This window comes from Triticum dicoccoides, chromosome 7B (genome assembly GCF_002162155.2).
Source record: "Triticum dicoccoides isolate Atlit2015 ecotype Zavitan chromosome 7B, WEW_v2.0, whole genome shotgun sequence".
In the NCBI taxonomy this organism is placed as follows: domain Eukaryota; kingdom Viridiplantae; phylum Streptophyta; class Magnoliopsida; order Poales; family Poaceae; genus Triticum; species Triticum dicoccoides.
The window spans coordinates 274,729,673-274,801,761 of NC_041393.1; positions in this window are offsets into that span (position 1 = coordinate 274,729,673).

Sequence of the window (72,089 nt, forward strand, 5' to 3'; positions counted from 1 at the left end):
ATCACAGATATCAGTTCAAGTGATTCCTACACCAATTAGTTAGGAAGTTAATGATGATGATCATGAAACTTCAGATCAAGTTACTACCGAACCTCGTAGGTCTTCTAGAGTGAGATCTGCACCAGAGTGGTACGGTAATCCTGTTCCGGAAGTCATGTCACTAGACGATGGTGAACCTACGAATTATGAGGAAGCGATGACGAGCCCAGATTCTGCGAATGGCTGGAGGCCATGAAATCTGAGATGGGATCCATGTATGAGAACAAAGTGTGGACTTTGGTGGATTTGCCCGATGATCGGCAAGCCATAGAAAATAAATGTATCTTCAAGAAGAAGACTGACGCTGACGGTAATGTTATAGTCTACAAAGCTCGACTTGTTGCAAAAGGTTTTCGACAAGTTCAAGGAGTTGATTACGACAAGACTTTCTCACCAGTAGCGATGCTTAAGTCTGTCCGAATCATATTAGCAATTGCCGCATTTTATGATTATGAAATTTGGCAGATGGATGTCAAAACTGCATTCCTAAATGGATTTCTGGAAGAAGAGTTGTATATGATGCAACCAGAAGGTTTTGTCGATCCAAAGGGTGCTAACAAAGTGTGCAAGCTCCAGTGATCCATTTGTGGACTAGTGCAAGCCTCTCGAAGTTGGAATAAATGCTTTGATAGTGTGATCAAAGCATATGGTTTTATACAGACTTTCGGAGAAGCCTATATTTACAAGAAAGTGAGTGGGAGCTGTGTAGCATTTCTAATATATTATATGTGGATGACATATTGTTGATTGGAAATGATATAGAATTTTTGGATAGCATAAAGGGATACTTGAATAAGAGTTTTTCAATGAAAGACCTCAGTAAAGCTGCTTACATATTGGGCATCAAGATCTATAGAGATAGATCAAGATGCTTAATTGGACTTTCACAAAGCACATACCTTGATAAAGTTTTGAAGAAGTTCAAAATGGACCAGTCAAAGAAAAGGGTTCTTGCCCGTGTTACAAGGTGTGAAGTTGAGTCAGACTCAATGCCCGACCACTGCAGAAGATAGAGGGAAAATGAAAGTCATTCCCTATGCTTCAGCCATAGGTTCTATCATGTATGCAATGCTGTGTACCAGACCTGATGCGTGCCTTGCTGTAAGTATAGCATGGAGGTACCAAAGTAATCCCGGAGTGGAGCACTGGACAACGGTCAAGAACATCCTAAAATACCTGAAAAGGACTAAGGATATGTTTCTCGTTTATGAAGGTGACAAAGAGCTCGTTGTAAATGGTTATGCCGATGCAAGCTTTGCCACTGATCCGGATGACTCTAAGTCGCAATCTGGATACGTATTTTTAATGAATGGAGGAGCTGTCAGTTGGTGCAGTTCCAAGCAGAGTGTTGTGGCGGGATCTACGTGTGAAGTAGAGTACATTGCTGCTTCGGAAGCAGCAAATGAAGGAGTCTGGATGAAGGAGTTCATATCCTATCTAGGTGTCATACCTAGTGCATCGGGTCTAATGAAAATCTTTTGTGACAATACTGGTACAATTGCCTTGGCAATGGAATCCAGATTTTACAAGAGAACCAAGCACATCAAGAGACACTTCAATTCCATCCGTCATCAAGTGTCGGAAGGGGACATGGAGATTTGCAAGATACATACGGATCTGAATGTTGCAGACCCGTTGACTAAGCCTCTTCCACGAGCAAAACATGATCAACACCAAAACTCCATGGGTGTTAGAATCATTACTTTATAATCTATATTATTGACTCTAGTGCAAGTGGGAGACTGAAGGAAATATTCCCTAGAGGCAATAATAAAGTTATTATTTATTTCCTTATTTCATGATAAATGTTTATTATTCATGCTAGAATTGTATTAACCGGAACTAAGTACATGTGTGAATACATAGACAAAACATAGTGTCCCTAGTATGCCTCTACTTGACTAGCTCGTTAATCAAAGATGGTTATGTTTCCTAACCATAGACATGTGTTCTTAGTTGATGAACGGGATCACATCATTAGGAGAATGATGTGATGGACATAACCCATCTGTTAGCTTAGCATTATGATCGTTACAGTTTCATTGCTACTGCTTTCTTCATGACTTATACATGTTCCTCGGACTATGAGATTATGCAACTCCTGACTACCGGAAGAACACTTTGTGTGCTACCAAACGTCACAACATAAATGGGTGATTATAACGGTGCTCTACAGGTGTCTCCAAAAATGTTTGTTGGGTTGACAACAATCGAGATTAGGATTTGTCACTCCGTGTTTCGGAGAGGTATCTCTGGGCCCTCTCGGTTATGCTCATCACTATAAGCCTTGCAAGCAATGTGACTAATGAGTTAGTTGCGGGATGAAGTATTACAGATTGAGTAAAGAGACTTGCCGGTAATGAGATTGAACTAGGTATGATGATACCGATGATCGAATCTCTGGCAAGTAACATACCGATGACAAAGGGAACAACGTATGTTGTTATGCGGTTTAACCGATAAAGATCTTCGTAGAATATATAGAAGCGAATATGAGCATCCTGGTTCCGCTATTGGTTATTGACCGGAGATGTGTCTCGGTCATGCCTACATAGTTCTTGAACCCATAGGGTCTGCACGCTTAACGTTCGATGACGATATGTATTATGAGTTATGTGTTTTTGATGACCGAAGTTTGTTCAGAGTCCCGGATGAGATCACTGACGTGATGAGGAATCTCAAAATGGTCGAGACATAAAGATTGATATATTGGAAAAGGTTATTCAGACGCTGGAAGTGTTCCGGGAAGTTTCGGGTAAAACTAGAGTGCCGGAGGGGTTACCGGAACCCCCCGGGGGAACTAATGGGCCACTATGGGCCTTAGTGGAGAGAGAGGAGGGCCGCAAGAGGGCTGGCCATGCGCCCCCCTCTTTGGTCCGAATTGTACTAGGTGAAGGGGGCTGCGCCCCCCTTTCCTACTTCCTCTCCCTCTCCTTCCTTCCCTCCCTCTTCCTTGGAGGGGAATCCTACTAGGACTAGGAAGTCCTAGTAGTACTCCTCCTCTTTGGGCGCGCCCCTAGGGCCGGCCGGCATCCCCCCTCTCCTTTATATACGGGGGCAGGGGGAACCCTAGAACACACAAGTTTCTCTTAACCGTGTGTGCTGCCCCCCTCCACAGTTACACACATCAATCATACCATCATAGTGCTTAGGCGAAGCCCTGCGCCGGTAGCATCATCATCACCATCGCCATGCTGTCGTGCTGACAGGAGTCACCCTCATCCTCAACTAGATCAAGAGCATGAGGGACGTCATCGAGCTGAACGTGTGCTGAACGTGGAGGTGTCGTACGTTTGGTACTTGATCGGTTGGATCGCGAAGAAGTTCGACAACATCAACCACGTTATTGAAACGCTTCCGCTTTCAGTCTACGAGGGTACGTGGAGAGACTCTCCCCTCTCGTTGCTATGCATCTCCTAGATAGATCTTGCATTATCGTTGGAAATTTCTTGAAATTACTGCGTTCTCCAACAGTGGCAGCCGAGCCAAGTCTATCCGTAGATGTTTTATGCATGAGTAGAACACAAAGAGTTGTGGGTGATAATAGCCATACTGCGTACCACCAACGTCTTACTTTGATTCGGCGGTATTGTTGGATGAAGCGGCCCAGACCGACATTAGATGACCGTGTTCACGAGACTGGTTCTACCGATGTGCTTTTGCACATAGGTGGCTGGCGGGTGTCTATTTCTCCAACTTTAGTTGAATCAAGTTTGACTACGGCCGGTCCTTGTTGAAGGTTAAAACATCACACTTGACGAAAAATCATTGTGGTTTTGATTCCTAGGTAAGAACGGTTCTTGCTAGAAGCCCGTAGCAGCCACGTAAAACTTGCAACAACAAAGTAGAGGACGTCTAACTTCTTTTTGCAGGGCTTGCTGTGATGTGATATGGTTAAGACATGATGTGATATAAATTGTTGTATGAGATGATCATGTTTTTTAATAGAGTTATCGGCAACTGGCAGGAGCCATATGGTTGTCGCTTTATTGTATGCAATGCAATCTCTATGTAATTCTTTTACTTTATCACTAAGCGGTAGTGATAGTCATAGTAACAATACTTGGCAAGACCACAACGATGCTACCATGGAGATCAAGGTGTCACGCTGGTGATGATGGAGATCTTGACGATGCTTCACTGATGGGGATCATGAGCACAAGATGATGATAGCCATATCATGTCACATATTTTGATTGCATGTGATTTTTATCCTTTATGCATCTTATTTTGCTTAGTACGGCGGTAGCATTATAAAAGGATCCCTTACTAAATTTCAAGGTATAAGTGTTCTCCCTGAGTATGCACCATTGCTACAGTTCGTCGTGCCGAGACACCATGTGATGATCGGGTGTGATAAGCTCTATGTTCACATACAACGGGTCCACGCCAATTTTGCACATGTATAATACTCGGGTTAAACTTGATGAGCCTGACACATGCAGATATGGCCTCGGAACACTGAGACCGAAAGGTCGAAAGTGAATCATATAGTAGATATGATCAACATATTGATGTCCACCATTGAAAGTTACTCCATCTCACGTGATGATCGGACATGGTTTAGTTGATTTGGGTCACGTGATCATTTAGATGACTAGAGGGATGTCTATCTAAGTGAGAGTTCTTAAGTAATATTATTAATTGAACTTTAATTTACCATGAACTTAGTCCTGATAGTTATTTTGCATGTCTATGTTATTGTAGATCAATGGCCCGTGCTACTATTCCTTTGAATTTTAGTGCGTTCCTAGAGAAAGCTAAGTTGAAAGATGATGGCAGCAATTACACGGACTGGGTCCATAACTTGAGGATTATCCTCATTGTTGCACAAAATAATTACGTCCTGGAAGCACCGCTGGGTGCCAGGCCTACTGCAGATGCTATTGATGACGTTAAGAATGTCTGGCAGAGCAAAGCTGATGACTACTCGATAGTTCAGTGTGCCATGCTTTACTGCTTAGAATCAGGACTTCAAAGACATTTTGAATGTCATGGAGCATATGAGATGCTCCAAGAGTTGAACTTAATATTTCAAACAAATGCCCGAGTTGAGAGATATGAAGTATCCAACAAGTTCTATAGCCGCAAAATGGAGGAGAGTAGTTCTATCAGTGAACACATACTCAGAATGTCTGGGTACCATAACCACTTGACTCAGCTGGGAGTTAATCTTCCTGATGATAGTGTCACTGACAGAGTTCTTCAGTCACTGCCACCAAGCTCTAAAGGCTTCGTGATGAACTATAATACGCAAGGGATGAACAAGACTATTCCCAAGCTCTTCGCGATGCTAGAAGCTGCAGAGGTAGAAATAAAGAAGGAGCATCAAGTGTTGATGGTCAACAAAGACCACTTGTTTCAAGAAAAAGGGAAAAGGGAAGAAGGGGAATTTCAAGAATAACGGCAAGCAAGTTGCTGCCCAGGAGAAGAACCCAAGTCTGGACCTAAGCGTGAAACTGAGTACTTCTACTGCAAAGGGACTGGTCACTGGAAGCGGAACTGCCCCAAGTATTTGGCGAATAAGAAGGATGGCAAAGTGAAAGGTATATTTGATATAGATGTTATTGATGTGTACATTACTAATGCTCGTAGTAGCGCTAGGGTATTTGATACTGGTTCTGTTGCTCATATTTGCAACTCGAAACAGGGGCTACGGATTAAAAGAAGATTGGCTAAGGACAAGGTGACGATGCGCGCGGGAACTGGTTCCAAGGTCGATGTGATCACTGTCGGCACGCTACCTCTACATCTACCTTCGGGATTAGTGTCGGATTTGGGGTTCCGGCAGACCCTTGAGGTTCGAACACTGGGGTGCGCGTGGAGGTTTCACCTTCTACCTACCTGTTCCTCGTCGAATCGCTAGGATCTAAACTACGAGAAGGACAACACAAGAGACACAGGGTTTATACTGGTTCAGGCCACCATTCTGGTGTAATACCCTACTCCAGTGTGTGGCGTGGTGGATTGCCTCTTGGGCTGATGATGAACGGTACAAGGAAGAACAACCTCGTATGGGTCTGTTCTTGTGGTGGCGTTGTCCCTTTGGAGGGGTTGATTCTAGATGCCTATCTTATCTCCATATTCCTATCCAGATGACTCTACCCTGTGGGTGGCTAGTCCTATTTATAGGCGAAGGCCCTGGGCCTCTTCCCAAATATTGAGCGGGAAGGGCGCCAACAATTGGCCATTTTGAAGGGGAACATCTAGTACACTTATCCTGACTAAAGTTGGTCCTCGCCTGTCAAAGGCTCTGGTGGTGACGCCGACTTGGGCTCCACGGTGACCTCCATCCTGCCATTGGACTGGTCTTGGTCTTGTTGCACCGAAATGGATGCCTTTGCTTGATGCTCTCGCCTGCGCTTGCTCCCCTTGCACCAAAGAGGAAAGAAGGACACTGCGTGGGCTGGCGCCCGATTGGCGCCCTTGGTCGTCATGGCTTGCGTCATGGGCACCTTGCGAGGTGCCCCGCCTTGAACTCTCCGCCTCCTTGTGAGCCAGCCTGATGAGGCCGTGCCTAAGGAAGCTCCTTGTCGTCCGCCCTGCGAGGCTTGGACCCTCGCGAGGGTCTTGAGCTTGTGTTGATGAAGATGGGCCATGCTGGGCCCCCTTGGAGCCATGCCGCAGGCCGCAGGCAGGCAAGTCTAGGGACCCCCATTCCTAGAACGCCGACAGTAGCCCCCGGGCCCAAGGCGCGCCCGGACTTGGCTGAGCAGAGAGGCGAAAGGGCAAGTGCGAAGCGTCGCGGGCCCTAACAGCCTGCGGCCTCAGGCACCGCGTGGCGGTTGATTGGATGTGGGCGCCTCCACTTCCCCACGACGCCTCGGCAACTGCACGGATTCGACAAGTCCCTGCATGCGAAACGAGTCATGATTACCTGCGATCGTGGAAGCCGACGGTTGGCCTCCTCTGGCTTTAAGTACGGCACGCCGCGTGCCCTTCCAGTTCATCCACTCTTGCTTCTCCTTCTTCCTCATGGCCCCCTCAAGGAGGCTCTTGGCCGCAGAGAAGGGAAAAGCTCGCCAGGCCGAGCCTGCCTCTCCCCCGCCCAAGCGCGGTCGCGGCCGCTGCCGCAAGCACCCCGTGGCCTCCACAACGGTTCCCCGTGACCGCGGAGGTGACTTCTCGCGTGGTGACGCGCGGCCGGCCGCAGCCGGGGTGTGTGTTTCAGCCGTGCGACCCCCGACGCCGCGCTCTCGCACTGCGGAGGTGCTGCCGGAGTTTGTTGTGTGGGCAGCGGAGCCGGCCCACGCCCGGCTTCAGCTCCCTCGCTTACTCCTAGGTGAGCTCCCGGCTGGCGCCCCGGGTGGCCTCTGGCTCCAGGCAGACGGCTGCTGCAGCCGGGCCTCGTGGGCTTCGCTGGAGGTCTTCTCGGCCGGGAGCTTGGCCCTGACCCGCGGTTGGCAGACATTTGCTCGCGCGCGTGGCTTGAGCCGCTGGTGCACCCTGCACTTCAAGTTCGACAGCGACGCCACCCTCTACGTGAGGGTGTTTGGGGAAGATGGTCGCCGCGCTGGGTGCTGCCCTGAAGAAGACGGCCACAGCCGGGGACCCAGCCCCGGCGAGGATGGAGAGGGCAGCGAGCGCGCGGCTGGCGGCGCCCAGGATTCCTCAAGCTTCAATGGTTCCTCTTCGGGCAGCAACTCTTCTAGCAGCGGCCGCGGTCTGCCTCCACGCCGTCGTGCCTGCTTGGAGGGTGGTAGCGGGTCCGCCCGCCGTCGCACCCTGGTGAACCGCGAGAGGGAGTCCGCTTGAGCTCCGGAGGCAGCTCGGGCCTGGCGCCTGGCGAGCTTTGCCTGATTTGTTCCTCCCTCTCCTTTTTTCCTGCGCAAAAAGACAGCTATGTGGGGGGCCCGTGGGGGCGTGTTTGTGTTATTTGTTGTCAATCATCGTAATGTTTCCGTGATTCTGGTATTGTTCCTTCTTGCCAAACGCCTGCGTGTAGGTAATCCCCAGCCTTGGCCATGGGGCGACCGACCCAGGTCCTGTATTCGTGTCGCGGTGCCCGTGAGGCACGGACTGGAGGAATGCTCCTGTAGTGGACCCGGGTCGTGAGGTCTTGACCGAAAGGATTGAAACACTCGCGAGGCGCCAGGGCTGTCCCCTCGCGAGACCTCGCGCAAGAGAAATCGGGGTCGGAGGGCGAAAACCCGAAGAGCCATAAGTCAAAAGACAGCGATAGTTCCAATAAAACTTCAAATGAGAATGAACTAGCCAACTGCAGAAAGTAAATGAAAAAGCCGCATCCGGCACCTAGTCTAGTCTTCGACGTCTTCTCACCAGCGCGGAGCTAAGTGCTGCCACTGGGCGTGGGAGGGAGCCCCAGGGCCTGAGGCCGGCGCTCCTGAGACTCCGGGGCGTGTACATCCCCAACTCATTATTACGTGAGAGTGTCACGGGCGGCGAGCTTCACAGGCGTTGGCCTTCTTCACAGGCTCCGGGCCTTTCTTCAGGGAAGCAAGCTTCACGGGCATTGGCCCTCTTCACACGCTCTGGGCCTTTCTTCGGGGAAGCAAGCTTCACGGGCATTGGCCCTCTTCACAGGCTCCGGGCCTTTCTTCGGGGAAGCAAGCTTCACGGGCATTGGCCCTCTTCACAGGCTCTTGGCCTTTCTTCGGGGAAGCAAGCTTCACGGGCATTGGCCCTCTTCACAGGCTCCGGGCCTTTCCCAAAATGCGATAGCTTCACAGGCGTTCGCCTTCTTCACAAGCTCTGGGCCTTTTCCAAAAAGATGGTCTTCACAGGCATTCGCCTTCTTCACAGGCTCTGGGCCTTTTCCAAAAAGATGGTCTTCACAGGCATTCGCCTTCTTCACAGGCCCCGGGCCTTTTCCAAAAAGATGGTCTTCACAGGCATTCGCCTTCTTCACAGGCTCCGGGCCTTTTCCAAAAAGATGGTCTTCACAGGCATTCGCCTTCTTCACAGGCTCTGGGCCTTTTCAGGGGTAAAACCTCCAGAGGTGCTGGATGTTCCATGCATTCTGGACTGGCACCCCCTCCTGAGTCTCCAAGCGCGCGGAGCCGGGCCTGGAAACATGAACAACCTTGAACGGGCCCTCCCACATGGGAGAGAGCTTATGAAGTCCCTCCCTGGAGAGAACCCACCTGAGCACGAGGTCCCCTACCTCGAGAGTCCTGGGGCGTATGTTGCGGCAGTGGTATCGCCGCAGTGCTTGTTGATATCTTGCCGCTCGCAGCGTGGCTTCTCGGCGGCGCTCCTCCCCCAACACGAGGTCCACCGCCCGCATGGCGTCCTGCTGCGCTTCATCGAATGCCAGGACCCGTGCGGACCGACGTCTGACCTCGTGAGGGAGGACCTCTTCGGCTCCATAGACCAAGAAGAAAGGGGTCTCTCCAGTCGGCTTGGTTGCAGTCGTGCGGATGGACCATAACATGGATTGGAGCTCATCGTACCAGCCTCTGCCGCAAGCTTCCAGCTTCTTCTTGAATGTTCTGGTCTTGAGGCCCCTCAGGACCTCTGCGTTGGCCCTCTCAGCCTGGCCGTTGCTTCGGGGGTGCGCCACTGAAGCGTAGCATATCTGTGTTCCAAGGTTAGCACAGTATGTTTTGAAGAGGTTGCTGGTGAACTGTGAACCGTTGTCGGTGATGATGCGGTTCGGCACCCCGAACTGGCTCACGATGCCCTTGATGAACTTGACTGCTGAACCCGCGGGGATGGTGCGGACGGCTTCCACCTCGGCCCACGTTGTGAATTTGTCCACGGCGACGTAGAGGTAGCGATAGCCCCCAGGCGCCTGGGGAAACGGGCCCAGGATATCAAGCCCCCAGACTGCGAATGGCCATGTGAGGGGTATGGTCTGCAGACCTCCTACCAGCTGATGGATCTGCTTTGCATGGAATTGACAGGCTTCGCAGGCCTTTACTAGTTCGATGGCGTCATTGAGCGCGGTAGGCCAATAGAAACCTCTTCGGAATGCCTTGCCCACGAGGGTTCGCGATGACGAGTGGTGCCCATAGTCTCCATCGTGTATGTCCGCCAGCAGCTCTTTCCCTTGCTCCCTGGAGATGCAGCGTAGGGATACGTCATTTGGTCGCTTCCGGTAGAGTTCCCCATCCCTGATGCAGTATGCTGTGGCCTGCCGCGCCACGCACTCTGCTTCCTCCTCCTTCTCTCGCAAGATCCCTTGTGTCAGATAGCTCCGGAGCTCCCTGACCCAGCATCCCTCCTGAGGCTCCACTGTCAAGAGTAAACGCGCCCCCGAGGCCGGCCCGCAGACCAGGGCTCCCGAGGCTGGCGGCTGGGGGAGCTCCTCCCGAGGCTGCCCTGTGCTTGATAGTGATGGCGTGGCCGAGGGCTTGAAGAGCCGCTCTTCGAAGACACCAGGCTCCTGAGGCAGTCGCCTGGACGCTCATTTGGCGATGTCGTCGGCCTCCTGATTGGTGCCGCGGGGCACATGCTGTAACTCCAGCCCCCAGAACTGCTTCTCCATCCTGCGGACCTCCGCAAGGTAGGCTTCCATGTGCTCATCCCTTGGCTCGTATACTTTGTTGGAGAAGTTGACGACGAGTTGCGAATCACCTTTGATGGTAAGGCGCTTTACTCCGAGGGCGGCCGCGGCCTTCAGGCCCGCTATCAGGCCTTCATATTCTACTATATTGTTGGAGACCTTTTCTCCGTGTTGGAAACAGAGCTGCACGGCGTAGTAGAGCTTGTCTTGGGTCGGAGATATAAGTACCACGCCAGCCCCCGCGCCGTGCCTGGAGAACGCCCCGTCGAAGTACATGACCCAACCGTCCGGCGCCTCACTTCCCGGGGAGAGGGATCGATCCTCATCAGCCTTTAGGGCCGGCGCCTCTGTCCACTCTGCCACGAAATCTGCCAAGGCAGTCCCCTTGATGACTCGGGTCGTGCTAAATTCGAGCTGAAATGCTTGCAGCTCAATGTTCCACTCGGCGACCCTTCCGGCTGAGTTAGGGCTCCGGAGCACTCTTTCCAAGGGGTACGCGGAGACAACCTTGATGGGGTGACCCTAAAAGTAGTGCCGCAGCTTGCGTGAGGCCACCAGTAGTGCGAGGAGAAGTTTCTGAGGCATGGGGTACTGTGCCCTCGCATCCCACAATACCGTGCCGACAAAGTACACTGGGTGCTCGACGAAGCTTGGGGCGTCGGTGCTGGTGGTGTCCTCCGGAAACCGTGGTGCCTCCTGAGGCGGCGGAGCCTCCAGAAGCTGGTTGCCTGGGGGAAGGGCCTCTCCCACTCCTGGTGCGTTCCCCTGCGGCGGCTGATCTCCCTCAATCGTGGTAGTGATCTCTATGAGTCCTTTTTGGTCCTGTTTTGCTTTGGCACGGGCAGCTGCCGCGGCCTTGGTCCGACGCTCCTCCCTAACCGCCACCAGGGCCGCGCTGGCTGAGTAGGGAGTGGCGGCGAGGTAGAGTACCAAGGGCTCTTGTGGGCGTGGGGCCACCATCGCCGGTGGGCTGGTCAGGTATCTCTTGAGGTCTTGGAATGCCTTGTCGGCCTCTTCAGTCCATTCAAAGGGCCCCTTTTTCTTCATCAACTGGAAGAAAGGCAGCGCTCGCTCCCCCAACCTAGAGATGAAGCGCCCCAGTGCAGTCACGTGCCCAGTGAGCTTCTTCATCTCTCTGAGGGTCTTTGGCGGGCTCATGTCCTCGACCGCCTTGACCTTTTCTGGTTGGCCTCGATGCCTCGGTGGGATACGAGGAAACCCAAGAGCTTGCCCGAGGGGACTCCAAACACACACTTCTCCAGGTTGAGCCTCAGGCTTACTGCGTTGAGGCTTGCAAAGGTTTCCTCCAGGTCTTGTATCAGGGTCTTGGCCTCGCGAGACTTTACTACAATGTCGTCGACGTAAGCCTCCACGTTCTTCCCGAGTTGCGGGCCCAAGGTGATGTGCATGAGCCGCTGAAAGGTTGCCCCCGCGTTGCGCAGTCCGAAGGGCATGCATGTATAGCAGTATACCCCACACGGGGTCAGGAAGGCTGTCTTCTCCATGTCTTCCACCGCCATCTTGATCTGATGATACCCGGAGAAGGTGTCCAAGAAGCATAACAGGTCACACTCAGCGGTGGAATCGACGATTTGATCGATGCATGGGAGTGGGAAAGGATCTTGCGGGCATGCTTTGTTGAGGTTGGTGAAGTCGACACACATGCGTTCCTTCCCTCCCTTCTTTGGTACTACCACAGGGTTGGCCAACCAATCTGGATATCGAACCTCGCGAATGACCCCCGCGGCTTCTAGCTTGCGGGTCTCCTGGACGATGAAGGCCTGCTTTTCAGTGGACTGCCGCCTTGCTTTCTGCTTTACGGGGCGCACGTTGGGGCATACGTTGAGGTGGTGCTCGATCACGCCCCGTGGGATCCCTGCCAGCTGATCGGGCTCCCAAGCGAACACCTTCTTGTTTGTACGTAGGAACTTGACCAGGGCTTCCTCCTGCTCGGGCCTGAGGTGGGCGCCTATGGTGAAAGTGGCGCTGGTGGACCCATTCTCGTCGACGGGTATCTTCTTGGTCTCCGCCTTGTCTTGGGTGAACAATTGTTTCTTCTTGGCTGGTGCAGCCCCTTGGGCTCGGGGGCCCCCGCGTTGGCGGGCTGTGCTGACGCCGCCGTCTTGAAGGCGAGCTGGAGCACTCGCAGCGCGTCCCCGGTGTCCCCAGGCACGATGAGGACTCCGCTGCTCCCGGGCATCTTCATGAGGTTGTATGTCGGGTGAGTCGCGGCCATGAATTGGGCCAGCGCTGGATAGCCGAGGATGGCATTGTAGGGGAGGCCGATGAGGGCGATGTCGAAATCGACCAGCTCCGTGCGGAAATTGTCGTAGGTGCCGAAGGTCACTGGGAGCTGGATCTGTCCCAAGGAGCTAGATGACCTGCCCCCGACGCCCATGAAGGGCTGGCTCGGCCGCAGCCGCCCCCAGGGTATGCGGAGGAGGTCTAAAGTTTCGACTGAAAGCACGTTGAGGCCCGCGCCACCGTCGATGAGGATCTTGGTGATAGCCACCTGGCAGATGGTGGGGGTGCACAACATCGGGAGCGCACCCGAGCAGGCCGAGTTGGAGGGGTGGTCTTCCGAACCAAAGGCTAGCCTGGCCTGCGGCTTCGGCCGGTCCTGGGAAGCCCCCTGCCGTGCGGAGGTGGCGCCGACCTGGTGGATGAACGGCTTGACATGGTGACTGGAGGGCGGCGCCTGGGAGCCACCCAGGAGGGCCGCGATGACCGGGGAGGCCGGAGCGGCGTGGCGGGCGAGGAAGAGGTCGTGCGGCTTTTCCCAAGAGGCCACGGGGGATGCAGGGGCGATACTCATTGCTCGTTCCCCACCGGGCCGGTGGCGGTGTTGATGGCGGGCGACGGGGAACGACGAGGGCGCCCGCCGACGGGAGCCGTCCGGGCGACTCGAGCGGCGCGAGCTGCCAGACGAGCGTCAACCATGGACGCGACGGTCGGAGAAGAGCAGGGCGACGTAAGACAAATTCCGGTGCACCCCTACCTGGCGCGCCAAATGTCGGATTTGGGGTTCCGGCAGACCCTTGAGGTTCGAACACTGGGGTGCACGCGGAGGTTTCGCCTTGTACCTACCTGTTCCTCGTCGGATCGCTAGGATCTAAACTACGAGAAGGACAACACAAGAGACACAGGGTTTATACTGGTTCAGGCCACCATTGTGGTGTAATACCCTACTCCAGTGTGTGGCGTGGTGGATTGCCTCTTGGGCTGATGATGAACGATACAAGGAAGAATAGCCTCGCGAGGGTCTGTTCTTGTGGTGGCGTTGTCCCTTTGGAGGGGTTGATTCTAGATGCCTATCTTATCTCCAGATTCCTATCCAGATGCCTCTACCTTGTGGGTGGCTAGTCCTATTTATAGGGTAAGGCCCTGGGCCTCTTCCCAAATATTGAGCGGGAAGGGCGCCAACAATTGGCCATTTTGAAGGGGAACATCTAGTACACTTATCCTGACTAAAGTTGGTCCTCGCCTATCAAAGGCTCTGGTGGTGACGCCGACTTGGGCTCCACGGTGACCTCCATCCTGCCGTTGGACTGGTCTTGGTCTTCTTACACCGAAATGGATGCCTTTGCTTGATGCTCTCGCCTGCGCTTGCTCCCCTTGCACCAAAGAGGAAAGAAGGACACTGCACGGGCTGGCGCCCTTGGTCGTCATGGCTTGCGTCATGGGCACCTCGCGAGGTGCCCCGCCTTGAACTCTCCGCCTCCTCGTGAGCCAGCCTGATGAGGCCGTGCCTAAGGAAGCTCCTTGTCGTCCGCCCCGCGAGGCTTGGCCCCTCGCGAGGGTCTTAAGCTTGTGTTGATGAAGATGGGCCGTGCTGGGACCCCTTTGAGCCACGCCGCAGGCCGCAGGCAGGCAAGTCTGGGGACCCCTGTTCCGAGAACGCCGACAATTAGTTTTAGACATTAATAATTGTTATTTGGTGCCAGCGTTGAGCATGAACATTATATATGTCATGTTTGATGTAAGACGGCTATTCATTTAAGTCAGAGAATAATGGTTGTTCTATTTATATGAGTAATATCTTTCATGGTCATGCACCCTTGCTGAGTGGTCTATTTTTGTTGAATCTCGATCGTGATGATACGCATGTTCATAATATTGAAGCCAAAAGATGCAAAGTTGATAATGATATTGCAACTTATTTGTGGCACTACCGTTTGGGTCATATCGGTGTAAAGCGCATGAAGAAACTCCATGCTGTTGTGCTTTTGGAATCACTTGATTATGAATCACATGGTGCTTGCGAACCATGCCTCATGGGCAAGATGACTAAAACTCCATTCTTCGAAACAATGGAATGAGCTACTAACTTATTGGAAATAATACATACAGATGTATGCGGTTCAATGAGTGTTGAGGCTTGTGGCGGGTATCATTATTTTCTTACCTTCGCAGATGATTTGAGCAGATATGGTTATATCTACTTAATGAAGCATAAGTCTTAAGCATTTGAAAAGTTCAAAGAATTTTAGTGTGAAGTGGAAAATCATCGTAACAAGAAAATAAAGTTTCTACGATCTGATCGTGGAAGTGAATTTTGAGTTACGAGTTCTTCATGTGAAACAATGTGGAAGAGTTTCAAAACTTACGCCACCTGGAACACCACAGAGAAATGGTGTGTCCTAATGTCATAACCGTACTTTATTGGATATGGTGCGATCTATGATGTCTCTTACTGATTTACCGCTATCGTTTTGGGGTTATGCTTTAGAGACGGCTGCATTCACTTTAAATAGGGCAACATCAAAATCCGTTCAGACGACGCCTTATGAACTGTGGTTTGGCAAGAAAACAAAGTTGTCATTTCTTAAAGTTTGGGGCGGTGATGCTTATGTGAAAAGCTTCAACCTGATAAGCTTGAACCCAAATCGAAGAAGTGCGTCTTCATAGGATACCCAGAGGAAACTGTTGGGTACACCTTCTATCACAGATCCAAAGGCAAAATCTTTGTTGCTAAGAATAGAACCTTTCTAGAGAAGGAGTTTCTCTCGAAAGAAGTGAGTGGTAGGAAAGTAGAACTTGATGAGGTAATTATACCTTCTACCTTATTGGAAAGTAGTTCATCACAAAAACCAGTTCCAGTGATTCCTACACCAATTATTGAGGAAGCTAATGAAAAGCTAATGATGATGATCATGAAACTTCAAATCAAGTTACTACCGAACCTCGTAGGTCTTCCAGAGTGAGATCCGCCCCAGAGTGGTACGGTAATCCTATTCTGGAAGTCATGTTACTAGACCATGGTGAACGTACGAACTATGAGGAAGCAATGATGAGCCCAGATTCCGCGAAATGGCTGGAGGCCATGAAATCTGAGATGGTATCCATGTATGAGAACAAAGTGTGGACTTTGGTGGATTTGCCTAATGATCGGCAAGCCATAGAAAATAAATGGATCTTCAAGAAGAAGACTAACGCTGTGGTAATGTTAGTGTCTACAAAGATCGACTTGTTGCGAAAGGTTTTCGACAAGTTCAAGGATTTGACTATGACGAGACTTTCTCACCCGTAGCGATGCTTAAGTCTGTCCGAATCATGTTAGCAATTGCCGCATTTTATGTTTATGAAATTTGGCAGATGGATGTCAAAACTGCATTCCTGAATGGATTTCTTGAAGAAGAGTTGTATATGATGCAACCAGAAGGTTTTGTCGATCCAAAGGGTGCTAACAAAGTGTGCAAGCTCTAGCGATCCATTTATGGACTGGTGCAAGCCTCTCAGAGTTGGAATAAATGCTTTGATAGTGTGATCAAAGCATGTGGTTTTATACAAACTTTCGGAGAAGCCTGTATTTACAAGAAAGTGAATGTGAGCTCTGTAGCATTTCTAATATTATATGTGGATGACATATTGTTGATTGGAAATGATATAGAGTTTCTCGATAGCATAAGGGATACTTGAATAAGAGTTTTTCAATGAAAGACCTTGGTGAAGCTGCTTACATATTGGGCATCAAGATCTATAGAGATAGATCAAGACTCATAATTGGACTTTCACAAAGCACATACCTTGATAAAGTTTTGAAGAAGTTCAAAATGGACCAGTCAAAGAAAAGGGTTCTTGCCTATGTTACAAGGTGTGAAGTTGAGTCAGATTCAATGCCTGACCACTGCAGAAGATAGAGAGAAAATGAAAGTCATTCCCTATGCTTCAGCCATACGTTCTATCATGTATGCAATGCTGTGTACCAGACCTGATGCGTGCCTTGCTATAAGTATAGGAGGGAGGTACCAAAGTAATCCCAAAGTGGAGCACTGGACAGCGGTCAAGAACATCCTGAAATACCTGAAAAGGACTAAGGATATGTTTCTCGTTTATGGAGGTGACAAAGAGCTCATCGTAAACGGTTACGTTGATGCAAGCTTTGACACTGATCTGGATAACTCTAAGTCACAATCCGGATACATACTTTTATTGAATGGAGGAGCTGTCAGTTGGTGTAGTTCCAAGCAGAGCGTCGTGGCGGGATCTACGTGTGAAGCGGAGTACATTGCTGCTCCGGAAGCAACAAATGAAGGAGTCTAGATGAAGGAGTTCATATTCGATCTAGGTGTCATACCTAGTGCATCGGGTCCAATGAAAATCTTTCGTGACAATACTGGTGCAATTGCCTTGGCAAAGGAATCTAGATTTCACAAGAGGACCAAGCACATCAAGAGACGCTTCAATTCCATCCGTCATCAAGTGTCAAAAGGGGTGAAGGAGTCCTTGATTAGGGGGTCCTTGGACAGCCGGATTATGTACTTTGGCTGGACTGTTGGACTATGAAGATACAAGATTGAAGACTTCATCTCGTGTCCGGGTGGGACTCTCCTTTGCGTGGAAGGCAAGCTTGGGAATTCGGATATGTAGATCTCCTTCTCTGTAAACCGACTCTGTGCAACCCTAGCCCCCTCCGGTGTCTATATAAACCGGAGGGTTTATTCCGTAGGATAAGAACAATCATAATCATAGTCTAGCTTCTAGGGTTTAGCCTCTACGATCTCATGGTAGATCAACTATTGTAATACTCATATCATCAAGATCAATCAAGCAGGAAGTAGGGTATTACCTCCATCGAGAGGGCCCGAACCTGGGTAAACATCATGTCCCCGGCCTCCTGTTACCATTAGCCTTGGACGCACAGTTCGGGACCCCCTACCCGAGATCTGCCAGTTTTGACACTGACATTGGTGCTTTCATTGAGAGTTCCACTGTGCCATCACTATAAGGCTTGATGGCTCGCCTTGCTGTCAAGGACAACATCACCTCCGGGGAGCCCTGGCTGTAGGCCAGACTCTCCGGCTGGGCGGCTTCGTCATGACCATCCGTTCGGCCACCGCGCCAACGATGACTTCTCAGGTCATCAAGAACAGCCTCCACGTTAGCTCAGAATTCACCGAGCAGATGGATCCAATGGAGCTCTCCTCCCTGAATGAGCTCTTGGATCGCATCGCCGCCCTGGGAGTCACTACGGACTATGATTCAATCGGGATTAAACCCGACCAAAGGGAGATTAACTCTCCGCCGGTCACCCATCAGATAGCGCTGGTGGAGGAACAATGCAATGATTCTTCCTCTATTTTGAGGATGAACTATGTCCGGATTCCTGAGCTCTCCGAGCCGGATACCCGTCTATGGGAGGACATGGCCCAGGCTCTGAACCTAGAATCGGGCAGCGGGCCAGAAAATTTGGGCAACATCCCGGAGTCCGAGCTGCCAAGCTCGGGAGCTCCTCTCCCCCTGGGTCTCAGATCGGGTCAGGGTTTGGACTTAAATCTACCCACCCACCCAGACACAAGTGATCTTTCCCACATTATACAAGAGACCCAAGAGATAGTACATCACTTCTGGCCCAGATTCCTCCTTGTAATGAGCAAGGTCAAGGATTGTCGCGAGGAAGACGCAATTTCATTCTTTTGCAAAAACTACATGGTCAAGGGAATCCTCAACGCCATAAGTCGCCATGATGTAGCACACTTCGCTGACTTGGCGGCCATAGTACAGAAGTACTGTGCGATGGAAAGCGCCTGGAAAACCCAAACAAAATTCTGGGATCCTACGGCTCTCACTAAACCCCTCGTCTGAACTAAAAGGGTGCGCTCTCGCAAGTCACCCAATCCAATTACAAAGAAGCCAAAGCCCTCTACAGGGCGTGGAACCATATTGGAGGAATGGCTCAACAGGCCATGCAGAATTCACTGCACACCGGATATCATACCAACACACAGCCTTAGAGCATGTTGGATACTCGGGCAGGTGGCCAAGAGCGGCGAGGATCTCCTCATCAACAATACCACAGAGCACCATTCCGCGGAGAATAACAATACAATACTGATAGTTTTCGAGACTTTCGCCTCAAATAATAGGCGTAAGCAGGCACTCCGCAGTCTCGCAGAAGTCTGCCACATCGCAACAATAAATCCATGGAACGACACGGCCATAACCTTCAATGCCAGTGACGAACCTCAATTCCGAACAGTCCGAGCACCATCCGCTCTGGTCCTTAGTCCAATTGTGGACGGCTTCCGGCTTACTAAAGTGCTCATGGACTGTGGAAGCGGATTAAACCTCATCTACGAGGAAACTCTCAACAAAATGGAAATAGACAAGAGCTGCATTGAGCAAAGCAGCACGACCTTCAGAGGAATCATCCCTAGTCGAGAGGCATGATGTGCGGGAAAAATCACACTAGATGTGGTATTCGGCACCGCCAGAGAATTACAGGTCCAAAGAAATCACATTCCAAGTGGCCCCATTCAGTAGCGGATACCACGCCCTTCTAGGGCGGGATGCATTCACGAGCTTCCAAGCTATACCCCATTACGGGTACATGAAGCTCAAGATGCCTGGGCCCAATGGAATCATCACCCTAGCTAGTGATCCGGACATAGCACTCTGCACCAAAAATAAAACCGCCGCACTAGCCCTCGAGGTATTATCCGAAGATCTCGTGGCCGAAGAACTAACTGTGCTGCGCTCCATAGTGGACAGGGACAACGTGATACTCGACAAAAGACCCAAGTCCACCTCTTTTAAACCAGCGGACGAAATAGTCAAATTCCAGGTCCACCCAACGGACCCTACAAAAACATCATCCATTGGGGCACATCTGAACCCCATAATAGACGTCGCACTGCAAGAGTTCTTGCATGAGAATTGGGATATCTTCGCCTGGCATCCTTCTGACATGCCAGATATCCCACGCAGGATGGTCGAGCATAGCCTAAATAGACTAAAGGGATACAAGCCGGTCAAGCAAACTCTTCGGTGCTTTTCAGAACCTAAGCGACAAGCCATGGGAGAAGAGCTAGACATGCTACTCGAAGCCGGATTCATCAGAGAAATAAAACATCCGGACTGGCTAGCAAACCTGGTGATGGTACCAAAGAAGGACAAATCCTGGCGCCTATGTGTCGATTTCAAGGACCTCAATAAGGCTTGCCCCAAGGATCCCTTCCCCTCCCTCGCATCGATCAAATCATCGATGCTACCGTAGGACACGACTCATTGTGCTCCCTCGACACATACTCCGGATACCATCAAATCAAGATGGCAGAGTTCGATCAAGCTGTAACGGCATTCATCACTCCATACGGCCCCTTCTGTTTTAACACCATGCCTTTCGGGCTCAAAAATGCCAGTGCAACCTATCAACGCATGATTCAGACATGCTTGGAAACACAAATCGGCAAAACAGTCGAGGCATACGTAGATGATGTGGTCATCAAAACCAGACACGTCGAATCTTTAATAGATGACTTGAGGCTTACATTCGACAATCTCCGAACATATGACATCAAGCTCGATCCGGAAAAATGCGTCTTCGGCGTACCTGCCGGAAAGCTCTTGGGCTTCATCATTTCCAATAGAGGAACTGAAGCAAATCCGGCTAAAATCCGAGCTCTGTCACAGTTAGCTACCCCAAACAGACCTCAAGCAAATCCAGAAATTAAGTGGATGCATGGCTGCTCTAAGCCGCTTTATCTCCCGATTAGGAGAAAAGGCACTACCTCTTTATCGCCTTCTTCGACGCACCGAACACTTCGAGTGGATGGATGCGGCTACGGCTGGACTGGAAGAAATAAAGGCCCTCCTGGCCAGCAATCCAATCCTAGCCACGCCAAATATCGGCAAACCTATGCTGTTATATATAGCTGCAACACATTAGGTTGTAAGCGCAGTGCTCGTCGTCGAACGAGAGACGGACGGACATAAATTCCCGCTTCAAAAGCCGGTATACTACGTATCCACTGTCCTCACTCCATGCAAGTCACGTTACCCACATTATCAAAATATAGCATACGCGGTCTTCATGGCATCCCGGAAACTACAACACTACTTTGAAGAGTGTTCAATCACGGAGGCCACCGAAGTACCACTCAATGATATAATCAATAACCGTGATGCCATGGGACGGATTGCTAAGTGGGCTATCGAGCTCCTCCCGTTCGACCTCACATACAAACCACGCGAGCCCTTAAGTCGCAAGTACTGGCTGACTTCGTCGCCGAATGGACAGAAGCCGAACTCCCTAAAGAGTACGGCGCATAGTCCTATTGGATCATGCACTTTGACGGCTCTAAGATGCTGGCTAGTTTAAGGGAAGGTGAGGGAGTTCTGGACTAGGGGGTGCCCGGATAGCCGAACTATCATCATCGGCCGGGCTCCAAGACTATGAAGATACAAGATTGAAGACTTCGTCCCGTGTCCGGATGGAACTTTTCTTGGCGTGGAAGGCAAGCTTGGCGATACAGATATGTAGATTTCCTACCATTGTAACCGACTCTGTGTAACCCTAGCCCTCTCCGGTGTCTATAAAACCGGATGGCTTTAGTCCATAGGACGAACAACAATCATACCATAGGCTAGCTTCTAGGGTTTAGCCTCCTTGATCTCGTGGTAGATCCACTCTTGTAACACACATCATCAATATTAATCAAGCATGACATAGGGTTTTACCTCCATCAAGAGGGCCCGAACCTGGGTAAAACATCGTGTCCCTTGTCTCCTGTTACCATCCGCCTAGACGCACAGTTCGGGACCCCCTACCCGAGATCCGCCGGTTTTGACACCGACATTGGTGCTTTCATTGAGAGTTCCTCTGTGTCGTCACTGATAGGCTCGATGGCTTCTTCGACCATCATCAACGACGCAGTCCAGGGTGAGACCTTTCTCCCCGGACAGATCTTCGTATTCAGCGGCTTCGCACTGCGGGCCAATTTGCTTGGCCATCTGGAGCAGATCGAAAGCTATGCCCCTGGCCGTCAGGTCAGATTTGGAAGTTTGAACTTCACGGCTGACATCCGCGGGGACTTGATCCTCGATGGATTCGAGCCACAGCCGAGCATGCTGCACTGTCATGGCGAGCATGATTTAGCTCTGCAGCCGGACAGTACCTTGGAGGCCGCACTCGAACCCACTCCGATCTTCAATTCGGAGCCGGCTGCGCAGATCGAGGATGGATGGCTAGACACCGCCTCGGGGGCTACAACCTCTACGACGATAGAGCCGAACACTGACCTTGTCCCTCATAAAGCTCGTGACTCCAAGGTGCCGGACTCCTTGCTGGACTCCGAACCTCCTGCGCCCCCTCCGATCGAATCCGATTGGGCGCCGATCATGGAGTTCACCACAGCGGACATCTTTTAACACTCACCTTTCGGCGACATCTTGAGTTCGCTAAAATATCTCTCGTTATCAGGAGAGCCCTGGCCGGACTGCGGTCAGGATGGTTGGGCTGCGGACGACGAAGAAATTCAAAGCCCACCCACCACCCACTTGGTAGCCGCTATCGACGATCTAACCGACATGCTAGACTATGACTCCGAAGACATCGACGGTATGGACGACGATGCCGGAGACGACCAAGAACCAACACCGACCGGGCACTGGAAAGCCACCTCATCATATGACATATACATGGTGGATATCCCAACGGATGGGAATGGCGAAGGAACAGAGGAGGATGGCCCCTCCAAGAAACAGCCCAAGCGCCGGCGTCAGCGGCGCCGCTCTAAATCCCGCCACAGCAAGAATGAAGATTCCGGCACCGGAGATAATAATACACCGGACAGTGCCGAAGACAACCCACTCCAGCAAGACCCAGCGCAGGAGGATGGAGACGCCAGCCCTCATGAGAGAGCGGCAGAAGAAGAGGTAGAGGATTATATGCCTCCCTCCGGAGACGAAGCAAGCCTCGACGACGATGAATTCATCGTGCCTGAGGATCTCGTCGAACAAGAGTGTTTTAAACACAGGCTTATGGCCACGGCGAACAGCCTCAAGAAAAAGCAGCAACATCTTAGAGCTGATCAAGATCTGCTAGCCAACAGATGGACTGAAGTCCTCGCGGCCGAAGAGCATGAGCTCGAACGCCCCTCCAAAAGCTACCCTAAACACAAGCTGCTCCCCCGTTTAGAGGAGGAAGCGTATGAACCCGCATCACCAGGAGACAATACGGCTGACTGACCACCCCGTGGTCGTGACAGAGAGGCCTCTAGGCCCTTCACTAGACCCGTACCCCGGCATCGCTCGAAAAGCACAAGGCCACAGGGGAACACTCCGGACTTGCGAGATATATTGGAGGATAAGGCAAGACAATCAAGATTGATCTATGGATCGCGTGGGCGCCCCACGGTACGTGACGACAACCGTCACACCGGACACAGTAAGTCCGGCCGGGCCGAACAAAACAGACAAAGCTCTTTTGAGCTCCGTCGTGATATCGCCCAGTACAGAGGCGCCGCACACCCACTATGCTTCACAGATGAAGTAATGGATCATCAAACCCCCGAAGGGTTTAAACCCGTGAATATCGAATCTTACGATGGCACAACAGACCCCCCGGTTTGGATTGAAGACTATCTTCTTCACATCCACATGGCCCGCGGTGACGATCTTCACGCCATCAAATATCTCCCCCTCAAGCTTAAAGGACCAGCCCGACATTGGCTTAACAGCTTGCCAGTAGAGTCAATTGGGAGTTGGGAAGACCTGGAAGCCACATTCCTCGATAACTTCCAAGGCACATATGTGCGACCACCAGACACTGATGACCGAAGCCACATAATTCAGCAGCCAGACGAATCGGCCAGATAATTCTGGACACGGTTCTTAACCAAGAAAAACCAAATCGTCGACTGTCCGGATGCGGAGGCCCTCGCGGCCTTCAAGCATAACATCCGCGCCGAGTGGCTTGCCCGACACCTGGGACAGGAAAAGCCGAAATCCATGGCAGCCCTCACATCACTCATGACCCGCTTCTGCGCGGGTGAGGATAGCTAGCTAGCACGCAGCAACAACCTTAGCAAAAATTCTGGCAGTCCGGATTTCAAGGACCGAAATGGCAGGTCGCGTCGTAACAAAAACAAGCGCCGCATCAACGGCGACAATAGTGAGGATACGACAGTCAATGCCGGATTCAGAGGCTCTAAACCCGGTCAGTGGAAAAAGCCATTCAAAAGAACTACTCCGGTCCGTCCAATTTGGACCAAATACTCGACCGCTCGTGCCAGATACACGGCACCCCCGAAAAACCAGCCAACCACACCAACAGGGACTGTTGGGTATTCAAGCAAGCAGGCAAGTTAATTGCCGAAAACAATGACAAGGGGCTGCATAGCAATGACGAGGAAGAGACCCGACCGCCGAACAACAGAGGACAGAAGGGTTTCCCCCCACAGGTGCGGACGGTGAACATGATATACGCAACGCACATACCCAAAAGGGAGCGGAAGCGTGTACTCAGGGATGTATACGCGATGGAGCCAGTCGTCCCGAAGTTCAATCCATGGTCCTCCTGCCCAATCACTTTTGACCGAAGGGACCACCCTACCAGCACCCACCACGGCGGATTCGCCGCATTCGTCTTAGACCCAATCGTCGATGGATTTCACCTCACCAGAGTCCTGATGGACAGCGGCAGCAGCCTGAACCTGCTTTATCAGGATACAGTGCGCAAAATGGGCATAGACCCCTCAAGGATTAAACCTACCAAGACGACCTTTAAAGGCGTCATACTAGGTGTAGAAGCCAATTGTACAGGCTCAGTTACACTGGAAGTGGTCTTCGGATCCCCGGATAACTTCCGAAGCGAGGAGTTAATCTTTGACATAGTCCCGTTCCGCAGCGGCTATCATGCCTTGCTCGGACGTACCGCGTTTGCAAAGTTCAACGCAGTGCCGCACTACGCATACCTCAAGCTCAAGATGCCAGGCCCTCGAGGAGTCATCACGGTCAACGGAAACACTGAACATTCTCTCCGAACGGAGGAACATACAGCGGCTCTCGCGGCAGAAGTACAATGCAGCCTCTTAAGGCAATTCTCGAGTCCAGTCGTTAAGCGGCCGGACATAGCTAAGCGCGCCCGGAGTAACCTACAACAAGACCACCTGGCACGTTCCGAGCACGCGTAGCAGTGCGGCCCCAACCCCAGCCACTTCAAAACGTCAAAACAGGTCCTTCGCGTACACCATTACGCTCTGAAGATACAATGGGCATGGGGAGAGGGGAACAACCACAATAAGCCCAGACTGCGGCTCAACCACACCAGGGGCTCTCAAGTGTGTCGTTCTTTTTTCTTTTTACCTTTTATTTTTTAACCACAGGACTCCGTTCGTCAGAGGCCCTGTCCGGCAATAGACCTGCCGAACTCACGATGCAACAGCCAGGGAAGGATAAAGGCTACAACGAATATACAACACTTACTGAATAAAACAATGTAACACCTTTTTTCTTATAACTGCATTTCCTTTTTTATACATATGTTCATTTATGACATGTCGCATCCGTACACTTTGGTACGGTTAAAACACACCAGGGGCTTATGTTTCTCACATCATGGTGTGATAAGTCCGAACACTTTCACAAGTGCGGCACCCCGAACTTATAGCATTATATGCATCGGCTCCGAATCATGTCTTGGGTCAATAGTTGGGTTTGCTCGGCTCCCATGTTTTGGTACCTTATGTTCCCTTGTATCGGCTAAGGTAGCACTGGGAGAACCACTGCAATTGCGCCCCAGTTGAGCTGGGTTAACGCCTCAGTGGAGAAAGCTAAAACTGACCGTCATGATGATGCGAGAGCCGGTCGCTGTTCGAGAGGTTTCTGCGAGTCCTTAAAGACTTATGCCGCTTAGAGCGAGGAGTCGGATCTTGTCCGGCCCAGGCGTGGATAGCGCCCCAAATTCGGCCTTCCGAAGACTAGGGGCTTCACCGAAATTTAAAATTATAGAATTCTATGGCTAAGTGAGAGTGTTCAAGCATTATAAGTCCGGTTGCCTTGTTCGCTGTGTTGAGCGCCTCCCTAGATGGACCCAAAAATGGGAACAAGAGTGCTCAAGTTTATCCCGAACACCCCAGCACTAGTGGCATGGGGGCTGAAGCCGACGACTTGCCATCTCTCAGATTTGATAAACAGCCGCACAGAAGGTAATATTTTAAATTAACAAGCGTTGCTTAGCGCATATGAACTAAGTTTTCAGCGCACAGGATAACAAAATGCGAGTCTACTCAAAAATTACATATTTGGAGCACTCCCCCGCAATAGTGCGGGCGCCCTTCAGCACACTCTTATAATACATCTCGGGCGTGCGATGCTCCTTGCCCTCTGGTGGCGGGTGCGTCACAAGCTTCTGGGCATCCATCTTGCCCCAGTGCACCTTTGCGCGGGCAAGGGCCCGACGGGCACCCTCAATACAGGCGGAGTGCTTGATGACTTCAACCCACGGGCACGCATCCACCAGCCGCTGCACCAGGCCGAAGTAGCTCCCAGGCATGGCCTCCTTAGGCCACAACCGAACTATGAGGCCCTTCATGGACTGTTCGGCCGCCTTGTGGAGCTGGACCAGCTGCTTTAGCTGGTCGCTAAGGGGCACCGGATGTCCGGCCTCAGCATACTGAGACCAGAAGACCTTCTCCGTCGAGCTCCCCTCCTCGGCCCGGTAGAATGTGGCAGCATCGGACACGCTGCGAGGAAGATCTGCGAACGCTCCTGGAGAGCTCCGAATTCGGGTAAGCAACAGGTAATTAACACTCACATGCTTACTTTGCATGAAAAATGCCTTACCCGCTGCTATTTTCTTCACCGCCTCAATCTCCTGGAGGGCCTTGTAGGCTTCGGCCTTAGCGGCTTTGGCACTCTCAAGAGCCATTGCAAGCTCATACTCTCGAGTCTTCGAGTCACGCTCTAGGCTCTCATGTTTTTTCACGAGATCCTGGAGCTCTTGTTGTACCTCCGCCACCTGCGCCTCCTGTTTCTCTCGCTCGGTGCGCTCTGCGGCCGCATTGCGTTCGGCCGCGGCCACCGCCTCTTTCAGGGTCGCCACCTCGTTATTGGCCCCTGCAATACCCATGTTATCCTTGTCATTCTTTTTGCAACCAAAATCCTTTTCTGTAAGGTACAATTTTAATAACGTGTTACTCACCTTCCTTGTCCTCGAGCTGCTTCTTGGCACGGCCGAGCTTGTTCTCGGACCGCTCGAGGTTTTCCTTCAAAGTATTGACCTCCGCAGTCAGTGCGGCAGAGGTCAACAGCGCAGCCTACAATCCCATATTGACATATTTTTTATGACTCCTGCGTATATCTTTTTAGATCCTCAGTCCAGCTTTTCTTTCCGAACACCGAACCGAGCATCAGGGGCTACTGTCTATGCGGTATGATTTTATAGATATCGAAATTCTTACCTCAAAGCCTGTTAGAAGGCTGCTGCAGGCTTCGGTCAGCCCGCTCTTGGCGAGCTGCACCTTCTGAATCACCGCACTCATAACAGTGCGGTGTTCCTCTTCGATGGAGGCGCCGTTGAGCGCCTCCTGCAAGTTATCCGGCGCTTCCGGTTGGACGGAGGCAGCCGGCGTCACGGTCTTGCCCTTCTTGCGAAGGGGTCGACCGCCGGACTCCGGAGCCACTGTGGGTTCCGGGGCCGAGTCTGGTGCAAAGTCCGGGAGGTTGTCCTGTGACACCTCCGGAGCCTCCTCCTCCTGGTGGGTCCCCTCCTGGGATCCCACCTCGGCATCGTCCGCGGCACGGGGGGTGGAGGCAGTCGGAAGAGAATCCCTATCCGACGCACCTAAGGACCCTCTCGACGAAGCGGGAAGATCATCCTTGGGCGGACTGCAGGGTTGTATGCGGCATTAGAAAGAAATTATGTGGCGAAAAAGACAAACCTTGAAGTTATTGGGGAGTCCGGATACTTACGATCTCACCAGGGGCTTGGCCCTTGGAGGCCAGTCCTCGTGTCGTCACTGGCGTTGGCGGAGCAGTCCGGGGGAAAAGTTTTTCCCTTCTTGGACCCCTCGGCCTCCCTTGTTGGGGAGGCCTTCCTTTTCTTCCCTCCCCCTGCTGGGGGAGAGGCTTTCTTCTTCTCATCCTCCCCTTGGTTGGAGGAGTCGGCCTCGGATTCATCATCCGATAGCACCTGAAAACGGGAACTCTTCCGAGTCCCCGTGGCCTTCTTCTTGGCCTTCTTCTCTGGCACCACGTGGGGTGCCGGAGCCAGCAGCCCTGTTAGGCAGGCGTTCGCTGGGTCCTCTGGTAATGGGGCCGGACAGATAGTCCGTTCGGCCTTCGCCAGCCAGTCATGTCAAAGGTAAAGGGAGTTTAGATCCCGCATAGAGTCAAACTATGTAAAACAAGTGGCAAAATCACTTACCTCGTCAGCTGGACGCTGCGAGCGGAATCCGCGATCTTCGGTAGCGGATGCGGGAGCCTCGGCGCCCTTGAACAGCACCTTCCAGACATCTTCGTACGTAGTGTCGAAGAGCCCTCTCAGAGTCTGGTGCTGCGCCGGATCGAACTCCCACATGTTGAAGCCCCGTCGTTGGCACGGGAGAATCCGGCGGATGAGCATGACCTGGACTACGTTGACAAGCTTGAGCTTCTTGTCCACTAGCTTCTGGATACAGGCTTGGAGTTCGGCCAGCTCCTCCGAATCCCCCCAGATCCGGCCACTCTCTTTCCAGGAGGTGAGCCGTGTAGGGATGCCGGATCTGAATTCAGGGGCCGCTGCCCAATCAGGGTCACGCGGCTCAGTGATGTAGAACCACCCCGATTGCCACCCCTTAATGGTTTCCACGAAAGTGCCCTTCAGCCACGTAACGTGGGACATCCTGCCCACCATGGCGCCTCCGCACTCCGCTTGGCTGCCCTTCACAACCTTCAGCTTGACACTGAAGGTCTTGAGCCACAAGCCAAAGTGGGGCTGGATGCAGAGGAAGGCCTCGCACACGACGATAAACGCCGAGATGTTGAGGATGAAATTCGGGGCCAGATCATGGAAATCTAGGCCGTAGTAGAACATGAGCCCCCGGACAAAGGGATGAAGTGGGAATCCCAGTCCGCGGAGGAAATGGGGAAGAAATACTACCCTCTCATGGGGCCTGGGGGTGGGGATGAGCTCTCCCTCGTCGGGGAGCCGATGCGCGATGTCGCTGGACAAATATCCGGCGTCGCGCAGCTTCTGGATCTGCCCCTCCGTGACGGAGGAGGCAATCCACTTGCCTCCCACTCCGGACATAGTTGGAGAAGGTTGAGGTGAGAAGTGCGGACTTGGGCACTGGAGATCGAGTTCGCGGAGATGGATAAGCCATGGAGGAAGAAGGCGCAGGTAAAAGGGTTGGATCTTTATCCCCTTATATGGGCCGACAAAAACATGTGTCCCCACCGGCTTGGTAAAACTCGCTTATCTCCCAAGCGTCACAATCAATGGCGCGGTTGGGTTACCCATGTTCGTATTGATGGGAATCCCGGAATAAGGGGAACATGATCTCTGCTTCGACAAGACGTGCCAAGGAAACCGCTTCGCTAAACGCGTGGAGGTGGAACAATAAAAACAATTTGGGTAAAGGCTTGGTAGTGGTATGACCTCACGCCACAAAATACGTCAGCAGATTGAACTTGTGTAATGTTATTCTCTCTACGGTGGTACGTGGAATTTATTTTTGCAGAGCCGGACACTATCCTGGTGTTCACAATCTTCTATAAATTATTCGGAGGAAGAACCCGCCTTGCAACGCCGAAGACAACATGCGCGCCGGACTCATCGTCATTGAAGCCTGGTTCAAGGGCTACTGAGGGAGTTCCAAACTAGTGGGTGTCCGGATAGCCAAACTATCATCATCGGCCGGACTCCAAGACTATGAAGATACAAGATTGAAGACTTTGTCCCGTGTCCGGATGGGACTTTCCTTGGCGTGGAAGGCAAGCTTGGCGATACGGATATGTAGATTTCCTACCATTGTAACCGACTCTGTGTAACCCTAGCCCTCTCCGGTGTCTATATAAACCGGATGGCTTTAGTCCATAGGACGAACAACAATCATACCATAGGCTAGCTTCTCGGGTTTAGCCTCCTTGATCTCGTGGTAGATCCACTCTTGTAACACACATCATCAATATTAATCAAGCAGGACATAGGGTTTTACCTCCATCAAGAGGGCCCGAACCTGGGTAAAACATCGTGTCCCTTGTCTCATGTTACCATCCGCCTAGACGCACAGTTCGGGACCCCCTACCCGAGATCCGCCGGTTTTGACACCGACAGCAGGCGTTGTCCTGACATCCCCCACCGGAGATACATTTTGTCGGTGTTCTAGGAACGGGGGTACCCAGACTTGCCTGCCTGCGGCCTGCGGCGTGGCTCAAGGAGTGGCCCAGTACAGCCCATCTTCATCAGCACATGCTCAAGACCCTCGCGAGGGGCCAAGCCTCGCGGGGCGGACGACAGGAGGCTTCCTCAGGCACGGCCTCGTCAGGCTGGCCCGCGAGGAGGCGGAGGGATCAAGGCAGGGTACCTCACGAGGTTCCTGTGATGCAAGCCATGACGACCAAGGCCAGGCGGGCGCCAGGCGGGCGCCGGCCTGCGCAGAGTCCTTGTTTCTCCTTTGGTGCAAAGGGGGCAAGCGCAGGCAAGGGTATCAAGCAAAGGCAACCATTTCGGTGCAACAAGACCAAGACCAGCAGGACAGCAGAGCGGAGGTCATCATGGAGCCCAAGCTAGCGTCATCGTCAGGGTCTTTGGCAGGCGAGGACCAACTTTAGTCAGGATAAGTGTACTAGATGTTCCCCTTCAAAATGGCCAATTGTTGGCGCCCTTCCCGCTTGATATTTGGGAAGAGGCCCAAGGCCTTCGCCTATAAATAGGACTAGCCACCCACATGGTAGGGGATCTGATCGGATCCGCATCTGAGAGAGAGAGAGAGGCGACTGAACTCCCCCTAGTAGTTCATCGCACCAGCCAAGAACAGACCCTCGCGAGGTTGTTCTTCCCTTGTACTGTTCCTCATTAGCCCCAGAGGCAATCCACACACCACAAACTGGAGTCGGGTATTACACCACAATGGTGGCCTGAACCAGTATAAATCTCGTGTCCCTTGTGTTATTCTTTGGGTAGTTTAGATCCTGGTGAGGCGGTGAGACATGGGTAGGCTGGGGGTGTGATCTCCGCGTGCACCCCAGTGTTCGAACCTCAAGGGTCTGCCGGAACCCGAAATCTGACACATTCCAATACATACTCCAAATACTATACACAGACTCCAATAATGCAACCGAATACGAATCTTTGTTGCACGGCCTTTGGATGGCAGTCTCCATGGGCATTCAATGCCTAGAAGTGCGTGGGGATTCGAACCTCGCAATATCTCAAATAAATGGATAGTTTGACGCCAAGGACCCAAAAATGGCGGCTTACCGCAATGCCATCCTCAAAATGTCAGCTCGGTTCGAGGGGCTCGAATTCCACCATGTGGTCCGGGAGAATAATCAAGCGGCGAATATCCTCGCCCGCATCGGCGCCAAGCGCGACCCCGTCCCACCTAATATCTTCTTGGAAAGGATGTTCAAGCCATCCGTGGTGTGGGAAGGGGAGACCGGCAATACCAATCAGGATCCAAACACAACCCTAGATCCCGAACACTCTGACATAATCGGAGGCTCCGCCACCGAAATAACACCTTCGGCCCACGTGATCATGGCTGTCATCGCCCCGTGGACTGAACCCTTCTTAGCCTACTTAAATAGGCAAGAACTCCCCGAGGACCAAAATGAGGCACGTTGCATTCTGCGGTGCTCTAAAGCCTACAAGGTCCACGAGGGAGAGCTTTATAAGAAAAGCGTGACTGGAGTGCTCCGAAGGTGCATCTCCAAAGAGGAAGGGCGGCAGCTCTTGGCCGAAATTCATGCCGGACTCGGCGGCCACCATGATGCGGCTCAGGCACTCGTAAGCAAGGCCTTACGTACAGGTTTCTACTGGCCGACAGCCCAGGCAGACGCACATGACCTTGTCCAACATTGCGTCGGTTGCCAGCTTTTTGCAAATCAAAGCCATATGCCACCTACCACTCTCCAAACAATCCCCATAACTTGGCCCTTTGCGGTCTGGGGGCTCGATATGGTTGGACCCCTTAAAGGAGGAAGCCATAAGAAGAAATACTTGTTGGTCATGGTGGATAAATTCACCAAATGGAAAGAAGACAAACCAGTTGAAACGGCCGAGTCCGGACCAGTGATAGACTTCATATCCGGGGTCGTACACCGTTACGGTGTCCCCCACAACATCATCACCGATAATGGCTCAAACTTCATAGCCGACGAGGTGAAAACTTGTGTGAAAAAATGGGCATTAAGCTCTATTATTCCTCCGTCTATCACCCCCAAACAAACAATCAAGTCGAATGAGCAAATGGTCTTATTATGAGCGGCATTAAACCTAGACTAGTGCGATCCTTGAAGGAATCAGATACGCACTAGGTCGAAGAACTCAACTCCGTACTATGGGGGCTGTGGACCACGCCAAATCGCACCACCGGATACACACCATTTATTATGGTGTACAGCACAGAGGCAGTGCTACCCTGCGATATCATTCATGACTCACCTCGAGTGCGCATGTACGAAGAGAGAGAAGCTGAGATGGACCGGCAGGACAGTTTAGATGCCCTGGAGGAGGAGCGACGTTGCAAAGGCCCGTTCCGCATTCTATCAGCAGCAGGCTAAAAGTTATCAAAGCAGGGAAGTATGGGCGAAAACTTATAACGTTGGCGAACTCGTTCCACGCCTACTGAGGGAGTCCTGGACTAGGGGGTGTCCGGATGGCCGGACTATGACCTTTGGCCGGACTCCCGGACTATGAAGATACAAGATTGAAGACTCCGTCCCGTGTCCGGATGGGACTTTCCTTGGCGTGGAAGGCAAGCTTGGCGATACGATATGAAGATATCCTCCCATTGTAACCGACTCTGTGTAACCCTAGCCCTCTCCGGTGTCTATATAAACCGGAGAGTTTTAGTCCGTAGAACGAACAACAATCATACCGTAGGCTAGCTTCTAGGGTTTAGCCTCTCTGATCTCGTGGTAGATCCACTCTTGTACTACCCATATCATCAATATTAATCAAGCAGGAGTAGGGTTTTACCTCCATCAAGAGGGCCCAAACTTGGGTAAAAATACCGTGTCCCTTGTCTCCTGTTACCATCTGCCTAGACGCACAGTTCGGGACCCCCTACCCGAGATCCACCGGTTTTGACACCGACATTGGTGCTTTCATTGAGAGTTCCTCTGTGTCGTCGCCCTTAGGCCCGATGGCTTCTTCAATCATCAACCACGACGCGGTCCAGGGTGAGACCTTTCTCCCCGGACAGATCTTCGTATTCGGCGGCTTCGCACTGCGGGCCAACTCGCTTGGCCGTCTGGAGTAGATCGAAAGCTACACCCCTGGCCATCAGGTCAGGTTCGGAAGTTTAAACTACACGGCCGACATCCGCGGGGACTTGATCTTTGACGGATTCGAGCCACGGCCGAGCACGCCGCACTATCATGATGGGCATGATCTAGCTCTGCCGCCGGACAATGCCCAAAGCGTTGCTCAGGTGCCCGATCCGACCATTAGCTCGAGGCCTACTGCGCTAGTCGGGGATAGACGGTTGGACGCCACCCCGAGAGCAGCAATCTCTACAGTGATAGAGCCGAATACCATCCTAGTCCTTTGTAGGGCCCGTGACTCCAAGGTGCCGGACTCTGTTCCGGACTCCGTGTATCCCGCACCTCTTCTGATCGAGCCCGGTTGGGCTCCGATCATGGAGTTCACCGCCACGGACGTCTTTCAGCACTCGCCCTTTGGCGATGTCCTGAATTCACTAAGGTCTCTCTCTTTGTCAGGAGAGCCCTGGCCGAACTACGGTTAGCATGGTTGGGATACGAACGACGAAGAAATTCGAGGCCCACCCACCACCCACTTCGTAGCCACTGTCGACGATTTAACCGACATGCTCGACTTTGACTCCGAAGACATCGACGGTATGGACGCCGATGAAGGAGACGACCATGAACCAGCACCTATAGGGAACTGGAAAGCCACCTCGTCATATGACATATACATGGTGGACACCCCCAAAGCAGGGGATGGCGAGGAAAAAACGGAGGATGACCCCTCCAAGAAGCAACCCAAGCACCGACGTCAGCGGCGCCGCTCTAAGTCCCGCCATAGCAAAAACGACGATTCTGGCACCGGAGATAACAACACGCCAGACAGTGCCGAAGATAACCCCCTCTAGCAGGATTCAATGCAGGAGGACAAAGGAGCCAGCCCTCATGAGAGAGCGGCCGACAGAGAGGTTGAGAACGACAACTATATGCCTCCCTCCGAAGACGAGGCAAGCCTCAACGATGACGAATTCGTCGTGCCAGAGGATCCCGTCGAACAAGAGCATTTCAAACGCAGGCTTATGGCCACAACAAGCAGCCTCAAGAAAAAACAGCAGCAGCTTAGAGCTGACCAAGACTTGCTAGCCGACAGATGGACCGAAGTCCTGGCGGCCGAAGAGTATAAACTCGAGCGCCCCTCAAAGAGCTACCCAAAGCGTAGGCTGCTACCCCAACTTGAGGAGGAAGCAACTAAACCTACATCACCAGCGTACGATGCGCCCGATCGGCCACCCCGTGGCTGTGACAGAGAGGCCTTCAGGCCCTCGACCCAAGCCGCACCCCGGCACCGCTCAAAACATACCAGAGTACGGGGAGACGCAACAGACCTGCAAGACATATTGGAGAACAAGGCAAGGCAAGCAAGATCGATCTACGGATCGCATGGGCGCCCCGCTTCACGTGACGCCAGTCGTCACGCCGGACATGATAAGTACGGCCAGGCCGAATACAACAGACCAAGCTCATCTGAGCTGCGTCGTGATATAGCCCAATACAGGGGCGCCGCACACCCACTATGCTTCACAGACGAAGTATGGATCGAGGATTATCTCCTTCATATCCACATGGCCCGTGGTGATGATCTACATGCCATCAAATACCTCCCGCTCAAGCTTAAAGGACCAGCTCGACATTGGCTTAACAGCCTGCCAGTAGAGTCAATTAGTTGCTGGGAGGACCTGGAATCCGCATTCCTTGACAACTTCCAGGGCACTTATGTGCGACCACCAGACGCCGATGACCTAAGCCACATAATCCAGCAGCCAGAGGAATCGGCCAGGCAATTCTGGACACGGTTCCTAACTAAGAAAAATCAAATAGTCGACTGTCCGGACGCCGAGGCCCTTGCTGCCTTCAGGCACAACATCCGAGACGAATGGCTTGCCCGACACCTAGGACAGGAAAAGCCGAAATGTATGGCAGCCCTCATGACACTCATGACCCGCTTTTGTGCGGGAGAAGACAGCTGGCTAGCTCGCAGCAATAACATAACCAAGAGCCGTGGCAATTCGGATACCAAGGACAACAATGGCAGGTCACGTCGCAACAAGCACAAGCGCCGCATTAACGGTGACAATACTGAGGATACGGCAGTCAACGCCGGATTCAGAGGCTCTAAACCCGGTCAACGGAAGAAGCCATTCAAAAGAAACCCTCCAGGCTCATCCAACTTAGACCGGATACTCGACCGCTCGTGCCAGATACACGGCACCCCCGAACAACCAGCCAACCACACCAACAGGGAATGTTGGGTGTTCAAGCAGGCAGGCAAGTTAAGTGCCGAAACCATAGACAAGGGGCTGCATAGCAATGACGAGGAGGAGCCCCGGCCGCCGAACAACAGAGGACAGAAGGGATTCCCCCCGCAAGTGCGGGCGGTGAACATGATATACGCAACCCACATCCCCAAAAGGGAGCGGAAGTGTGCTCTCAAGGACGTCTATGCGTTGGAGCCAGTCGCCCCAAAGTTCAACCCATGGTCCTCCTGCCCAATCACTTTTGATCGAAGGGACCACCCCACTAGCATTTGTCACGGCGGATTTGCCGCATTGGTCCTAGACCCAATTATCGACGGATTTCACCTCACCAGAGTCCTAATGGACGGCGGCAGCAGCCTGAACCTGCTTTATCAGGATACAATGCGAAAAATGGGTATCGATCCCTCAAGGATTAAACCCACAAAGACAACCTTTAAAGGCGTCATACCAGGTGTAGAAGCCAGCTGTACAGGCTCGATTACACTCGAAGTGGTCTTTGGATCCCCGAACAATTTCCAAAGCGAAGAGTTAATCTTCGACATAGTCCCATTCCACAGTGGTTATCACACCCTGCTCGGATGAACCGCATTTGCAAAATTCAATGCAGTGCCGCACTACGCATATCTCAAGCTCAAGATGCCAGGACCTCGTGGAGTCATCACGGTAAATGGGAACACCGAACGCTCTCTCCGAACGGAGGAGCACACGGCGGCCCTGGCGGTGGAAGTACAGAGTAGCCTCTCAAGGCAATCCTCCAACCCAGGTGTCCAACGTCCGGACAATGTCAAGGGAGCCCGAAGTAACCTACAAAAAATCCGGCTGGCACGTTCCGAGCAAGCATAGAAGTGCGGCCCCAACCCCAGCCCTCGCCAGATGGTGATATCGGTACCATGCGTACATAATTACGCCTTAGAGATACCATGGGCATAAGGGGAGGGGCACAACTACGACACGCCCAGAATGCGGCTCAACCGCACTAAGGGGCTCCCTATTCCGTCGTTTCCTTTTTATACACTTTCAGGACCCAACTATTCGGAAGGCCTGTCTGGCAACACACTCGCCGAACATACGATGCAACAGCCAGGGAGAAAACAAGCCGTGTCAAATGTCCAGGTGGTCTCTATAACGAGCTTAATACCTGTTTTACTTAAAATCCCGCAGCTTGCCCCTGGAGGGGGACATGTCAAATAATCCCATCTCTTGCTTATCGCACTACTTGTATCGTTCTGCTTTCGCAGCAGCCCTTTTTAATAAACAATACATAGCTCTTATCTATTATTGTACTCATCTATTTTTTATATATACAAATATGTTCAGTCAAGACATTCTGCAACCGTACACTTTGGTATGGCCAATACACCAGGGGCTTAAGCACCCCATAACATGGTGTGAGAAGACCGAACACTCTCATGAGTACGGCACCCCGAACTTATATCACTATATGCATCGGCTCCGAATCATGTCTTTGGTCAATAGTTGGGTTTGCCCGGCTCCCATGTTTTGGTACCTTACGTTCCGCAATGTTGGCTAAGGTAGCGCTGGGAGAACTACTGCGATTGTGCCCCAGTTGAGCTGGGTTAACACCTTAGTAGAGAAAGCTAAAACTGACTGTCATGATAGTGCGAGAGACCGGTCGCTGTTCGCGAGGTTTTTGGAGTCCTTAAAGACTTATGCCGCTTAGAGCGAGGAACCAAACTTATCCGGCCTAGGCGTGGATAGCGCCCTGAACTCGGTCTTCCGAATACTAGGGGCTTCGCCGAAATTTGAAATTATAGAATTCTATGGCTAAGTGAGAGTGATAAAGCATTATAAGTCTGACGACCTGGTTCGTTGTGCTGAGCGCCTCCCTAGAGGGAACCAAGAATGGGAACAAGAGCGCTCAGGTTTATCCTAAACACCCCAGCACTCGTGGCATGGGGGTCGAAGCCGACGACTTGCATCTCTCAGATTTGATAAACGGCCGCACAGAAGGTAATATTTTAAATTAACAAGCGTTGCTTAATGCACATGAACAGAGTTTTCAACGTACAGGATAACAAATGCGAGTCTACTAAAAAATTACATCTTTGGAGCATTCGTCCGCTATACGACGAGCACCCTTCAGGACGCCCTTATAATACATCTTGGGCGTGCGATACTCCTTGTCCGGCGGTGGCGCGTCCGTCAAAAGCTTCTCAGCGTCCAGCTTGCTCCAGTGCACCTTAGCACGGGCAAGGGCCCGACGGGCACCTTCGATACAGACGGAGCGCTTGACGACCTCAATCCACGGACACGCGTCCACCAGCCGCCGCACCAGCCCGAAGTAGCTCCCAGGCATGGCTTCTCCAGGCCACAGCCGAGCTATGAGGCCCTTCATGGCCTGTTCGGCCACCTTGTGGAGCTCGACCAGCTGCTTCAGCTGGTCGCTCAGGGGCACCGGATGTTCGGCCTCAGCATACTGAGACTAGAACACTTTTTCCGTTGAGCTCCCCTCTTCGGCTCGGTAGTATGCGGCGGCATCAGACACACTACGGGGCAGATCGGCGAACGCTCCTGGAGAGCTCCGGATTCAGGTAAGTAGCAGATAATTAACTTTTATATTCTTGCTTTGCATAAAGAATGCCTTACCCGCCGCTATCTTCTTCATCGCCTCGATCTCCTGGAGGGCCTTATGGGCTTCGGCCTTAGCGGTCTTGGCACTCTCAAGATCCAAGGCGAGCTCGGACTCTCGAGTCTTCGAGTCACGCTCCAAACCCTCATGTTTTTCCACGAGAGCCTGGAGCTCTTGCCGCACCTCCGCCACCCGCGCCTCTTGCTTCTCTCGCTCGGTGCGCTCCAAGGCCGCACTGTTTTCGGCCTTAGAGACCACCTCCTTCAGGGTCGCCACCTCGGCTGTGGCCCCTGCAACATTTACGTTGGTCCTGTCATTTTTTGCAACCAAGTATTTCTATATACATTTACATGCGGTATTACATACCCTTCTTGTCCTCGAGCTGCTTCTTGGCACGGCCGAGCTCGTTCTCGGACCACTCGAGGTTCTCCTTCAAGGCATTGACCTCCGCAGTCAGTGCGGCAGAGGTCAACAGCGCAGCCTGCATTCCCATATTGACACATTTTTATTAGACTCATGCATATATCTTTTTAGATCCTCAGCACTGCTTTTCTTTCCGAACGCCGAACTGAGCTTCAGGGGCTACTGTCTATGCGGTAACATTTTTATGTGTCTTGAACACGTACCTCAAAGCCTGTTAACAGACTTGCACAGGCTTCTGCAGCCCGCTCTTGGCAGACTGAACCTTCTGAATCACCGCACTCATAACAGTGCGGTGTTCCTCGTCGATGGAGGCCCCGTTAAGCACCTCCAGCAAATTCTCCGGCGCCTCCGGATGGACGGGGGTCGCCGGTGTCGTAGGTTTGCCCTTCTTATGAAGGCGCCGCCTGTCGGACTCTGGAACCGTTGATGGTTCCGGAGCAGTGTCCGGCCCGGGGCCGGACTTAGATCCCTCCGGGGCATTACCCCCTTCGGTCCTGGAGTCCCGGAGATCACCTTGCGGCGCCTCCAGGACCACCTCCTCCTGGTTTAGTCCCTTTAGGGACTCCACCTCGGCATCGTCCGCAGGGAGCGGGGAGGAGGCCGTCGGAAGTGAAGCACTATTCACATCCGACGAATTTAGTGAGCCGCTCGACGAATCGCCGAGCTGAGCTCCAGGCGGACTGCATAATTAAATTCGGCGTCAGAAGCTATCGAATAATAGAGGAGTGCAATAAGTCATTCGGTTAGCCGGACACTTACGATTTTGCCAGGGGCTTGAACCTGGATGGCCATTCCTCCCCGCCGTCTTCGGCATCGGAGGCGTAGTCCGGCAGAAGGGTCTTCCCCTTCTTGGACCCTCCAGCTTCCCCAGTTGGGGTGACCTTTCTTTTCTTTCCTCCCCCTGTTGGAGGGGGAGAGGCTTCTTCTTCTTTTTCCTCCTCCTCGTCTTCGGAGGCGGAGGGTGCGTCAGGGTTGTCGGGTGAATCCGACACCGCCAGGCGCCGGGAACTCTTTCGGGTCCCCGTGGCCTTCTTCTTGGCCTTCTTCTCTGGCACCACGTGGGGTGCCGGAACTAGCAGCCCTGTCAGTTGGGCGTCCGCTGGGTCTTCTGGTAGGGGAGCCGGACAGATAACCTGCCCGGACTTCTTCAGCCAGTCCTGTCAAAGGTAGGGGACTTTAGATCCCGCATAGAGTCAAACTATGAAAGACAAAAGTCCCGTAAAGTGTAGAATAGCTTACCTTGTTGGCCTGGCGCCGCGAGCTGAATCCGCGATCCTCGGTAGCATGCGCGGGGGCCTCGGCACCCTTGAACAGCACCTTCCAGGCATCTTTGTACGTGGTGTCGAAGAGCCCGCTCAAGGTTGGGTGCTGTGCCGGATCGAACTCCCACAATTTGAAGGCCCGTTGTTGGCATGGGAGGACCCGGCGGATAAGCATGACCTGGACTACGTTGACGAGCTTGAGGTTCTTGCTCACCAGCTTTTTGACGCAGGTTTGGAGTCCGGTCAGCTCTTCCGAATCTCCCCACGTTAGGCCCGTCTCTTTCCAGGAGGTGAGCCATGTGGGAAAGCCAGATAGGAATTCGGGGGCCGCTTCCCTTTTGGGGTCGCGTGGATCGGTGATGTAGAACCACCCCGATTGCCATCCTTTTATTGTCTCCATGAAGGAGCCCTCGAGCCATAGGACGTTGGCCATCCGGCCCACCATGGCACCTCCGCACTCCGCTTGGCGGCCGCTCACCACTTTCGTCTTGACATTAAAAGTCTTCAGCCATAAGCCAAAGTGGGGCTGGATGCAGAGGAAGGCCTCGCACACGACAATGAACGCCGAGATGTTGAGGATAAAGTTCGGGACTAGATCGTGGAAGTCCAGGCCATAGTAGAACATGAGCCCCCGGACGAACGGGTGAAGAGGAAAACCCAGTCCACGGAGGAAATGGGGAAGAAAAGCAACCCTCTCATGGGGCCTGGGGGTGGGGATGAGTTGCCCCACATCTGGAAGCCGGTGCGCGATGTCGTTAGACAGGTATCCGGCCTTCCTCAGCTTTTTGATTTGCCCCTCCGTGACGGAGGAGGCCATCCATCTACCTCCCGCTCCGGACATGATCGAAGAAGGTTGAGGTGGGAAGTGCGGGCTTGGGCGTTGGAACTCGAGCGTGCAGGGACGAATAAGCAAAGGAGGAAGAAGGCATGAATGGAAAGGGCGGATTCTTATCCCCTTATATGGGCGGCCAAAACTACGAGCCCCCACCGGCCTAATAAAACTCGCTTATCTCCCAAGCGCCGCGGTTAATGGCGTGGTTGGGTTACCCACGCCCGTATTGATGAGAATCCCGGAATAATGGGACACGATCTTTGCTTTGACAAGACGTGCCAAGGAAACCGCCTCGCTAAATGCGCTGAGGTGGAACAGTAAAATGAATAAAAGCCTGGCCGTGGCGTGATGTCATGCTGCGGAATACGTCAGCAGATTAGATTGGCGCAAATGTTATTCTCTCTATGGTGGCATGTGGAACTTATTTTGCAGAGCCGGACACTATCCTGGTGTTCAACATCTTCTATGAAGTATTCGGAGGAGGAACCCGCCTTGCAGTGCCGAAGACAACTTGTGCCCCGGACTCGTCGTCATTGAAGCCTGGTTCAGGGGCTACTAAGGGAGTCCTGGATTAGGGGGTGTCCGGATGGCCGGACTATGACCTTTGGCCGGACTCCCGGACTATGAAGATACAAGATTGAAGACTCCGTCCCGTGTCTGGATGGGACTTTCCTTGGCGTGGAAGGAAAGATTGGCGATACGAGAAGATCTCCTCCCATTGTAACCGACTCTGTGTAACCCTAGCCCTCTCCGGTGTCTATATAAACCGGAGAGTTTTAGTCCGTAGAACGAACAACAATCATACCGTAGGCTAGCTTCTAGGGTTTAGCCTCTCTGATCTCGTGGTAGATCCACTCTTGTACTACCCATATCATCAATATTAATCAAGCAGGAGTAGGGTTTTACCTCCATCGAGAGGGCCCGAACCTGGGTAAAAACATCATGTCCCTTGTCTCCTGTTACCATCCGCCTAGACGCACAATTCGGGACCCCCTACCCAAGATCCGCCGGTTTTGACACCGACACCTACCAGAGAAGAAAAAGGACAAGCTCAAGCCCAAGTGGGAGGGTCCCTTCATCATTGATAAAGTTCTCACCGGAGGAGTGTACCATCTGTGTGATGCATCAGATAATCGCCTCGAGCCAAACCCATGGAACACGGCCAGACTCCAAACATTCTACGCTAGTGCCGAACTCTTTGTTCGTCTCCTTACCTCCACCTTCCTTTTTTAAGTTATATTCTCTCTCTCTTTCTTTTTTTATATAGCCTTTAAAGCTTCAAGTATGCTTCGACTGCACACTCCTGCCTCGCTATGCGCACTCAATATACCGGGGGGCTTCTTATACATAAGCTTAATATAATTATCTTCCGGGATTTATACCCACCACATATGCGTCATTCCTCCATATGTACCTTTTTTCACCATTATATGCATCGATATGACTTAAGTTTTGGCCAAGCTGGGTTGCCTGGCTCTTGTGTTATGCCCTATGTTCCCGTTAATTCGGCTAGGGCATAAGGGGAGCACCTCTGCGATTGTTACTGCCGGGTCAGTCGGATGTGTACCTCAGACTGGGTGAAGCCGAAATCTAGCGTTCTTAAGGGAATATTCGATCGGTGAACAAAAGATGTTTCTCACTTATTGCAATACATGCCCCCAGATGCTTATATCCTGTGTTGTTTTTCATAGTTCGGACATGCACGTTAATGCATGCGTACCCAGGGAAATGAACCCTTAATGGAACTATTCTCCCTGGAAGATGTTTCTTACTATCCATGTAATATAACATAGCTAGTTGGGTACTTGTCTGTTCAAGCACTTATGACCCCTACGCCTGGTTTCCACGCGTGCCCCGATTTTTACATAACTGAGCGGCTATTCGGATACACTCCGGACTATCGAGTCCAGAGGTTGAAGCGAAAAGGTCTGCCAAGACAAATGATTTACAATCCGGCTAGGGACAAAATATGTCCTTTGAAGTACAAAGTCAGTTAGACTGACTAAATTCTTCTTCTATACAATCCAACAGGCTGTCTAGCCTACAATCCTGTTGGGAATACTTCACGGCTGATGCTACCTGGTCATATACCAGACTAACGGGGATCTCCTTCCCATCTAACCCTACAGGTCCGACCTCGGCCATGTGGTTCGGGTCAGCTTTGGTGTATCGTGTCTTCACCATGGCCTAGGCCTCCCTTGCACCTTGTCGGCAGGCCGATATCTTCCTTAATCGGAAGCGCCGCCGCGCTCCCTTGAGCATCTCCACGAGCTCTCCCATGCCTTCGGGCAGTGATGCAGACGGGCACAAGGCCTGGGCAATACCCGCAATCACCTACCGAGTTTGTCCGTGCAGTTGTGAGAGCTCTTGCAGAAGATCGCCTGCAGATCCGGGCATCTCCTCTTTGGGATGACCTGTCAGCATACCTACAGACATAATTCTGTTAGCCCGCTTCTTCGCCGAACTTTATAAAGGTTCATTCGAGCACTTACTAAATATGCCCTGTCGAAGCCTCTTATTCTCTTTCACAGAGTCAGCAAGCTGGCCCCGAACATCTTTTAATTCAACGTCCAGCCGGGTCTTCGCGTCCTGGAGATCATTTTTCTCCCGTATAACCTTTGTAAGCACGCGCTCGCCAGCCTTTAGCAGTCGTTCAGCATAGTGCTCATCCCTCGGTACGGTCTCCGGATTACCATCGGGATTGTCTGCAGAATCTATTGTTAGATTTGATTTAATGCCGAATACTAACTGTTACACGTCATTACATTCGTTCCAATCAAGACAAGTATTACTAGATGGGGCCTTCTTGGACTCCTCCATTCCAGCAACTGCGGCCCGCAGCTGGGCTTTGCACTCCTCCAGCTCTTTAGACAGCTGGGTATTCTTCTCTGTAAGAACCTATGCATACAATGATCCTTAAATCAGTTGTGCCAACTATTTCAAGTCTCAGGGGCTACTGATATACATACCTATCAGATTTTCTTACTCATATATCCTTTCCATACTGGTCCATGGCTCTGGCGAGGCAATCTTGAGCAGCTCGCATGTACGCGTCCCCTGAGTTGAAGGAATTGAACGCCTCTCCAGAGAAGTTAGGGTTGCATAGTGTGGCCCGTCGGCACCTATGATTCATGGCGCTCTCCACTTTGAAGTTTGTAGCGGATAATCTACCCGCATCCTCTATAGGAGGATCATCCGACGTTGTCCCCGCGTTGACCTCCACCCTTGAGTCCGGCCTTGGAGTCCGACTGGTGGAGGCGTGGCCGGCAGGCTCTCCGGATATAGTCCGGCAAGCGCTTTTTCTGCCAGGAAACCTTGGACATTGTTTTATTTTAAAGACGATAATTACGTAGCAGGTTTTTAATCCTACCTCTGCAACGGCGTCTCGGTCCTGACCGCCTTCCTTTTAAGCCTACCTGGCTTCGGTGCCCCTTGTTTACGAGTCACCGCAGGTTCGGCGCGGCGTCCCGATGGCCTTCCCTATAAAATGCAATACATGTGCGGTGGGTAAGGCGCAAAGAGGGGATCATTCTTGGAAGTTGGGACTCCGGCTTTACTCACATGTGATACATGGAGTAGGCCAGGATAATCAGCTATGATGGCCACCAAGGCACCGTCATGGCTTAACTGATAAAATGTCCTGTCGACAAGCTCCACAAATATGTCTGGATCTTCTTCGAGTCCGCAGTCGAGGGCCCGGTCGGGGTCCTCTAGCTGTGGAGACGGGCTGTGAACCTCCCTCATAGCTTTTCACAGTTCCTGCTATGAATTGGCAAGGTAAATATTTGTGCTAAAGAATGCAGGAAAGACTGGAATAAAAGATAGCAGCTCACCCAGCTGGGGGGCTGTACATGGAGAATCCATCCCGTGGCTTAATACGGATGAACTCCTCTTCTTCTCCTTTGTACAAATCAGACAGTATTTTTGACAGAGCGGCGGCGGAGTCCGGACCTTTACAACCGCAGCGGGTGGCATCGTCTTCTCCATTGAAGTGCCACATGGGTTTTCCCCGATATTGAAGTGGCTACACTTCCTGCATTATACATATTGACATAACCTCAATTATTGCCAGTCTTGATTTGGCCAGCATCTTTGTCCTGTCCATCAGGAAAAGGACCTCTCTGTTATCCTCCTCTTGGGGGCTCCAGCTGTGGCATTTCTTCAACAGGGCATTTACAAACTCAGGAAGGCCCATCCGAATAGGGTCCGGAAGGGGGACGTCCTCCATGTAGAACCACTCCGAAGGCCAGTCTTCAGATGTCATCTTCGGAGTACCGAACAGGTATCTGGTCCCCGCGATGTACCATATGTCGGCTCCGCCCACTTGATATGTCGACCCCTCCTGAGTACGGGGTACGAGGCAGAATAGCCTCTTCCATAGCTCGAAATGAGCTTCGTAGCCCAGAAATAGCTCGCTGAAGGCAACGTAGCCTGCGATGTGTAAAATGGAGGCGAGGGTGAAGTTATGCAGCTGGAGGCCATAGAACTCCAGGAGCCCGCGGAGGAACGGATGGATTGGAAATCCAAGTCCACTCAGCAAGTAAGGGACAAGGCATACCCGCTCCCCCTTGGACGGGTTGGGCAAACTCTCCGCTTGCTCCCCGCCATTATAAGTGGCTAGTCCCTCTCGGACGGGGACCATGAATGCGGGCGGGAGAAACCCCTGGGTCTGCAACTCTTCCAATCGGATATGGGGAACGGAACACTTCTCGCAATCGTCTGGCTTAGTGCTACGGGAGCGAGAGGAGGAACCGCGACGGCCGACCATGATGGGATGGATTTTTCCGGGCGCGCTCTGATAGATACTCGCTGGGAGGAGATGGTGTGTTTTGGATCTGAGGATCCCCGTCACTTTAAATAGATTATTTACTTACATGGTCAGGGTGGCAAATGTAAAAATGCCCCGACTTCTCGCATTCGCTCGACAAGTGGAGATAGCCATTATAAAGCACAGAAGCCAAGGAGTGCAACATTAATGGGAAGCCGGACACTGCTCGTTACAACAGGTACTCTGGAGCATTTGGAGAAGAACCCACCTTGCAATGTCGAAGACAATCTGCGCGCCAGACTCATCATCATTGAAGCCTGGTTCAAGGGCTACTGAGGGAGTCCTAGATTAGGGGGTCCTCGGATAGCTGGACTATATACTTTGGCCGGATTGTTAGACTATGAAGATACAAGGTTGAAGACTTCGTCCCGTGTCCAGGTGGGACTCTCCTTTGTGTGGAAGGCAAGCTTGGGAATTCGGATATGTAGATCTCCTTCTCTGTAAACCGACTCTCTGTAACCCTAGCCCCCTCCGGTGTCTATATAAACTGGAGGGTTTAGTCCGTAGGACAAGAACAATCATAATCATAGGCCAGCTTCTAGGTTTTAGCCTCTACGATCTCGTGGTAGATCAGCTCTTTTAATACTCATATCATCAAGATCAATCAAGCAGGAAGTTGGGTATTACCTCCATCGATAGGGCCAGAACCTGGGTAAACATCGTGTCCCGCGCCTCCTGTTACCATTAGCCTTAGACACACAGTTCGGGACCCCCTACCCGAGATCCGTCCGTTTTGAAACCGGCAAGGGGACATAGAGATTTGCAAGATACATAAGGATCTGAATGTTGCAGACCCGTTGACTAAGCCTCTTCCATGAGCAAAACATGATCAACACGAAAACTCGATGGGTGTTAGAATCATTACTTTGTAATCTAGATTTTTGACTCTAGTGCAAGTGGGAGACTGAAGGAAATATGCCATAGAGGCAATAATAAAGTTATTATTTATTTCCTTATTTCATGATAAATGTTTATTATTCAATTTAGAATTGTATCAACTGGAAACTTAGTACATGTGTGAATACATAGACAAAACATAGTGTCCCTAGTATGCCTCTACTTGACTAGCTCGTTAATCAAAGATGGTTATGTTTCCTAACCATAGACATGTGTTGTTATTTGATGAATGGTATCACATCATTAGGAGAATGATGTGATGGACATGACCCATCTGTTAGCTTAGCATTATGATTGTTACAGTTTCATTTCTACTGCTTTCTTCATGACTTATACACGTTCCTCAGACTATGAGATTATGCAACTCCCGAATAACAGAGGAACACTTTGTGTGCTACCAAACGTCACAACATAAATGGGTGGTTATAAAGGTTCTCTACAGGTGTCTCCGAAGGTGTTTGTTTAGTTGGCATAGATCGAGATTAGGATTTGTCACTCCGTGTTTCGGAGAGGTATCTCTGGGCCCTCTCGGTAATGCTCATCACTATAAGCCTTGCAAGCAATGTGACTAATGAGTTAGTTGTGGGATGAAGTATTATGGAACGAGTAAAGAGACTTGCCAGTAACGAGATTGAACTAGGTATGATGATACCGACAATCGAATCTCGGGCAAGTAACTTACCGATGACTAAGGGAACAATGTATGTTTTTATGCGGTTTGACTGATAAAGATCTTCATAGAATATGTAGGAGCCAATATGAGCATCCATGTTCCGCTATTGGTTATTGACCGGAGATGTGTCTCGGTCATGTCTACATAGTTCTCGAACCCGTAGGATCCGCACGCTTAATGTTTGATGATGATATGCATTATGAGTTATGTGTTTTTGATGAACAAAGTTTGTATGGAGTCCCGGATGAGATCGCAGACGTGACGAGGAGTCTCAAAATGGTCGAGAGGTAAAGACATGGCCTTGGAACACAGGAGACCGAAAGGTCAAACATGAGTCATATAGTTGATATGTTCAACATGGATATGTTCACCATTCATGACTACCGCATCTTACATGATGATCAGACATGGGTTAGTTGGCTTGGATCATGTATCACTTAGGCAGTTTGAGGGATGTTGATTTAAGTGGGAGTTCATTAGTAATTTGATTAACTAAATTAATTATCATGAACATAATCTAAATTGTCTTTGCAAATTATGCTATAGATCACTAGCTCGTGTTGTAGCTCCCTGTTTTTAATACGTTCCTAGAGAAAGACCGAGTTGACATATATTGTAAGCAATTATGCAGACTAGGTCCGTAGTCTGAGGATTGTCTTCATTGTTGCAAAGAAGGCTTATGTCCTTGATGCACTGGTCGATGTGCCAACCCCTCTATTGTCGTCTGTGGATGTTGTGTAAGTCTGGCAGGAATGTTCTGATGACTACTCGATAGTTCAGTGCGCCTTGCTTTACGGCTTATAACTGGGGCTCCAAAGACGTTTTGAGCACCACAAAGCATATGAGATGTTCCAGGAGCTGAAATTGGTATTTCAAGCTCATGCTCGGGTTGAGAGGTATGACACCTCCAACAAGTTCTTTAGCTGCAAGATGGAGGAGAACAACTCAGTTAGCGAGCCTGTGCTTAGAGTGTCTGGGTTCTACAATCGCTTGAATCAAGTGGGAGTTAATCTTCCAGATAAGACAACGGTTGACGAAGTTTTCCAGTCATTGCCACCAAACCATAAGTGTTTCGTGATGAACTATAATATGCAAGGGATGGAGAAAAGGATCCCTGAGCTCTTCAAGATGCTTAGGGCCGTGGAGGTAGAAATCAAGAAAGATCATCAAGTGTTGATGGTCAATAAGACCACCGGTTTCAAGAAGGGCAAGGGAAAGAAAGGGAACTTCAAGAAAAATGGCAAGGCAGTTTCTTCTCCCATGAAGAAACCCAAGGCTGGACCCAAACTCGAGACAGAGTGCTTCTACTGCAAGGGGAATGGTCACTCGAAGCGGAACTGCCCCAAGTACTTGACAGATAAGAAGGATGGCAATGTCAACAAAGGTATATTTGATATACACATTATTGATGTGTACCTCACTAGTGCTCGTAGCAGTGTCTGGGTATTTCATACTGATTCAGTTGATAATATAAGTAACTCAGAGAAGGAGCTACAAAGTAACAGAGACTAGCTGAGGGTGAGGTGATGATGAGTGTTGGAAGTGTCTCCCAAGGTTGATATGATCACCATCGACACGCTCGAAATACCTTCAGGATTAGTATTAAACCTAAATAATGGCTATTTGGGGCTTGCGTTGAGCATAAAACATTATATCTGGATATTGTTTATTGCAAGACGGTTACTCATTTAAGTCAGAGAATAATGGTTATTATATTTATATGAGTAATATCTTTTATGGTCATGCACCCCTTGTGAATGGTTTATTCTTGTTGAGTCCCCATTGTAGTGATACACATATTCATAATATTGATGCCAAAAGATGCAGAGTTAATAATGTTAGTACGACAAATTTGTGGCACTACCGCTTAGGTCATATTGGTGTAAATCGCATGAAGAAACTCCATGCCGATGGACTTTTGGAATCTCTTGATTATGGATCACTTGAGACATGTGAACCATACCTTATGGGCAAGATGACTAAAACTCCGTTCTCCAGAACAATGGAGCGAGCTAGTGACTTACTGGAAATAATACATACCGATGTATGTAGTCCGATGAGTGTTGAAGCACATGGTGGATATTGTTATTTTATTACCTTCGTAGATGATTTGAGTAGATATGCTGATATGGGTATATTTACTTAATGAAACAAAAGTTTGAAACATTTGAAAAGTTCAAGGAATTTCAGAGTGAAGTGGAGAATCATCATAACAAGAAAATAAAGTTTCTATGATCTAATTGTGGAGGTGAATATTTGAGTTATGAGTTTGGTACTCATTTAAGACAATGTGGAATTGTTTCACAACTAACGCCACCTGGAACACCACAACGTAATGGTGTGTCCGAACGTCATAACCGTCCTTTATTGGATATGGTGCGTTCTATGATGTCTCTTACCATTTTACTACTATAGTTTTGGGGTTATGCACTAGAGACAGCCGTATTCACTTTAAATAGGGCACTGTTAAAATCCATTGAGACGACACCATAGGAGTTGTGGTTTGGCAAGAAACCTAAGCTGTTATTTCTTAAAGTTTGGGGATGCGACACTTATGTCAAGAGGCTTCAGCCTGATAAGCTCGAACCCAAAGCGAATCGTCATAGGATACCCTAAAGAGACCATTGGGTACACCTTCTATCACAGATCCAAGGGCAAGATTTTTGTTTCTAAGAAAGGGTCCTTTCTAGAGAAGAAGTTTCTCTCGAAAGATGTGAGTGGGAGGAAAGTAGAACTTGATGAGGTAACTGTAACTTCTCTCGAACTGGGAGTAGCACATCACATAAAGTAGTTCACGTGATGCCTACACCAACCGGAGAGGAAGCTAATGATGATGATCATGAAACTTTAGATCAAGTTACTACCGAACTTAGTAGGTCGGCTAGGACACGTTCCCCACTAGAGTGGTATGGTAATCCCGTCCTGGAAGTAATGTTGTAATGTGATCTGGGGCCAAATCTTTCGATGAGAGTAAGATATCTATGATTTTTGGAAGGACTTACCCTCACGATCCAGCTTCCAACCATACAGGGAAAGCCTGTGGCACCCCGGCTCAGAGAAACCAGAACGCCCCGTATTCCAGCCCAGAGATCGAGGAGAAGTCTTATGGAATACAACACTGCTTAGCATAGAACAAATCAGCTCTTTATTACAATCTATATTGGGTACAAGGGGTTACATCGGCACGGCGACACTACGCTTGCCACTGTTGCTCTATGAAAGCAGCGGAACAACTCGAAGCAGCGGAATAACTCTAGCAGCGGAGCAACGACAATGATGGTGAACTCCACTCCGCAGGGACTCTAGCTGGAACGCTTATCCTAGCTCACAAACAAAGAATCCACGACAATCAAGCAATCAAATCCATCATAACCTACAAACTTGCATGACACGCCAGGTCACCACATTGAATGTACTTGCAAGCTCACAGTAACCAGAAGCATTCAAGACAAACAACAGCATGGCAATTACAGGTTAACAAGGATTAACATGATGTCATCAAAACAATATGGCATGGACATATAAACATGATGATACTAACATCAACATGATGACACTATCATGCACCAACTTACTTGGCTCGGGGTTACCTCGTAACCATCACATGCATCACTTACCCTCATCGGACATCACATGATCATCTTAGGATCCAATCAAGCTTGGTATAAACAATACCATAGTAATCAATACATGACCACAAGGAGCTTGATCTTTACCCACGATTCTCGCACAACATCACAAGTATTCAACAACTCGGTATCCTCAATACCACGGTGATCCTCTCATGATCACATAAATATCAACCAACTTCTTTCATCATTGAACCGGGGTTGTTATTAAGCACATCATTATTATTACTGTTGACCCATAGTGTGACCTACTTATGAAATGGGCCCTTATCCGTGGGCACGGCTATCGATAGATTTAACACACACTCTGCAGAGGGTAGCACACTTTACCCACATCACAAAACCCATGGCCTCGCACTCCAATTTGGGTGGACCAACGGCATTCTGACGAAACCCTTCCCTTGCCATGACACTCTCCCGGCCACTCCGACCAACTCCCTCTCAGGGCTAAGTCATGGGTGGCCCCATGCCTACCAAAGGCATCTACGGCCACCGTCATGGCAAAACGGTCCCAAATGGGGACAATCCAGATATAACAACAACGGGCACACAAGGCTTATGCCGTCCTACCTAATCAGGGTAGGCCCGCGCATGACCTTCCCTCGTTGGAGGCACCGGCAAGAGGCACGACAAAGGACCGAATCAAGACGCCCCATAAGGTAAATGTGGTCGCACTCGTCAGCTCGATTCAGAGGCACCATGACTCAGCCAACAGTTGTTCAAGTTCAATTAAGTCCAGTTAAAATTGAATGCACTAAGCTGAGTCATATGAAAATAACATGATGCAACAATAATGCATGATACCAACAGAAACATGGATGCAATATATGCCTTAAGCATAATAACAGTGAATCATTTATCCGGATGAGCATGGCATACTGATGAGCATCACAAACATAACACTACTCATGGCATAACTACTAGCATCAACAACAACTATCATGAAAGAACATTACACAACACTGCGTGCAAGCATTTAACCAACGGGATGCAAAGGAACATGCATAGCAACGACACTCGGAACAGACGATAGTCATGTACCGAAGACCATCACCAACATCAATAGGTATTACTACCAAGCATGACATACGAAAGTAATTCTAGAAAGAACACAAGTTAACTAGATGCATCGAAACATAGCACGAAGGTGAACATGAAACCACAAGCAGTACTGAAACAACGATAACAATTTTAGTTAAACAAACAGACAGGTATTAAATGTTCAAGTTGAAAACCATGGCTATTGCATGACCATCATGCAAGTGGGTGTTGTGGCTTGCCTGGGGATGAAGAAAACATCAGGGAGAAGTGCGATGAAGCCGCGGAAAGAATCACCGGAAAGGGTTCTTTCTTGGAGGGGCTGATTAGGGGCAAGGGTAAAATGGTCATTTCTAGTATGTCAAACCATAATAAAAATAATCGGAACAGAACGGGCTCGACGAGACGAAGACGTGGGCGTTGGTTTCACCTTAATCGGAGTCTCGAGCAAAAAGTGACGAGGGATTTTCTGCCAGGGACCCATCTCTAAAGAAATATTTTTCAGCCTCGGCCTAAACAGAAAAAGTGAAAGCGCATTCCAGGAACTACGCTTTTGGAACAGTGAAAGCATACTTTTGGCCGAAGCCACAACACTTTACGCTTTCACTGAAACGAAAGCGTATAATGGAAACTACGCTTCCACTTATCCAGCTAGGCAGTGGCGGGACCGGGCATGGAGTCGCTGACGGGCGGGTCCCATGGGGGTGGGGCCCGTCATTTATCCACGCTGGCAACGTGGTCAACGCCTGTGTGTCTAACAGGTGGGGTCCGCAGGGCATGGGGCCCGCCTGGCTGGGTCAACTCCCTCTTCTTCCTCCCGTGCCCGATGGAGGCAGAGGGAGGCGTGCGGCGCCGGCGCTCGCCCGGCCGGCTCCGGCCACCTCTTGAGGAGCTCGGCACACCGGCGAGTGCTGCGCCTTGAGCTTGTGTTGGTTTATCTTGAAGAGGAAAGGGTGATGCAACAAATGTTGGGGGTTGGATATGACATATGCCAAAGGATGGCTTATCATGGTGGGAGCGAGTAGAACGTCGCCGGTGCCTGGAAGCGGGATGAGGCGAAGACATGCACGCCGGCGGAACTTACCCACCTTCAGGTCTCTCCTAGGAGATAACACCCCTACTGCTGCTCTGCGGGGTCTCCGCATGATCACTAAAGCAAGGTAACTACCATGGTGCTCCTGGAGCTGTTTCTGGAGGTAGAAGAGGGCAAGGCTAGCTCTCTCCTCCCTGGGCTATCTGGTCTATCTTCCTCTCTAGGGTCGAACCCTTTGCATGGGTGCCCCGGGGGGTTTATATAGGCCTACCCCTCGGGGGTACAATAGTAATCCGGCTGAGCGCGGGTCCCAGCCGTCTGCCTCTCAGGCCGCCGTCCTTCCCGCCGGCTTCTGGGGCCGCCGACTGGCGGGTCCCGCGGACAGGCTTGATACTGTAGCGGCACTCCTGATGATGCAGGCTCATTCACCGGGTCGTGGCAACAGTGCCGCCGTCTATCAGGCGATCACTGTCGCCATTCCCCATCTTATCTGATTAATGGCTCGTGGGGCCTGGGAGGAGTCGGCCGACTCCAGGGAGGCCGACTCCCACGGGCCCGTCTTCGGGTCACCCAGGCCGGCTTCGGCCCTCCACTAACAGGCGGCCCCGCCGCCTTTGGGTCGTACAGGCCGGCGTCGTGGTCACAGTGCACTGCATACTGTGGCTGAGATCAGGGCAGGCATGGCAACAGTGCCGTATCCTGCCGGAGATCTTCCAGCGGTACGGCTTACTGTAGCCACGCCGGCCCTTCGTAGGCAGGGGGAAACGGCCATGCCGTGACCGTACCCCGCGTCGTACTTCGGGCCAAGGGAGGAGTCTTGGGCCGACTCTCCGTAGTCAGCCTCCCTGGAAGTCGCCGCCTGGGAGTTGGCTTATCTGGGAGCCGCCGCCTGGGACTCGGCATATCTTGGAGTCGGCCCCGGGACTCGGCCTGAGGGGCGCGACCTGCCCTGATGTCTTGAAATGTCTTGGGGCTCGGGCTAGCCTACCCGTGGCCCATTACTCCGACAGTAGTCCCCGAAGCTGGTGAAACCCTGCGGTCGCTGTATTGTGGGGCTTCAACAACTTCAATATTTTTAAAAGGGCAGACTTTGGGACTCGGTTGCCGTCTTCCCTTGGGCCGACTGTCGAAAGTCGGAGTTTCGGCGAAGGGCCTCAAGTCGAAGGTTGCGGCGGGAAACCAGGCGGCGTGCCTGATACGCTTCCCCGCAGCCATCAGGGTGGTCCTATCGCGCGGCGCCACGTGGGGAGAACAGTCTGCCTGCCCACACGCGCGACGGGACGGGCCGTCAGGCGGGGTCCACCACTACCGCGCCTCGGCATACGGACGGATCCGTTGTGGCTGAGGACGGTTGGTTTTCCCATGTTGTTACTGCGCACAGTAACTTCGTGGGTAAATCGTGGGGCGGCGTGGGGCATCATGCGCAGTTAATCCCACGCCCGCCCCCTCGGTTTCTCAGCCCGCAGGGCTATAAGTAGGCGGGGGGAAGCGGAGCGGCACAGCTCGCGCGCCCTTCTTTCCCGCTCCCCCGCCTCATCTTGCTTCTTCTCCCTTCTTCCTCCGCCGTCGAGCAGGAGCGCATCCTACCGCGGCGATGAGCTCTTCCTCCGCCGCGGCCTCTGCCGTGCGCTCCGGCGTATGGGACGGCTCGGAGGTAGAAGAAGAACACATCGAGTTCCTCCGCCAGACCCGCTGTCTCCCCAGCGTGGACCTCGTGCGCGCCCGCGCCACGCCGGAGGGGGAAATCCGGCTGGCGCCGGAACAGGGTGAGCGGGTCATCTTCTGCTCGCACCTTATGCGCGGCCTGGGGCTGCCGGCGAGCGGCTTCTTCCGCTCATTCCTGGAGTTCCATAGCCTTCAGCCGCACCACCTCACACCGAACATGGTGGTGCTGCTTTCCGCCTTCGCCACCCTGTGCGAAGGCTTCCTCGGTGTTCTCCCCACCATCGAGCTGTGGGGAGAATTCTTCTCTTCTAAGCTCGGCACGCACATCGCTGGTGTGTCGGCCCAGTGCGGCGCCCTCATCGCGATGCGGCGCTCAACGGCCGACAACCCCTTTCCTCCCATCACGCTGATCAAGTCGGTGAAGATGTGGCAGCGCTCATACTTCTACATGAAGAACCTCGCCTCAGACGGCGACTGGGTCAACCTGCCGCCTTACAACGCCGCTCCCCTGACTGGGCGGCTCCCTAGCTGGTCCCACCGAGTCAAGACGCTGACTCTCGCTGGAGCCGCCACTCTGGCGCGACTCCGAGTCTTGACGCAGTCGGAGGGACTCGTCGGGGCCGACTTGCTGGCCGCCTTCGTGGCGCGCCGAGTTCTCCCGCTCCAAGGCCGGCCTCACCTGATCTGTCAGATGAGCGGCCTTCGAGACCCAAGTCGGACGAGCACCAAGGAGATGCCCCGCAAGGAGGTGGTGAACGTGGTAAACTACATCGCGCACTGCGAGTACGAGGAGGACTGGCAGTTCGGCAAGGAGCCGTACTCGTGTGTCAACCCTCCACCAGTGGTAAGTCGCGTCTCCCTGCTGTTTTATCTTTTTCCGCAGCCGACTCCGGCTTCTGACTCTTGCTGGCTTCTGAACTAGAATCCTCTTATGCAGCCTGCCGCCGGCGCCTTGAGGCAGCCCCGCGAGTATGTTCCCGACCGCGCGGAGAGCGACGTCGACGACCCTGACTTGGGGGCAGCGGCGATGGAAGCCGACGCCGAAGGCGGAGGAGGGGGGGCAGAAGGCGACTTCAGGCCCTCGGCCACCTTCACCGACTGGCCTGACGACGACGCCGAAGGCAAAGTCGCTCCACGCCACTAGCTGAAGATCGGCCCGTCGGGCGCCGGCTCCTCCGCCGGCCAAGGCGGCGCGAAGAGGCGTCATGCCGGGCCGAGTGCGCCTGGCGGCAAAATGAAGAAGTTCAAGGGGGCGGCCGCCGCGACCAGACGAGAGGAGGCGGCCGCGAAGGCCAACCGCTTCCGGAGGGAAGTGAGAAAGCCGCCGCTAGTATCCGCGTAAGTCTTTACGCTCTTTTATTTCCTTCACCGAATCTTGTCCGAGTCTTCGTTTATATACTCCGTCCATTCTTCTTCAGGGCCCCTCTTTCCCTTGAGAGAGTCGCCGTCCCCTTCGTCATGGGGTCGGCAGAGAGATCCGCCAATACTCGGCGGCCCGACCCTGCCGCCGACCTCCGGGAGGCGACGGAGCGAAACGCGCGGGAGAAGCGCGAGGAGGAGGAGGCTGCGCGTTTGGAGAAGGCGGAGGCCGACAGGGCGGCCGCCTCCGCCCAGAAAAAGCTGGATGATGCCGAAGCCGCCCTTGCGGCGAGACGGCGCGCCGAGGAGGCCGCGCGTCGCTGATCGGTGATGCTCGTCCCCCCACTATCGTCTGCACCGCCGCCTCCGGAGTTCACGGGGGAGACGGCACCGAGAACCCCATTGCGGAGAAGGAGAGCGGCGAGGCCTCCATGTCAGATGCTCTTGTGCCGCCGCCGCCTCCACAGCCGTCTGGGAGGCCGCACGGCAAACAGCCGGTGGATCCGTCGGAGCCACCGGCCGTGGACGAGGCCGAAGCGCGGCTGCTTCTCCAAGTCGCCTCGCCGGTGCGTCGCCGTCTTGGGAGGGCGACCTCAGCGCCGCGACCTCGGGAGATCGCCGCTGCCAGCTCGGCAGCTCTAGACGCTGAGGCCACAAGCGCCGCGCCCACCGGGTGGGTGCGCGGAGGCGGCACCGGGCCGCTAAATCAATCACTCCTGGAAGTCCAGGCGAAGTTGCGGGCCGAAGGCGACGCCCTTCAAGCCTGCACCAGAGCGCACCTGGCCGCGCGAACGGCCGTCTGAGTAAGTTTCTTCTCCTTCTTGATTCTTGTTTTTCTCTACGGGGGCGCGCCAGCGCACCCACTGGGTGTAGTCCCCGAGTTCCGGGCCGGCTGCTGAGCAGGCGGTTCGGAACTCCCTCTGGCGAGTTCCAAACACTAACTTCGTCTTCAATGACTTTTTGCAGGAGTATCACAACCTCCGCGCCACTGCCTTCAACCGCAATGTTGAGGAGTTGAGCAAGCGGGCGGCCGACTTGTCGGAAAGCTAGAGTGAGTTCTTCTTCTTCGCGGGGGCGCGCTGGCACACCCGCGGGCTGTAGGTCCCGAGATTCGGGCCGACTGCTGAGCGACTGATTCGTCTTCTCTTTCAATTTTCAGGAGCCAACACTGCTCTTTAGGAGCAGCTGGGCGAGGCCAATACCGCCCATCGCGCCAAGGAGGAGGACTGTGACAGGCTCTCCACGAAGCGCGACCTGCTGGCGGCGCAGCTGGCCGAGCAGAAGGAGATGCTCAAGAAGGCACATGACGAGGTCGAGAAGAAGGAAGCCGCTCTCCTGGCCGAGTTCGAGAGCGAGCGCTCCTCCTGGACTGACAGGGAGGCGATACTGACCTCTGATTTCCATGAGATCGAGGATATTGTGGATGGTACGTTTCTTTCGCTTCTTCGTGCTTCCGACTATGTGTCGGGCCGACTTCTGATTTTCGACTTTTTTCTTTTTCGTCTTGGCAGACTTCTTCCCCGGCCACTCGCAGGCGGTCCCTCTGGCCATCAAGGCTGCTCGTAAGGCGCGAAGGGCGAATGGTGAGGAGATCGCCGCCAACGCCCCCCGAACCGTTGACGAACAGCTCCTGAGCATTGAAGCCCGTCTTCGTCCGGTCCACCGGCAGATGCGCCGGCTTCAGCGTGCCGGCGCCCAGGCGGTTGCCGCTTTGTGGCCGGATATGCCGGCTCTGCGTACCGCCAGTCGGACCGCCGACTGGCTGTAAGTCGCTGCCAGCCGTCTTGAGGCCTGGAAGGGCTCCTCGGCCTGGGCTGGATCGCGCCGGGCCTTGGAGTTTGTCAAGGCGTGGTATCCAGGGCTGGACCTGGACCGCCTGGCCGCGTTCCGGTCAGAAGCCCAGGCCGAACTGGAGGCCGTGGAGGGCGCCCTTGTAGAGCGTGCGGCGGCCATCGCCGAGTACACGGACACCAGCGTCTTTGTGCCCGAGTGGGCTGAAGGCGGCGAGGAAGTGCCGGCAGAGTGGTTCGGGATGAACCCAGAGTATGGCGAGGACTCGGCGGAGGTGATCGACTCCAGCACTGACGAGGAGGACGAGGCGGAGGCCGAAGGCGGGGCGGAGGTGCCAGAAGACGGAGCAGGCGGCCAGCCTCAGCTCGACCGCGCCTCCAGCAACGAGCCGCGTCAGGAGAAAGCGACTGCCGCTGGAGGCGATCAAACCGAGACCGCCCAGGCGACTCCTCCGACCCTCCGATCCCAGACGCCGCCTCCTAAGCTGCTTTTTCCGCCACTGTTTGTCTGTCTTTAGTAATCTTTTGAAAACTTTGTTAGATTCGAACAATTCCACCCGCGGGGTGTATCTTGAACTTCTATTCGAGGATTCGGCCAAGGGCCTATGTAAATATTAATCTGCTTTCCATCTTTCCTTGCTTATTGCTCTTTAGGCTTTTTCCCTTTTCCGCCTTCCTTTAGTCGCTGCCTTGTTAGTCGAACAGCCGCTCTGCGGACTGTCGCTGGGTCAAGTGCTTGGCTACTTTGGGAAGGCAAGGATTTGGCCGTTTAGAGTTTCTTTAGCAAGTCGGACAGGAAGCGACGTGGCGACTACCCAAGAGTAGGCCGTCCCTAGTAGAGGCTAATGAAGACGGCGAGCCGGCTACTCATGAGTCGGCCTTCCACTTCAGAAATGTTGGAGGCCGTCTTATGCTATGTTCGTGCTTTTAGGTCCTTAGCCATTTTTTGTGTGGGTGCCCGCTCTTCCTCACTCCTGCCTGCCTCACAGTCGCTCTGCGAGCTGCGGCTTTGCCAGGGGGCGGATTGGGCACCGCACACTACTTGTCTGACTGCGGGAAGCTTCTCATAGCGCAAGGCGGTGAGTCCCGGGGCCGACTAGTCGAGCCCGGTGCCAAGCGGCTTGTAATGAAAGTAATGTACTTGGAGGCATAATTCTTATCGTACAGATAACAAAAAGGGCAGTCCCCGAGCTCGTCTCGGGGGGCCCAAAGTCAAAGTACTTTAATACAAAGGGGTAGTGTGATACATACTGCATCAACTGTAAAATCTTCAAAGAAGATTTGCATTCCACGGGCGCTCTGTCTCTTTGCCGGAGTCGTCCCTCTTGCGCGCTCGGGGCTTCTGGGCGTCGATCAAATAGTAGGCGTCATTCCCTAGCACCTTGCTGATGATGAAGGGGCCTTCCCAAGGTGCCGACAACTTGTGCTGGCCGGCCGTTCATTGGATCAACCGGAGCACAAGGTCGCCTTCTTGAAAGGATCTTGGCCTGACCTTCCTGTTGTAGTATCAACGCAGACTCTGCTGGTAGATGCTGGACCGGCTGAGTGCCAACAGCCGACCCTCTTCCAACAGATCGACACCGTCTTGACGTGCTTCCTCTGCTTCTTCCTCGGTGTACATGGTGACTCGCGGGGAGTCGAACTCTATGTCCGTTGGGATCACGGATTTGGCGCCATAGACGAGGAAGAAGGGTGTGAAGCCGGTTGACTTGTTCGGAGTCGTGCGCAGACTCCAGAGGACGACTGGCAGCTCCTCGAGCCAACAGCCGACAGATCGCTCCAGCGGTGTGACGAGTCGAGGCTTGATGCCGGATAAGATGAGGCCGTTTGCTCGCTCCACCTGGCCATTTGACTGCGGGTGGGCAACGGACGCTAAGTCCAGTCGGATGCCCTGTGTCACGCAGAAACGGGCCAAGGCGCCTTTGGCAAAATTCGTGCCATTGTCGGTGATGATGCTATGTGGGATGCCGTACCGAGTTGTGATGTCAGCGATGAAGGTCACTGCAGTCGGACCATTCAATTTCTTGATGGGCTTCACCTCCACCCACTTGGTGAACTTGTCCACCGCGACAAGTAGGTGAGTCAAGCCACCTCGTGCCGTCTTGAACGGTCCCACCATGTCCAGGCCCCAAACTGCAAAGGGCCAGGCGATGGGGATAGTCTTGAGTGCGGAAGCCGGCTAAAGCGGCTTGGAACGAAAAACCTGGCACCCCTTGCACTTTTGGACTAACTCTTTGGCCTCTTCTAGAGCGGTTGGCCAGAAAAAACCGTGCCGGAAGGCTTTGGCGACGAGTGCCCTTGAGGCCGCGTGGTGACCGCACTCGCCTTCGTGGATGTCTCTGAGGATTGCCTGACCTTGTTCTGCTTCGACGCAACGTTGGAAGACGCCGGTAATGCTGCGCCTGACCAGCTCTCTGTTGACTATGGTGTAGGCTGATGCTCGGCGTTGCACTTGCCGAGCCAAGATTTCGTTGGTTGGCAGCTCTCTGTTTACTAAGAATCTGAGGATGGGCTGGGCCCATGAAGGTGCTGCTATTTCTTCAACTGCCACTAGCGCGACTTGGATAAGGGCGGCCGGGCTGGGAGGCGGCGGGTTGGAGTCCGCAGCCGCTTGCTGATTTGACAAAGTCCCGGGGCCGACTGGAGCAGTCCCCGGGCCGAGGTCTGGGGTCTTCGATCTTGCTACTGCAATCCCCGGGCCGGCTTCGACTGTATGTTTCTTGGAGCTGGATCCGTCCTCCTCAGGTGGAGCCGGCACATAGATTGAATCCGATTCTGGTGACGGCTTGATAGAAGGCCTGAGGAGGCGCCAGAGGGCAACACCAGTTGGTATTGCCTGGCAGGTGGAGCCGACTCGTGCCAAGGCGTCTGCTTGGTCGTTGTCGTTCCTTGGCACGTGGAGGAACTCGCACCCCTCAAAGTATCCGCTGAGTTGCTGGACGAGGAAATGGTAGCTTGCCATATTTGCGTCCTTGGCATCCCAATCGCCAGATGATTTCTGGACCACCAAGTCAGAGTCGCCATAACACAGGATCCGGCGAATGCCGAGTTCTTTGGCAAGCCGGAGCCCGTGGATGAGCACCTCATACTCGGCCACGTTGTTGGAGGCGCCGAAGTGGATCTGTAGCGCATATCTGAGCTTGTCGCCCTTGGGGGAAGTGAGGACGACGCCGGCTCCCAGGCCGGTGCGCATCTTGGAGCCGTCGAAGTGCATCCGCTAATGGGTGGAGTCGGGCGCTGGCGGCAGATACTGGGTCTCGGCCCAGTCGACGAGGAAGTAGGCCAGTGCTTGTGACTTGATGGCGGTGCGGGGCTCGTAGTAGATGGTGTAGGGAGCCAGGTCGATGGCCCATTTGGCCACCCGGCCGGAAGCATCTCGGCTTCCGATGATCTCGGCCAGTGGAGCTGTGCAGACCACAGTGATTGGATGCTCTTCGAAGTAAGGCTTCAATTTCTTGGCGGCAAAATGCACGCCGTAGCACATCTTCTGGTAATGGGGGTAGTTCTGCTTGGAGGTCGACAGCACCTCGCTCAAGTAATATACTGGTCTCTGGACGGGTAGCGCCTTGCCTTCCTCCTTGCGCTCGACTACAATGACCGTGCTGACTACTCGGCTGGTGGCGGCAATGTATAGGAGCATGGGCTCTTTGGGAGTCGGAGCCGCCAGCACAGGGGGAGTAGTCAACATCTTCTTTAGCTAGAGAAAAGCCTCGTCCGCCTTGGGAGTCCACCTAAAGAAGGTCGTCTTCTTCATGAGCTGATACAAGGGGAGAGCCTTCTCGCCCAGTCGACTGATGAATCGGCTGATGGATGCCAAACAGCCGGTGAACTTCTGCACATCTAACAGTCGTCTGGGTGCCTCCATCCTCTCGATGGCCTTGATTTTTACTGGATTGCACTCTATGCCGCGTTCGGAGACCAGGAAACCGAGGAGCTGGCCGGCTGGTACTCCGAAAACGCACTTCTCCGGGTTGAGCTTGATCTGGAATCGGCGCAGATTCTAAAATGTTTCCTTGAGGTCCTCCAGCAAGGTTCCACGCTTCTCCGTCTTCACCACTACATCATCCACATAGACATGGGCATTTCTGCCGAGTTGCTTCAGGAGGCACTTCTGCATGCAACGCTGAAAGGTGGCGCCGGCGTTTCTCAAGCCGAACGTCATGGTCAGGTAGCAGAAGGCTCCAAATGGCGTGATGAAGGCGGTCTTCAGTCGGTCTGCCGGGTTCAGCTTGATCTGATGATATCCTGAATATGCATCTAGGAAACTCAACAGCTCGCATCCGGCTGTGGAGTCTATCACCTGATCAATTCTTGGCAGAGCAAATGGGTCCTTGGGGCAGGCTTTGTTGAGGGTCGTGTAATCAATGCACATCCGCCACTGCTTGTTCTTCTTCAGCACCAGTACTGGGTTTGCCAGCCATTCTGGAAAAAATACTTCCATGATGAAGCCGGCTGCAAGAAGCCGGGCTATTTCTTCTCCAACAACTCTTCTTTTTTCTTCTAACAGGCGGCGCAAGGGCTGCCTCACGGGCTTCACATCAGATCAGACGTGTAATTTGTGCTCGGCGAATTCCGTCGGGACACCAGGCATGTCCTTGGGGGACCATGCGAAGATGTCACGATTCTCACGGAGGAAATCGACGAGCTCACCTTCCTATTTGTTGTCAAGGCCCGTGCCCACGACAGCGTACCTCTCCCGGTTCTCCGGGTCCAATGGTATCTTCTTTGTTTCTCTGGCCGGCTTGAATGATCCTTCTGCTTTCGACTCCTTGGGGTCAGGCGATAACTCGGGCTGCTTGCCGGCCATCGCCACAACCCGATCTAGGAGCCGTTTCTCAGCTGCGATCACCAAGGACTCGGCCAGCCGACTGCTTTCGGCCGCGCAAGCGGACGACTTCCTGTAGTCGCCGGACATGGTTAGGATTCCCTTGGAACTCGGCATCTTCATCTTGAGGTAGGCGTAGTGGGGGACCGCCATGAACTTGGCCAAGGAGGGTCGGCCAAGCAGTGCATGATATGGGCTCTCAAGGTCCACCACCTCAAACCAAATTGGCTCTTGGCGGAAATGATCTTTGTCTCCGAAGAGGACATCTATCTGGATCTTGCCGATCGGTGAGCAGGAAAGGCTAGGAACGATTCTGTGGAACACAGTCCGGCTGCTCTGGAGCTGTCTTCGCTTGATTCCTAAGTTCTCCATGGTATCCTTGTACAGGATGTTGATACTGCTGCCTCCGTCTATCAGTACTCGCGAGAAGCGAGCGACCCGCCTATCTGTGGCGAGCGTGGCGCCTAAGACCAAGGCGTAGGAGCCCGGACTCGGCATCACCTCTGGGTGATCATCTCTGCTCCAACTGATAGGCCTTTCGGACCAATGCATGAATTCCGGAGTGCTTGATGCGACCGCGTTTACTTCTTGCGGCTGTGGGTGCCTGCTCCGCCGGTCATCCGCTACACTAGTGAACACCACATAGGCTCCGTGCTCCTCTGGGAACTCGTCTTGTATCGCACCGACTGGCCTGACAGCCGACTGCTGGGGCGGTGGTGGAGGAGGCGGCCCAGCAGGAGTGGGAGGGAGCAGGTCGTCCCCCTTGGCGATTCTGGTCAGCCAGTGGCATTTCCTGGTGGTGTGGTTTGACGGCTTCGCACCACTGTGAAACTTGCAGGTACCATCTAGAGTCTGCTTGTAGGAGAAAGCCGGTAGCCAGTTGGACTTGCCGCCCTTCTGCCGCTTCGCCGGAGGCAGTCCCTCCAGCTGCTGGCCCTCTGCTGTCGCCACTTGCCGACTGCTGGGAGTCGACTGCGGGGCTTTGCGCTTTTGGTCATTCTGCTGTTGCCGCTGACTGGTGTCTCCAGCCGGAGTTCTTGGATCATGAGGGGCGACTTTGCCAGTTGTGCTGACCCGAATCTCTGCCTTCATGGAGGAGTCGACCGTGGCGTACTTGTCCGCTGTGATCAGTAACTCGTCGAGGGTCTCCGGCTCGTCGCAGAGGAGCTTGTGCTTGAGGAGGGTGCCTTCTCTGCACCCGACAGTGTAGTACTCGATGGCCTGCACCTCGTGCACGCCCTCGCAGGAGTTCCGGAGTTCGCCCCATCGCGTGAGGTAGTTGCGAGTAGACTCGTCAGGGCCTTGCACACACAAGGAGAGCTGGCGAGGCTTGGGAGGTCGCTTGTATGTGCTCGTGAAGTTGCGGACGAAAGCCTCGGTGAAGTCGACCCAGCTATTGATGCTGCGAGGCTTCAGACTGTTTAACCACGTCCGGGCCGAGCCCTGGAGCATGAGCGGGACGTATCTTACGGCAACACGCTTGTTGCCGTTCGCTATGTTGACGGCTGTGGAGTAGTCGATTAACCAATCTTCCGGCTTCATGGTGCCGGTATATTTGGGCGTGTCTCGGGGGAGCGTGAACCCTTTAGGAAAGGGCTCGTCCCGGATGCGGGGTCCAAAGTAGGGGGGGCCCAACTCGTCTTCTTCTTCCAGCACGAGGGATCGGTGGAGTCGGTCGATCCGGTGGCGGGCGTCGTTCTCTCCGACTCCCTCTCGGCGGCCAAGGCGGTCATCGAGAGTCGGATGTTCCACGGGCAGCGGGGAGACTTGTCTTTCTCTGCGAGGAGGGGAGGTAGGTAGTCATCCCGCCGTTCCACCGCTCTAGGGCGGCCGTCTTGGTCGCGCTCGATGGTGATGTGAGTCCGAGTGCGGCTGGCAGCCGGCTCCTTGTCCTTCTTCCCACGGGCCCTGCCAGTCGGTGTTCAGGACGTCGCACCTTGGTCTTGGCGAGGCGGTGGGTCGTCGTTTTGGTGCTGCGGCGCCTCGGTGCGGCAGCCGGCGTTATTCTGCGCGGCAGCCGCCTCGAGGAGCTGCTGAACTCACTCCGTCATTATGTGGCGCTCTTCGCCTTCGAAGTTGTCGAGCTCGTCTGCTGCCTCCTGGGCAGCACGGATATTTTCTGCGGGCGTAGCATACACAGGGCGATCCGCCCCGAAGAGGTTGGCGATTGCCGCACCGCGCTGTCGGACCGCGCCTAGGCGGCTAGGCCCGGTTGGAGCCGGCGAGCTGCCTACGGCGCGATCCATCTCTCGTTGGTAAGCTTCTGACAAGCGCCTCATGCTTGCCAGTTTCTTTGCGCCCTCGATGAGCTGAAGGCGGAGCGCCTCCAGCGTCCCGGCGTCGGTGTCTTCCGGAATCGGTGTTGCAAGGTCTCGTAGGGCCGCGTCAAACGGGTCATGCGCTCCTTCGCCGGAGCGCTCGCCATGCTCGAGGACGAGGACCTCAGTGACGGCGCTTCCGCCGCTCCCCGCGTACGAGAGCGGCTTGTCGTAGACCACCACATTGATGGGGAACGCGTCGAGCGACGCGGTCTCGGAGTCGACCAGCATCGGGTCGTTGGATCCTATGGACTCCAGGTCTGTGGCAGGCTCGCCGGCGACGTGGAGTTGGTCGAGGAGGCCCACGAGGGGGCCCTCGGGGCCACCCGTGCCTGCGTCGGGCGCAGGCTCATCGGAGAGGCAAACCTCGCCGATAAGATCGGCGAGGCAGTTGGTGGCACAGGCAATCTCAGCGCCGCACAGCGCGTCGGCACAGACGCCGTCCGGCGTGCCGGGCTGGCTGTGCTCGCCGAGGAAGAACAGGGTTCCCGTCCAGAGCAGATCTCCGGACGATGGTGCACCTAGCCCCACGGTGGGCGCCAAATATCGGGGGTTGGATACGACATATGCCAAAGGATGGCTTATCATGGTGGGAGCGAGTAGAACATCGTCGGTGCCTGGAAGCGAGATGAGGCGAAGACATGCACGCCGGCAGAACTTACCCAGCTTCAGGGCTCTCCTAGGAGATAACACCCCTACTGCTGCTTTGTGGGGTCTCCGCATGATCACTAAAGCAAGGTAACTACCATGGTGCTCCTGGAGCTGTTTCTGGAGGTAGAAGAGGGCAAGGCTAGCTCTCTCCTCCCTGGGCTATCTGGTCTATCTTCCTCTCTAGGGTCGAACACGTTGCATGGGTGCCCCGGGGGGTTTATATAGGCCTACCCTCGGGGGTACAATAGTAATCCGGCTGGGCGCGGGTCCCAGCCGTCTGCCTCTCAGGCCGCCGTCCTTCCCGCCGGCTTCTGGGGCCCGCCGACTGGCGGGTCCCGCGGACAGGCTTGATACTGTAGCGGCACTCCTGATGACGTAGGCTCGTTCATCGGGTCGTGGCAACAGTGCCGCCGTCTATCAGGCGATCACTGTCGCGATTCCCCATCTTATCTGATTAATGGCTCGTGGGGCCTGGGAGGAGTCGGCCGACTCCAGGGAGGCCGACTCCCACGGGCCCGCCTTCGGGTCGCCTAGGCCGGCTTCGACCATCCCACTGACAGGCGGCCCCGCCGCCTTTGGGTCGTACAGGCCGGCGTCATGGGCACAGTGCACTGCGTACTGTGGCTGAGATCAGGGCAGGCATGCCAAAAGTGCCGTATCCCGCCGGAGATCTTCCAGCGGTACGTCTTACTGTAGCCACGCCTGCCCTTCGTAGGCAGGGGGGAAATGGCCATGCCGTGACCGTACCCCGCGTCGTACTTCGGGCCAAGGGAGGAGTCTTGGGCCAACTCTCCGTAGTCGGCCTCCCTGGAAGTCACCGCCTGGGAGTCGGCTTATCTGGGGGCCGCCGCCTGGGACTCGGCATATCTTGGAGTCGGCCCCGGGACTCGGCCTGAGGGGCGCGGCCTGCCCCGATGTCTTGAAATGTCCTGGGGCTCAGGCTAGCCTACCCGTGGCCCATTACTCCGACAGCAAAGTAGCGTAAGTATTTCTCTCAGTTTTTGAGAACCAAGGTATCAATCCAATAGGAGGCTCCTCGAAAGTCCCACGCACCTACACAAACAAACAAGAACCTCACAACCAACGCAATAAAGGGGTTGTCAATCCCTTCACGGCCACTTGCGAAAGTGAGATATGATAGACATAATATGATAAGAGAAATATTTTTGGTATTTTTATGATATATATTGGAAAAGCAAAAATGCAAATAAAAGTAGATTGTAAATTATATGATAAAAGATAGACCCGGGGGCCATATGTTTCACTAGTGGCTTCTCTCAAGATAGCATAAGTATTATGGTGGGTGAACAAATTACTGTCGAGCAATTGATAGAAAAGCGCATAGTTATGAGATTATCTATGCATGATCATGTATATAGGCATCACGTCTGTGTCAAGTAGACCGACTCCTTCCTGCATCTACTACTATTACTCCACACATCGACCGACTCCTGCCTGCATCTAGAGTATTAAGTTCATAAGAACAGAGTAACGCATTAAGAAAGATGACATGATGTAGAGGGATAAACTCATGCAATATGATATAAACCCCATCTTTTTATCCTCGATGGCAACAATATAATATGTGCCTTGCTGCCCCTGCTGTCACTGGGAAAGGACACCACAAGATTGAACCCAAAGCTAAGCACTTCCCCCATTGCAAGAAACATCAATCTTGTAGGCCAAACCAAACTAATAATTAGAAGAGACTTGCAAAGATAACTTAATCACACATAAAAGAGTTCAGAGGAGATTCAAATATTTCTCATAGATGAACTTGATCATAAACCCACAATTAATCGGATCTCGTCTAACACACCACAAAAAGAGTTACATCGAATAGATCTCCAAGAAGATCGAGGAGGACTTTGTATTGAGATTCAAAGAGAGAGAAGAAGCCATCTAGCTAATAACTATGGACCCGAAGGTCTGTGGTAAACTACTCACAACTCATAGGAGAGGCCTTGGAGATAATGTAGAGGCCCTCCGTGGTCGATTCCCCCTCCGGTGGAGCACCGACGAAGACTCCAAGATGGGATCTCGCAGATACAGAAGGTTGCGGCGGTGGAAATAGTTTATCGTGGTGCTCCTGGATGTTTTCAGGGTACATGGGTATATATAGGAGGGAGAAGTAGGTGGAAGCTCGAGGGGCCCACGAGAGTGGGGGCGCGCCAGGCACCCTCGTGACCGCCTCCTCTGTTGCTTGACGTCCACTCCAAGTCCCCTGGATCATATTTGTTCCAAAAAGATCTCTCCCGAAAGTTTCATTCCGTTTGGACTCCATTTGATATTCCTTTCCTTCGAAACACTGAAATAGGCACAAAAAACACAATTCGGGCTGGGCCTCTGGTTAGTAGGTTAGTCCCAAAAATGATATAAAAGTATAAAGTAAATCCCATATACATCCAAAACAGGTAATATAATAGCATGGAACAATACAAAATTATAGATAAGTTAGAGACGTATCAAGCATCCCCAAGCTTAATTCCTCCTTGTCCTCGAGTAGGTAAATGATAAAAACAATTTTTTTGATGTGGAATGCTACCTAGCATAATTCTCAATGTAACTTTCTTTATTGTGGCATGAATGTTCAGATCCTAATGATTCAAAATAAAAGTTCATATTGACATAAGAAATAGTAATACTTCAAGCATACTAATCAAAGCAATCATGTCTTCTCAAAATAACATGGCTAAATAAAGTTATCCGTACAAAATCATATAGTCTGGCTGTTGCTATATCTTCATCACACAAAGTATTTAATCATGCACAACCCCGATGACAAGCCAAGCAATTGTTTCATACTTTATTAATCTCAAAAAATTTCAACTTTCACGCAATACATGGGCGTGAGCCATGGACATAGCACTATATGTGGAATAGAATGGTGGTTGTGGAGAAGACAAAAAGGAGAAGATAGTCCCACATCAACTAGGCATATCAACGGGCTATGAAGATGCCCATTAATAGATATCAATGTGAGTGAGCAGGGATTGCCATGCAACGGATGCACTAGAGCTATAAATGTATGAAAGCTCAACAAAAGATACTAAGTGGGTGTGCATCCAACTAGCTTGCTCACGAAGACCTAGGGCATTTTTAGGAAGCCCATCATTGGAATATACAAGCCAAGTTCTATAATGAAAAATTCCCACTAGTATATGAAAGTGACAACATAGGAGACTTTCTATCATGAAGATCATGGTGCTACTTTGAAGCACAAGTGTGGTAAAAAGGATAGTAGCATTGTCCCTTCTCTCTGTTTCTCTCATTTTTTTATTTGGTGGGCTCTTTGGCCTCTTTTTTTTATAATGTCCGAAGTCTCATCCTGACTTGTGGGGGAATCATAGTCTACATCATCCTTTCCTCACTGGGACAATGCTCTAATAATAAAGATCATCACACTTTTATTTACTTACAACTCAAGATTACAACTCAATACTTAGAACAAGATATGACTCTATATGAATGCCGCCGGCGGTGTACCGGGATATGCAATGAATTAAGAGTGACATGTATGAAAAATTATGAAGGTGGCTTTGGCACAAATATGATGTCAACTACATGATCATGCAAAGAGCAATATGACAATGATGATGCGTGTCATAATAAACGGAATGGTGGAAAGTTGCATGGCAATATACTTCGGAATGGCTATGGAAATGCCATAATAGGTAGGTATGGTGGTTGTTTTGAGGAAGGTATATGTTGGGTGTATGGTACCAGCGAAAGTTGCGCGGCACAAAAGAGGCTAGCAATGGTGGAAGGGTGAGAGTGCATATAATCCATGGACTCAACATTAGTCATAAAGAACTCATATACTTATTGCAAAAATCTACAAGCCATGGAAAACAAAGTACTACGTGCATGCTCCTAGGGGGATAGATTGGTAGGAAAAGACCATCGCTCGTCCCCGACCGCCACTCATAAGGAAGACAATCAATAAATAAAATTGTTCTCCAACTTCATCACAAAGCGGTTCACCATACGTGCGTGCTACGAGAATCACAAACTTCAACACAAGTATTTTTAAATTCACAATTACCCAACTAGCATGACTCTAACATCACCACTTCTATATCTCAAAACAATTATCACGTATCAAATTAATCATAGCATCCAATTCACTTTCAATGATAGTTTTTATTATACCCAACTTGGATGCCCATCATTCTAGGACCAATTTTATAACCATAGAAAATACCATGCTGTTCTAAGAGATTCTCAAAATAATATAAGTGAATCATGAGAGATCAACAATTTCTACAAAATTAAGCCACCGCCGTGCGCTAAAAGATATAAGTGAAGCACTAGAGCAAAAATTATCTAGCTCAAAAGATATAAGTGAAGCACATAGAGTATTCTAATAAATTCTAAATCAAGTGGGTTTAACCCAAAAGGTGTGTACAGAAAGGATGATTGTGGTAATCTAAAAAGCAAATACTAATATCATACAAGACGCTCCAAGAAAAACACATATCATGTGGCGAATAAAAATATAGCTCCAAGTAAAGTTACCGATAGACAAAGACGAAAGAGGGGATGCCTTCCAGGGCATCCCCAAGCTTAGGCTTTTGGTTATCCTTGAATATCTTGGGGTTCCATGGGCATCCCCAATCTTAGGCTATGGCCACTCCTTATTCCATAGTCCGTCAAATCTTTACCCAAAACTTGAAAACTTCACAACACAAAACTCAACAGGAAATCTCATAAGCTCTGTTAGTGCTAGAAATAAAAACCACCACATAAGGTATTGTAATGAACTCATTCTTTATTTATTTTGGTGTTAAACCTACTGTATTCCAACTTCTCTATGGTTCATACCCACCGATACTAGCCATAGATGCATCAAAATAAGCAAACAACACACGAAAAACAGAATCTGTCAAAAACAGAACAGTCTGTAGCAATCTGTAACTCTAGAATACTTCTGAACTCTAAAAATCCTATCAAAATAGGAAGTCCTGGGAAATTTGTCGATTGATCTACAGCAAAAATAATCAACGCAAAAGCATGTTTCTGCGAATTACTAAAATTAGTTTCGTGCAGGAAAAGTTTCTGTATTTCAGCAGAATCAAATTAACCATCACCGTAGGTTATCCTATAGGTTCTACTTGGCACAAACACTAATTAAAACATGAAAACACATCTAAACAGAAGCTAGATGAAATATTTATTACTAAGCAGAAGCAAAAAGCAAGAAAGCAAAATAAAATTGGGTTGCCTCCCAACTAGCGCTATTGTTTAACGCCCCAAGCTAGGCATAAAAGCGAGGATAGATCTAAGTAGTGCCATCTTTGTCATTCAATTCATAAGTAGCTCGCATGATAGATTCATAAGGTAATTTAACTTTCTTTCTAGGGAAGTGTTCCATGCCTTTCCTTAATGGAAATTGGAATCTAATATTCCCTTCCTTCATATGAATAATTGCACCAATCGTTCTAAGGAAAGGTCTACCAAGAATAATAAGACATGAAAGATTGAAATCTATGTCAAGAATGATAAAATCTACGGGCACATAATTACTATTTGCAACAACAAGACCATCATTTATCCTTCCCATAGGTTTCTTAATGGTGTAATATGCAAGGTGCAAATTTAAAGAGCAATCATCAAAATCATGGAAACCTAGAATATCACATAAAGTTTTCGAAATCGTGGAAACACTAGCACCCAAATCACATAAATCATAGCACTCATGATATTTAATTTTTATAGTAGGTTCCCACTCATCATAAAGTTTTCTAGGTATAGAAACTTCCAAATTAATTTTTTCTTCATAAGATTGCATCAAGGCATCAACAATATGTTTGGTAAAAGCTTTATTTTGACTATAAGCATGAGGAGAATTCAACACGGATTGCAACAAGGAAATACAATCTATTAAAGAACAACTATCATAATTAAATTCCTTGGAATCCAAGATAGTGGGTTCAATGCTATTTAAAGTCTTGACCTCTCCAATCCCACTTTTACCAAATTTAGCATCAAGATCTAAAAACTCCGAATCATTGGGACGCCTTTTAACTAAAGTTGACTCATCTCCAGTCCCATCATTATCAATATTTATATTGCAAAACAAGGATTTAATAGGGGACACATCAATAACTTTTAGATCTTCATCATTATTTTCATGGAAACTAGAAGAACACGCTTTTACAAAGCAGTCTTTCTTAGCACGCAACCTAGCGGTTCTTTCTTTGCACTCATCAATGGAAATTCTCATGGATTTAAGAGACTCATTGATATCATGCTTAGGTGGAGTAGATATAAGTTTCAAAGAATCAACATCAAGAAAAAGCCTATCAACGTTCCTAGCCAAATCATCAACTTTAAGCAATTTTTCTTCAAGCAAAGCATTAAAATTCTTTTGAGAGATCATAAATTCTTTAACGTTATTCTCAAAATCAGAGGGCATCTTACTAAAATTTCCATAAGAGTTGTTTCAGGAATTTCCATAATTATTAGATGAATTACTAGGGAATGGTCTAGGATTAAAGTTTCCTCTATAAGCATTGTTACCAAAATTATTCCTATCAACAAAATTCACATCCATAGATTCATTATTATTCTCAATCAAAGTAGACAAAGGCATATCATTGGGATCAATAGGAGCACTCTTAGTAGCGAACATTAATTTCTTCTATAGCATGCACTTTTTTACCAGTAGATCTTTCGGTGTACCATTGAGAATAATTAGCCACAATGTTATCAATGAGTTTAGTAGCTTGTCCTAAGGTGATTTCCATAAAGGTGCCTCCCGCGACCGAGTCTAGAACATTTCTAGAAGCAAAATTTAATCCGGCATAATTTTTTTGT